Source organism: Cynocephalus volans, chromosome 1 (assembly GCF_027409185.1).
Source record: "Cynocephalus volans isolate mCynVol1 chromosome 1, mCynVol1.pri, whole genome shotgun sequence".
NCBI lineage: Eukaryota > Metazoa > Chordata > Mammalia > Dermoptera > Cynocephalidae > Cynocephalus > Cynocephalus volans.
In genome coordinates, this window is record NC_084460.1 from 72,817,114 (window position 1) to 72,889,202 (window position 72,089).

General features: G+C 35.8%; 1 protein-coding gene across 2 annotated transcripts; it reads right to left on the minus strand.

Annotated features, from left to right (window-relative positions):
• Positions 1-10,021: 10,021 nt before the first annotated feature.
• On the minus strand, positions 10,022-29,266 carry PLSCR5 (phospholipid scramblase family member 5). 2 transcript variants are annotated; one of them, XM_063114858.1, is made up of 7 exons: positions 29,254-29,266; positions 24,358-24,503; positions 20,052-20,094; positions 18,918-19,138; positions 16,741-16,902; positions 12,625-12,786; positions 10,022-10,060 (listed from the first exon to the last, which is right to left on the minus strand). In XM_063114858.1, exons 1-7 carry the CDS (start codon positions 29,264-29,266, stop codon positions 10,022-10,024), a joined length of 786 nt encoding a protein of 261 aa, XP_062970928.1. The 2 variants fall into 2 exon arrangements, with proteins under 2 accessions (XP_062970928.1, XP_062970922.1); XM_063114852.1 differs by having other exon boundaries at positions 24,322-24,503.
• Between the last annotated feature and the right edge of the window lie 42,823 nt (positions 29,267-72,089).

Genomic DNA, 72,089 nt, shown 5'->3' on the forward strand with positions numbered 1-72,089 from the left:
GGGAGAGACCCATGGACCTGCCTGCACCTCAGTGAGCACTTTCCATCCCCAGATGGCCCAGGGCCTGACCCTGCTTCCCATATGTCCCAACTCATGTGGTCTTCACAGTCACTCCATGCACCTGGTGCTGTCAGTGTCCTATCTATACTGTTGACATGTGGACAGAATGTCATAGTCATTATAAAACTAGTTCAGTTCACATGGTTAGTAAGATGAGTAACTGGAATTGGACCCAGATCACCGGACTCTGGTCAGGAATGGCTTGTCTGGGACACCAGGTGCAAGAAAGACACCCACCCTGCAGAGCCGAGCTGCTCACCACATCCATCAGAGTCACCTTCTCTGCCAGCAGCTTGGGAGAGAACGCCATGATGTCACAGGGGTCCACACTGGACTGGTTCATCGTATCACAAGACAGGGATGGGAAGGCTCTGGAGATTGCTCAAGCTCCAGCTCCATCACTGGATGTGGCCACTTCCCTGCCCCTGGTGTGGGCTCTGAAGATGGTCATGGATGACTCTGAGTGCAGAGCAGGTGAGGTTGGCTCTAGAGCCTATGTGGGAAGTGCCTGTTGCTCTGGGCATGAAGCAGGTACAGGAAAAAAAAAAAAAACAGTTTCACCAGCATCAGTCACTTTCCACTGGTCTTCCCAAACACAGAAAATAATCTCCCTGCATTAAAGGAAGTTCTAGCCCCAAACACTACCCCTTAAGTCTTCCAGACTGCAGTTCCCCTTACCATCTCTGTCTGCCACACAGAGCTTTGGACCCTTCAAGCTGGCAAGATGAACATGCAACTGCAGACCCATGTCTGATCGAGGCCAGTTGACCTGCACATGGGCAATCTTAACTTTTAATGATGGAAAGTGAGAGCATGCCCAGGGTCCTAAGACAGGAACCAAGGGCTGCCCCCTCCACCCAGAAGGAGGCAAGCAACAAGGCAGACCTGGGATCCTAAGGCAGGGGATTAGGGCAGCATCCTCCACCCAGAAGCAAGGAGCACACCAAAAACATTTCCACATGGGTGGCCCACCACAGCCACTGCCCCAGCCACAGCTGCTGCAAAAGCTGCTCAATACCAAAGCAGTAGCCACAGTCACCATGCAGGCAGCCTGACAGACACTCGATGGCATCGACACAAGAAGAGTCACCAGTAGAGACCTGAAAAAGAAAAGGATGTCTGTCTCCTCAAAGTGCACTCCAGAGAAATAGAAGATGTAACTGCTCTAACAGTTGATGACCAGATATCAAATTAGATATATCAGAAATACAAAAAATCCAAGAAAATATGACACCACCGAAATAATACAGTAATTCTTATATACCAGACCCTATAAAGTAGGGAATTCCTGAAATTACTGAAAAGAAATTCCAAGCAACAATCTTAAGGAAACTCACTAAAATATGAGAAGACTCAGTTAGACAACATAATGAAATGAGAAAAACAAAAATTCAGGATATGCAGGAAATTTACAAAGAGACTAATACTTTCAAAAAGAATGTAGCAGAACCCATGGAACTGAAAGATTCACTCAATGAAATAAAAGTCACAACTGACAGCTTAAGCAGCAGACTAGACCAAGCAGAAGAAAGAATTTCTGATCTTGCAGAGAGTCTTTTTGAAATAACCCAGGTGGATTAAAAAAAGGAAAAAAGAATTTCAAAAAATGAAGAAAACCTAAGAGAGAGAGCAGAAAACCCTAAGTGCACAAACATTCAAATCATGGGTGTTTCAGGAAGGGAGGAGAAAGAAAAAGGCATGGAAAATCTATTCAATGAAATAATAATGGAAAACTTCCAAGGTATATAGAAAGACACAGACATTCAGATCCAGGCAGCTCAAAGATCCCCAAACAGATTCAAGTGAAAAAGATCCTCTCCAAAACACATTACAGTCAAACTGGCAAACCTCAAAGACAAAGAAAGAATCTTAAGAGATGCAAGGGAATAGTGTCAGGAGCCCCTATCAGGCTAACAGCAGACTTCTCAACAGAAACTCTACAGGCCAGAAGAAAGTGGGATGATACACTCAAAATACTAAAACTCCTTTTCTCTTGTAGGAAAAACCCAAACCTCAGCACCCCTGTAGGAATTATAAGTTGTATGGGACATATGGTTCAGTCTCTCCCCAGCCATAGTTCACATATTCCCCACCCCACACCCCACTTTGGAGTACAAAAAGCTCTCTTTCTGAAACAAAACTCCACTATTTTTTAGTTGGAGCTAGGGTCTATTATCCTAGTCAGAATATGGGAGAATGCATGTACACACTGAGATCAGGAGGGCTTCACATCTGACATGCTGTGGACATGACCTCCTTAAGATGTCTACTGTGAGTATCTGACTCTGACTAAAACTGACACCCAATGATTGTTGTCTCCTTTGGTCACTAAATTACGCCAAGTGTCTAGAAAAGTTACTGTGCAAAGTAAGTTCATTATAGACATGTGTTGAATGAGTAAACCATGACCAACACCCACAACCAGCACCTTCCTACACATCTGAGTGGTCTTGGACCTCTTCCAGTGCCTAGCAACCCATTTTTATTCTATATCAAAGAAAAAGACAAGCAAAAAAAAAAAAAAAATCTCAAACCTCCTTTACAAATGGGAAACGGGAACTGCATTCTATGTGCTTTCCCAAACACAGAAAGGCCTCAGGCCATTGAGGCATGAGGCAGAAAGCTACTTTAGTGAGGGGGAGAGAACTGTAATAAATACGAACTACAGCATGTCCGGCACATCCTATAGACAAATCCAGGCATTAGGTCCTCACTTGTTATGTCTTATACCATTTAGTCCCTCCAAAAACCTGACGATCATCTTTTTCCACTTTTCAGAGGAACGAACAGAGGCTTAGAGAACTGCAGTGACATTACTCAGCTAGTAGGTGGCAGAGTCACCACCATGCCTTGGAGGAGTCACAAACTCACCTACTGAAGAACTGGTCCAGGAACTGTGCTGGTACAGTAACTAATGGTTTTAGTCTGGAAAGCTGATCCCAGGAACTCCGCCAGCTTCTCCCTTGTGCCTGGCTGGAGGGCCCACATCATGCAGATCTCCTCTACGTTTAGGGCAGATGCACTTTCATGCTAGGGCAAGGAGGGACACACAGTCAGCCACAGCAAAATGGACCCAAAATAAAATTGTCTGTGGTATAAGATGAGTCCATTTTTATTTTTTTGTGTGTAGATTTCTAGTCTCCTCAATAGCATGTATCAAAGTATTATTTGCACGTTATGTATCCTTGGCTATTTCTCAAAGATCAGATAGATTTCTGGGCTCCCTATTCTGTTCCATTGTTTTATACAAAGCTACCATGTGCCAGCACCATACTGTTTTGATTACTGTAGCTCTGGAATCATTTTGGAAATAAGAAAAAATGTGGTATCTCCAGCTTTGCTCTTCTTGTTTAGTATTGCTTTAAACATCCAATGCCCTTCAAGATTTTTTATAAATTCTAGCATTTTTTCTATTTCTGCAAAAATACCATTGGAATTTTTATAGTGATTATATTGAATCTGTAGATGACTCTGGGTAGAATGGATATTTTAACAATATTGGGGGTGCTTTCGGGGACGCTGTCCTGTGGAGGCTTAGTCAAGGGGACTGTGGTTACATGCGGCAGTGAGGGCGGCAGCAGCCCTCCCGGGTCCCACTTCCTCAGCGAATGCTGCTGCCTGCGACTCAAGGCAATTGACTTCCATCCGAAACCTCAGCTCCCAATGCCTTGCTACTAAAGGCAAGAGCTACTAAAGTCTAGAGCTTTGGAGGTTCTGAGGACCATTCCTGGGGGAGCAGGTTGGGCAGGCTGTGAGGTGGCCACCTCCCCTCTGATTCCTGCACAGTTGCCTAGGGACAGTGTGCTGGGAATGGCTTTGCTCCGAATGCATTATGTTGCCATTTTCCTGTTCCGATATCACACAAACGATAACCTGATCGATCTGAAATAGGAGGGAAAGGTAGAGTGGAAAATAATTTCTTGCAGAGAGAGACTGAGGCACCGAATGATAGAGGGAATAAACATTTGCCCTGGATAAAAATGTTCTTGGTTGTATTCCAGCCGTGATGTTGTCCTAGAGCAGAAGTTTTTCTCCAGTTGTCTCTACCAAGAGGATGGTTTCTGTTCATCTCTCTCTGTTTTACAGAGCCTGACAAATGCTGATAGGAAAATCTGAGGACCTCATAAGGAGGATGAATATCCTGAATTATGTTCATTACAAATGCAGCATTGTGATACATAGAGAGCATACTTTTCACATAAGACCTCAAAATGCTGCCTGAACCTATTTACCTGATATGCTATTCAAAGAAATAAATTTGCTTATCAAGGACCCAATCTTCCTTAAATTAGAAAAATGAAACAAAATTTTAATTTTAAATGTGAAATAAATGTGAGGTTGCTGTTCTTAAATTTTTTTTTAAAAAGACAGGATAAGAAAATTATTAATTGTGTAGCCCATAGTTCCTGAACTTTAAAATAATTTATTGAATTGAAAGTTTATCAAACAGTTTAAGTACTTGAACATTATATTATCATATGACTACATTTGATCAACCCCAGAATAGAGCCATAAGTTTGTGTCTCCTAGTTGGCTTTTAACTTGAGAACAAATCTGGATTCTACTTAGATTGTTCTCATAACATTTTAATTTTACGTTAAGAATGTCTTTCCTGGATAATCACGATGCACATCTGCAGTTAGTACATTAGTACATTTTGTACTATTAGTAATGTTTTGTTTGCTGTCCTGACTCCTTCTTTTAAGCATATTAGTAGCAACTAATATATTTATTTCTTATTAATTAACCCACTAATATTTCTAATATAAAAGGAACATTCAAATACATTGCATTATAGAATTTGTGAAGCAGTTTGCTCATGAAACATAATGTGGATATGCTTCAAGTTATTTTAACTTGCAACAAAAATGGGTTAGAGTAAGATAAATAAATTCATACTGTTCTTTACATATGAGTCATGGATGATACACGTATTTATATATTTATATAATTTCCCTCATTAAAATGTTGAAATTTATTCATTTAAAAGAAACAATATTAACTTTTCCAATCCATAAATCTGAATGATTTCTCATATATTTTTATCTGTTTTAACGATTCCATTAATGTTTTACAATTTTCAGTGTACAAGTATTTCACTTGTCTGTTAAGTTTATTCCTAAGTATTTTATTCCTTTTGATTCTATTACAAATGGGATTTTCATAATTTCCTTTTTGGAAAGGTTATTGTTAGTGTATGGATATATGAATGATTTTTGTATTTTGGTTTTGTATCCTGCAACTGTACTATTTTGCTCAATAGTTGGCATGGGTCAAATGTGTTCTCCAAAAGTTCATGTTTCGGAAACCTGATCCCTTTAAAGAACGTGGGAAATTCGATTATGATATCTGAAAGGTGGGGCCTTTAAAAGCTGAATGGATATTGAGGACTGTGTCTTCCTAAATGGATTAATCCATTCATGGAGTAATGATTTATAATGGGTGTGGACTGGTGGCTTTATAAGGAGCACATGAGAGAGCTCTTGTGACTCTCTCATCACAAGATACCCTAAGTTGCTATAGGGAGTCACCACCCAAAAACTGTTAGAACTAATAAACTCGGTAAAGTTTCGGGACACAAATTCAACATGCAAAAATTAGTTGCATTTATATATGCCAACATTGAACTAGCTGAAAAAGAAATCAAGAGAGTAATCCCATTTATAATAGCTAATAATAATAATACATAGGAATAAATTTAAACAAGGAGGTGAAAAAAATCTCTACATGAAAACTGTAAAACCTTGATGAAAGAAACTGAAGAACACATTAATAATGGAAAGATATCCTGTATTTATGGATTAGAAAAATTAATATTGTTAAAATGTTGATATTAATCAAAACAATCCACAGATTCAATGCAATCCCTTTCAAGCATCCAATGACATTCTTCACAGAAATAGAAAAAAATATCCTAAAATTTGTATGAAACCACAAAAGTACTAGAATAGTCAAAGCAATCTTGAACAAAAAGAACAAATCTAGAGGCACCACACTACACCACCTGACTTCAAAATATACTACAAAGATATAGTAACCAAAACAGCATGGCACTGACATAAAAACAGATACATAGATCAATGGAACAGACTAGAGAGCCCAAAATAAAACCACACATTTTTAGCTAACAGATTTTCAACAGAGGTGCCAAGAATACTCACTGTAGAAAGAACAGTCTCTGCAATAAATGGTACTGGACAAAACTTGATATCTACACGTAGAAGATCAAAACTACACCCTTATCTCACTCACATCATATACAAAAATCAACTCAAAATGGATTAAAGACTTAAATTTAAGACACAAAACTATGAAATTACTAGGAGAAAACACAGTGGAAATGATACGTGACTTTGGGTTGGGCAAGGAACCAACCGAAATGATCCATCGATAGATGACTGGATAAGAAAAATGTAGTACATATACTCCATGGAATATTACACTGCCATAAAAAAGAAAGAAATTCTGCCATTTGCAGCAACATGGATGAACTTAGAAAAAATTATGTTAAGTGAAATAAGCCAGGCACAGAAAGAGAAATACCACATGTCCTCACTCATAAGTGGGAGGGAGGGAGGGAGGGAGGGAGGGAGGGAGGAAGGGAGGGAGGGAGGGAGGAAGGAAGGAAGGAAGGAAGGAAGGAAGGAAGGAAGGAAGGAAGGAAGGAAGGAAGGAAGGAAACAATTAGCTATCACCTGCACTATTACAGTAACCTACTGACTGGTCCGTGGGCATCCTCTCCAGCGCTGTCAGCAATCTAATCTAATCAGTCACCTCTCTCCTTATAAACTTTTCCAGATGCTTTTCTAATAGGACAGAGTCTGAAATGTTCATCATGGCCTGCAGGCCCTATAATTCTCATCTGTAGCACATCCCACTTTACTGTCTGGACCTTAGTCACTGCTTCTTCAAGTCACTTGAAATTGTCAGGTTTTTGTCATTCCTCATCACAGAAATTTTGCAGATATTAATATCTCCTCCTAAAACATTGTTCCCTCCATTCCTACTCTTTCCTCATGTATTAAATCCCACAGTGCTCTCTTGTTCCTTGACCAGGTCAAATACCCCCACTTGGCACCTTGTCTATCTCCTTTAAATACTTTGCACATTTGAAATCTAACTTTTGTGTCATTATTGGATTAAAAGTTATCTCTTCAACTAAACTGTTAGTGCCATAAGAGAAGGGGCTGCATTATTGGCGTATAGGACGGAGTCAATAAATTTTTATTGACTGAATGAATAAATGAATGAATGAATGAGAGGGGCTTAAATCCAGTCAAGCCTTTCCCAGAACATTTCAGAGTAAACAGAGTTTGAGCACATTTTCCAAGAGTGTTGTAGGGCCAAGAAATGGTAATAAACAGAAACAATGATGTGCAAAGGACCCACCTTGTTTTAAGGCTGCAGGCTTTTCACTGAAAATCAGGTCTTGCTAGTATCTCAGGGACTTATTTTTGGTGGAAAAGGGAAAAGTAGAGCATAGAAGAGATAAGAAAGATTAATTTTACCTTCAATAAGGAAGGAGAAGAAGGATGGGTCTCAAATTGCTGTAATACACCAATCCAGAAGCCAAATACTGCTCGAGGTTTTACTTAAATGCAGCCAACTTTAAAACGACTGCTGTATTCTAAGAATTTTTACCTTTACTGAGTCTCCATTAAATGTAGGTGTTGAATGACAGTTTCTGATAGTTTTAGTTTCATTTAAATATTTGAAAAAACTCCAAAGTAGTTTGTCACATTAAAATGCAGCATTTACAAATGGTGTTTTCATTTTTCCATTTTTGCCCCATGGTGAAAGTCTCAGCTGCTGCTGTAGTGACATCACTTACAAAAAGCTTTATTTTTTAGATCAAAAGTAAACGGCCAGAAGAAGATGTGAAAGCAGGATTATCTTTAGGAAGAAAATTTGGGACATGGAGCAGGGGTGCAGGGTGGAAAGGGGGAAAGACAAGTTCCCAGGAAGACTTCTACATAATCCCTGATTTTCCTTTGTTACCATTTCATTTTGTTACCCCACCAGGAATTCATATGAAGCATGGTGCCTGGCATGTAATAAGTCCTCAGAACATGTTAGCTATTGTTCTCCGTTTTTTTAGTTAATCAGCACCAACTTTAAAAATGCCATTTCCGTTAGCTGGTTATAAATGCCATAAATCACACACACTTTAACTGAAATAGATTAAGGTGAAAGGAAGAAAGTGCTGAGCTCCTCTAATCATCATCAGAACTCGGCAGGATAACATGGGAACCTGAGGAGGTTCTGAAAGACAGGCTCAAGGTTTCACTGTGAGCAAACAGCAAATCCAGGCTGAGTGATGCCTATCGCAGACAGGACTTCAGCTCCCTTCCATGACCGCATTGCCTCCAACATGCAGGTGACACCAGTTACACCGAAGGAATAGATGGTGTGACCGGGAGAAATACTGTATGTGATTTTGAAAAATAGTTATATTTTTGGTGGTCAATACCTAAACTATTCTGTCTCCAGTAGAAGATCTTTTATGGTATTGCATAATTTCTGCATCCCAAACAAGGGGGCTACCAGAAAAGGTGAAGGTGTAAAGTCAAAGAAACCGAAGGAAACTGAACGAGAAAATGGGGGAGAGACCCCTTTTTTTTCTCCAACGTACACAACATAAAGCCCTTACCCCAGAACCCAGAACTAAATTGATATTCGTGGGCTAGTTACCATGTAGAACACTATTCCTAAAAGATGATCAGTTTTCCAGTTTCAAAAACTGACCTAGGAACAGAAGCTTGGAATACATTCACTTTTCTAAGTGGGGGATTGCCTATAGTTTCTCTAAACACCTTTATATGTGCTTGGAAACTTGGGTAGTATTCGTGTAACTCGAAAGTAGAGTCTAAGTGTCTACATGGTGACTTGCTTAAAAGAAATATGTTCTCTCATTTTGAAAAGCGAAGAACTATTGTCATTCATAAAAAAGAAATTTTTCTCTTGCGTGAGCTTTGGAAGTATGTGGATAACTAGGATATAGTGATTGGGAGGACTTCAAAAACGTTAAAGTGGAAGGTGTTAATTAATTGATCTTATCTTGCTCCTTTCCTTCTTCATTTGCCTTATAATTAGCGTTTTATTTATTTGGTTTGTTTGCTTGTTTTTAAATCCTGAAGTTGTCCATTTTTCACAGCCTTAGATCCCTTAATTGACTAAACTTTCACTACAAATAGATAACATTTCTGCTAGATGACAGTGCTTTTACTAACTTAGAAGTCTACTTATGTCCTTATTTAAATCTCTAACATGAGTAGGCATTTACAGCATGCTTTGCTTTGTAAATATTAACTTTCTTATGAAATGTACCTGTGCCTCTTGCCACTGGACTGAATTGATACCATCTATCTTCCTTCTCATCTTTAGACTTATTATTTACCCAACTTTTAACTTTTTCAACGTAAAGTAAAAATATCTCACTGCAATGAGAAAATTAATAAACAAAGTCAAAAGGGGCTACTTCTGAAAAAATATTTTAGAAATTCAGTCCTTTTGATTTGTAACCAGTCTTAGTCACAGAAAAACTTCAAAGTGTTCTCTAAATATTGAATTTTCATCAGTGATGCTGCAAGCCTTCGTTCTCATCTTTCATGCTTACCATTGCAATAACTTCAAAAGGATAAAAAGAAAGAATGGTAATCTCTCAAAGAAACCTTGTTCTCAGGCCAGTAATTGTGGATCTAGCAATCATGCATTCACATAGATAATTGTCTCATTAAATTTTGTTTTAATAAATATCATAATTAACATTTTGTCAGAAAAAAGCAAATATTTGAACCATTCAGAAATTAAATCCAGAGCCCAAGGGATTTCTAGAAGAAAATGAAAAAGAATTAGATTGTGTAAAATATACACATTTTCAAAGGGAAAAAGATCATTTAAAGTTGTCTTTTACTTACTGAAATATGTTCTGCATATTTTACTGTTTTTATCATCTTGCTTGTTATAATCCAGCCAGTGAATGTTCAAAGAACATAAAATCCTACAAATAAATAAACTGAATATGAATGAATTTACAAAAAGGCAACAGTTAAGATCAAGAGTCTGTCATGTAAGGTTTGATTACGTAAAGGAATTATATTTCCCAGTGGTGTTCCAGTAACATATGATTTATAAGTAGAAGAAAAATCAAAAAGTTTTAAGCTTCATGGCATTTATATGTTGAATTTTCAGAGTGTAAATAACTTGGAAACCTTATCTGAATTAGTGTGGTATCATCAATCAAAATTTTGGGTAAAGAAGATTTTGCAGAATTAGATTGTAGAGCATTCCAGGTCAGTGCAGGAAGTTGTAACAGATACCAACCTTAGAACAGGAATTAGATATATTATCACAAACTACGTGGCCAGAAATTAGGTAGTCATCTGAGGAAGTACTGAAAAGTATACAAGAGGGAATTCGGAGAGTGGAGTGGGGATGACAGGAGTTGTAGGTTGTGGAGTGGTGCCCTAGAACCAGAATATACCAAAAATTAAATTGTGTTTGTGAATTTTGTTGTTTGGATCAGGAAGCATCCTCACACCAGCAGCTTTATAAAGCTCTCTCATTGTAATGTAATAAAATATAGACAGGACTTAAAAAATTAAAAACATAATTCTTCTATCAGATTATATATAGAAGTGAGTAATTTATCTTGGTAATACATGTGAGAAACTGTTTTAAAAGCTATATTAGCAAAAATGTGCAAATGTTCTATAATATTATGCTAAAAGGAAAAAAAAAGAAATGGATGGGAGCCATTAGCTATTCTCAGTGAATATATTTCTCTCTTAGATACTGTAGGTTAAAAGTTATCCTTTCAGATAATTGGGGGTTACCTAGATCAGTGAATCTCAAGTTCACACTGCACAGAGGAATCACCAGGGGGTCTTGTTCAAGTTCAGGTTCTTGTGCTGGTGGGGTGGGGCTGAGATGCGGCACTGTGAACAAGTCCTTGGGTGGTGCAGGTGCTGCCCTTTGCTCCACACGTGGAGTAGGACCTAGATCTACCTTTACTCAACCTACGTTCCTGTCAATTTCTCAAAGAATTTGGGCAAAGAACAGGAAAACATACTTTTTCAAGAAGAACATATGTTTAGAGTGTTTCTGAAAATGATTAATAAGACAAACCAGTAAGGTTTAAGATATAGAAAATTGTAGTTCTAGTTTTGACAGTACATTTTTGCCATCAGCCTGTTACATAAAATAGATGAGGAGGACAGATTAAAGATGATCTGTTTTTTAATATAAACATTGCGTGGGGCTTAATCAGAAAGTCCTAATTAAGGTCTCAGGAAAAGGATACATGATATGTGTGTGTGTGTGTGTGTGTGTGTGTGTGTGTGTGTGTGTGTGTATTTGGAGGGGTTGCTGTTAAAGTGCAGAATGACCAAAAATGGAAAGGATGAACAGGATGTGAGGAATTCTAAGCACTGTCGAGGTGATAGAAGAGAATAAGGAATAGAAGAAATTCTAGGAGACAGGCAAAGTGACTGCAATTGCTTAGATCTGTAGATGAAAATGGGAATTGAGGGTAAATGACTACATAGTACGCATTAAAACCCAGCACTCTAAGTATATTAGTTCTGCCTTCTACCAATGATAGGGAACCAGTAAGTTAAAATAATTTCTTTAAGTTCCTAGAGAAATATTCCTAGAAAAATGTGTATATATGCATTTCTGTATTAAACCGTGTCTGTCAGTGATGTCACAAGAGAATTATTTTCAGTTAATACAATTTTCAAGTGTCTTTAGAACAGATTCAATAAATAAGGCTGATTTTATTCCACGGAGCAAGTATTAATATAACCATAAGGTTTAGGATCCTAAAACCCTGAAGAACAACAAAATATGAGGAAGAATATAGGTTTATTTAAAAATTTCATGAGTCTTTGTGGGTTCATTGAGAGTGGTAGTAAATGAGGGAGATATTACAAGGGAGATTGCAGATGGCCAAGCATTTTGGCATAGGTATTACTTAGCTTGTATTCTCTATCATCAAAGGAGAAAATGTTTTCAATACAATTGTAAGTTGGCAAGTAGGAACAATGAATTAGTATTTTTGTAATAATAGCATCTGGACCTAATAACTTACCTGTGTCATCTCATATACCTGTGTTCACATTGGAAGAGCAAGACACTGAGCTTTTCACATTTTGTATATCACCTGGCTCACTGTTAAGCAATGAGACAATCCTGAAATTTACCCAGGATAGATTATGTGATATCTACATTTTACACAATTTTTTCACTTAAAGTGAAAACAGGCCAAAAATCTAAATTGAAGTTGAAAGGGAAGGGAAACTCATTTCTGAGGAGGTGATGAGTAGGGCGTGATTTGAAATCAGTCCCTGAGGAAGAGGGCGTATGAGGTCTGAAAGGGACTGCCTAATAGAAATGTGATTTCTAAATCCTGATTTCTGAGGAACATTGGTCCCAAACTAGACTTCTATGCATAAAACATACTCTTTGGGAGTAAAAACCATGTAAGCTGTGATTGTTCCGATAGTAATTGACTAGTGAGAAGGAGAAAAATAAATCACCTGTACTCTCTAAGACCGTACTTACAAAGAGAAAACAAGCACCAACCATCGCTGCTTTGACTGTCACATCTAGATCCGCAGGAACGTGAATTCCAAAGTTGTCAGCATTTGTGAAGACGTCATTTACAAATCCTGACCAGTACTTTGAAATCTTCCCAATTGTAAGCTTTTCATTAATGGTTTTCACCTTTGGAAAGAAAATAAGAAGTATTAGATTTGAAGGTGAAAGCAGATGGTTTTACATTTCTGAGGATGTTTATGAGAAATACAAATTATTTTACTCACTATCTCCAAGTGACAATTCCACGTTACTCATTTCCTTATATAAGGATAGATTTGTAGATTTAACTTTCCAATTCACTCTTTAGGAATTTTGTTTTTCTGACAGATTGCTAATCCATCGTAATTTTTTTTCTTTTTGTATGCAGATGGAAAATGTAATAGCAATAAATAATTAAGGCCAAGCTACCACAAGATGGCAGCAGGCACACAGTTCAATTATATGGTCTAACCATGAAGGTAAGGTAATTCCTTTATCTGAGGTCCAGATTTTAAACCTGAATTCTAAAGACTTAAGTATAAGACCTGAAACTATAAAATTACTAAGGGGAAAATATAGGTGAAATACTTCAGCAACTAGGTCTGGGCACAGACTTTATGAACATGAGCCCAAAAGCACAAGCAGCAAAAGAAAAAGTAAACAAATGGGACTATATCAAACTAAAAATCTGCACAGCAAAGGAAACAGTTAACAGAGTGAAACAACAAACTACAGAGTGGGAGAAAATTTTTGCTAATTATGCATCTGACAAGGGATTAATATCCATAATACACAAGGAACTCAAGCAATTACACAGTAAAAAAACCAATAACCCAATTTAAAAAATGGGCAAAGGAGCTGAATAGACATTTTTCAAAGGAAGACATACATATGGCCAACAGGTACATGAAAAAATGCTCAACATCACTAATCATCAGGGAAATGCAAATTAAAACTACATTGAGATACCACTTCACCCCAGTTAGACTGGCTATAATAAAAAAGATGATGAATAATGAATGCTGGCGAGGGTGTGGAAAGAAGGGAACTCTCCTACACTGTTGCTGGGACTGTAAATTAGTACAACCACTATGGAAAACAGTATGGAGGTTTCTCAAACAGCTACAGATAGATCTTCCACACGATCCAGCAATCCCACTTCTGGGTATATACCCAGAGTAATGGAAATCATCATGTCGAAGGGAGACCTGCACTCCCATGTTCATCTCAACTCTGTTTACAATAGCCAAGACATGGAACTAACCTAAATGTCCATTGATGGATGATTGGATAAGGAAACTGTGGTATATATACACCATGGAATACTACTCTGCCATAAAAAAGAATGAAATACTCCCATTTGCAATGACATGGATGAGCTTGGAGAAACTTATGTTGAGTGAAAGAAGCAAAGCACAGAGGTATAAATACCACATGTACTCACTCATATGTGGGAGCTAAGAGAGAAAGGAAGGCAGGAAAGAAAGACCACAGTAGTGTGTTGGACTTGCAGAGGGAGAGAACATTCCTTGGGCTACAAAGAGGAGTGGGAGGGAAAGGGGAAGGTGGAGGGAGGTTGGGGATAATTGGGTGGGGTACAAATGCAATTTGTGGTAATGGGTATGCTGCCAGTATGAATCTGGCCCCCACATCATGGGCACGAAGGGTGACAATCAGCTTTGTATCTCATGAATACTCATAACCAGTAAAAATAATAATAATAATAATAATAAAGTTAACTTTACCATCCATTAAAAAAAAAACAAACACAAATTCTCCATTGGGTGAGGGGGAACATATATATATATAATTTATAATATTATCTTTTAATTCTATTTTTCCATGAACTTTTTGAAGTACCCTTATATATGACAGAAAATATGTTTAAGAAAGTTTTAGAAGGAATTAAATTAATTTCTAGGTACAGTTTGTAAACTTGCAAATTTTTATTGCTAAGATTTTATAATTATTAAAACATTTAAATATTATCAGCCATTGTTAAATCACGTTTTTATATTATAATTAGACATTTATTAGGTTGTTCTTTTCTAATTAATCCTAAGTCTTATCTTCACATTAAAAAACCCTCTGGGCTAATGCACTATACAGGAATTTCAGACCAATTTGACATCAAAGCCTATCAATCCTTTTTACCTAGAAGGAGTCTACAATTCAACTTTACTAACTATTCATTTGTTTACCTTATTTCCCATTCTGATGCTGAAAGTGATTCAGTACAAACTTTCATTTTCCATACAATGGTATATAAAAAAATAGAGAAAGTTGTTTAGGAGATCTCTATACCATGAATACTAAAACTCTGTGTTTAAGTTCTCCTGAGTCACATGAGGGGGCTTCAAAAAGTTTATGGAAGGTTTAGTATTATATTTTAATTTCATTTTTCCATGAATTTTTTGAAGTACCCTCATCTTACTCTTAGGAAAGCCATGCCAAATCCTTTCAGAATGGGGTGGAGTTAGGACAACTTACTTTGCAAAATTTGCATTGCTTTCTATATGGATAGTATTTCCCTAAGTCCTGAGAACTGAATGTCCTAGATGGGATATACATGAATGAATGAAGGAATGAATGAGAACTAAATATGCACTTTAAATCTGGCCATCTGCTCTGATTAAGATGTGTGTCTAAAAGAATCTAGATAGCTCATATTGCTACAGATTCAGTTTGCAAGTACCCTATTGTTTTTAAACATTCAATTTATACAAATATGAGAGCAGATTGTTTTACAAAATGAATTTAGCAAGTCTTAAAAACATAGCTTTTAAATTAGTAATATTTTAGTGAAATGTGCTTCTGAAATGAGATCTTAACTGGAATACGTGACTGCCAAGGCTACAGGAAAGAAAATGTATAACTTAGGTAATTCCAAACTATATCTATCTGCTTTATACCATGTATGTTGTAACTTTACATAAATCAAATGCACCAAAAATAGGATGCACCACTCTTTTTTAAATTCGGAAAATACTGGCTATCTAAAAAGGCAGAACTATATGTACATAAAAAATTTGGTGTTCAAAGATTTGGAGACATTTAAAATAACCTGACATTTAGTGTTTTAAATAAGAATATACAATAATTTTGCTCATAAAACACATAAAACTGTATTTAGCTAAATATGCTTTCAGGAAAAGTTTTATTTGATAGCCAATTATAGTCAATTTGTTAAAATTTCTTTTTTTATTTATTTATTTTTAAATTTTATTTTATTTTGTCAATATACAATGTGGTTGATTATTGTGGCCCATTACTGAAACCTCCCTTCACCCTCCCTCTCCCCCTCCCTCCCAACAACCCCATATCTGTGTGCTCATCATATCAACTTCAAGGAATTGTAATTGTTGTGTCTTCTTCCCTCCCCAGTTTATTTGTGTATTTATTTATTTATTTTTAGCTCCCACAAATAAATGGGAACATGTGATATTTCTCTTTCTGTGCCTGACTCAATTCACTTAATATAATTCTCTCTAGGTCCATCCATGTCGTTGCAAATGGCAGCATTTCATTCTTTTTTATAGCTGAGTAGTATTCCATTGTGTAGATATACCACATTTTCCATATCCACTCATCTGATGATGGACATTTGGGCTGGTTCCAACTCTTAGCTATTGTAAAGAGTGCTGCAATGAACATTGGAGAACAGGTATCCCTTCGACTTGAACTTTCCATTCCTCTGGGTATATTCCCAGTAGTGGGATAGTTGGGTCATATGGTAGATCTATCTGCAATTGTTTGAGGAACCTCCATACCATTTTCCATAGAGGCTGCACCATTTTGCAGTCCCACCAACAATGTAGAGAGTTCTTTAAATAATACTTGCACTGGGCTATGACAGATATTACAGCCAACGTGGTACATTTTCTTTTAGTATTATTATTTTTAAAATTCTTGGACTTAGTGTCTTGGGAATTATGAGTTCTTATTGACATGTACAATATAAGATTATTACATTATTTCACAAATGTATTATTTTCTAAATTTATTTCAGGGATATTTCATGATATGGTCTTTTTAAACATTGAATTATGTTGCAAAAAATTGGAGTCTAAGTGAATTCTAGCTCTATTTTGTCAATCATACCTCGAAATCCACATCACCAAAACAGCCACAGGTCACACAAGGACCAACAATTTTCAAAATATCTTCTTTGTTTGCATTTTGAATTGTAAATTTAGGCAGAAAGGGGTCCCACTTCTGTGCAACATAACCAACTATAGTACCAGGAGGGGCTTGGATTTCTAACTGTAAGAAGAAATAATGAAAAAATATGATTTTCTAAATTATTAAATATTAATTTTACTATCATATCAATTTACCTCTAAACAGTATACTGTTATTGGATCATTTTTGTATTCTACAAATCATTCTAAATATCTACTTCTAAGGATGCAAAGAAGTGTTTGGTTTTTGTTTTTTATACTTTACAGAAACAAAGAAATTCACTATATAGATATATGATTGGCATTATGCACTAAAAGTCCATGTGTTACTTCCCTGAAGAGAACCTGCCCCAGGTCAATCTTAGACCCTGGGAAACTAACCTCTGCCTTTTTATTCCAAGGGCAACCGTCGGTCAAGCATTGAAGCTGGTCCCCGTGTGGTAACCCATATCTATTCCCTCTCAGTTGTAGCCACAGCACCTATTTTAAGCCTCCTCTACCAGTTATTAAGTGTTCATGAGTTCTTTTTCTCTTCAGATTATCAATTTCCAGCTTTTCTGTGTTTAATTAAAAACAAATGCTAGCACAGTTATAGTTGTTGAACGTCAATTTGCTGATTCATGTCTTCTGAAGTGTTAAAGACTGGCAATTGCATTTTTGCATTTTCAGGCATGACTTTAGTATTTGACCCCATTACCCTTACATATTTATGTATGCCAAATCAAATTATTTTGTAAGGTAAGTTGATTGTAAATGCAAATAAAAAAATTGTTCACTTTTAAACCAAGCCAGCTGTTTATCATCTGATCTCATTTTGACTTTTCCTAACAAGTTCATAGTCTAAAGTGCTTGACTGTAGTCTTCTTGGATAGACAAAGGTGGTTTCAACTAAACTGCTTAGAGTTATATAGATTTGTTCTGGAATAACTTTTAAAGTAATTGGTTTAATTTTGACTGAATTAAAAAATTATTAATGGGTATCAAGATACATCTTATGTTTAAATTATGTGACACTGGTGGGCTACTATGAAATAGAACATTCTCAGAAATTTTCAAATGGGCATATATTCTATGATTATACTGACTACAACATGTTGGGATATATTAATCCTGAATATCCTCAGTAGGAGGATAGAAGTTCTTGGGCTCCGTGTGTGACTAAGTACTTGAACCGTCTTATCATTTAGGCAGGTGCTTGACTATAAATAGTTGGAGAATTAGCTTCAATACATATTGTTAGAAACTTCCCTAAATAATCACTTTTTATATTAGTTTTTTCCCACCATCCTAAGGACAGTGCTTATATATGGGTCCTCAACAGAGAAGAAGCTTGGGCTTGAATCCGGACACCTGCATCAAGGCCCATCTGTGATACTTCCTGGATGTCCGATCCCAGTTCACTCTCTGAGCCCAGTTCCCTTGAATGCAAAATGTGGAGAGTAAACCCTACTCTTTCTAGCTCATAGAGATATCATGATATCAAGGCCAGTAATATAAGGAAAGGTTCTATGTCAATTTAGCTGCATTACGCCAATGAAAGTTATTGTTGCAGGTCTACTAGTAATGATAAAAATCTATTGTACTTTAAAATAAAATAATTGAATTATTCCCTGTAGAACAATAACATTATCTTTGCCAAACCTTGGGGTTTGTCATAAATGCGTAAATGGAATGTGAGATTCTGTACTAAATGATAATACCTAAACAAGAGAACACCTTTGAGGAGTTTAGTAACACTTAGCTCTTTCTGGACTTTGCTATAGTTACAGAAGGAAAAGGGTATATCTGCCCAGTGCTGGAACTTGTAGACATTACAATTACATGGCTAATACAGACATTCAGGAGGATGTGTCTCATTTACACAATGCATGAGCTTCCTTCACCAATTAACATCATGGAAGCCATTATACCTTCTGATTGGAAAAGGAAAAAAAGAAAAAAAATAGTGAATCACCAAATCCTCAAACTCTTCTGATCCTAAAGGAGCAACCTTCTAGTTCAAACAATTGACAGGTTAATTGGCCCATAGTTTCAAATGAATGCCATTTAAAGAAATAATTTCTAATAAAAAAAAAAAAGACACTCAGAGACAATAACCTCTTGTAGGTAGCAAGGGCACCAGCAGCTGTTACACCTCAACGGCCTGTTTACTGTAATCACCTCTTGACCTGAGTTATCTGTGACTCTCAGAGTGCAAGATCGCAGCGTGGAGCAGAACGTCCGATTGAAGCAGATGCTTTCCTCCACTGCGAAGTAAATTCTTTGTCCCAAGCTGTTTTTAATCTCATATTTGTTGGAGGTCTCAGTGCCAAGTATCACTAATGGAGAAAAAAATTTTCATAAAGTAATGTGTTGCTCAGTATCAAAACCTTTAAATAAGCAAAAGAAGGTGTTATTAAAACAGGGTGACTGAGTAATTGTTGAGTATATACTATCTTCTTCATACAAACCTATTTTCATGCTATAAATTTTGATGACTTAGCCATGGAAATCACAGTAAACTCTGAGAACAAAGCTATGTAACTAATTAACTTTGATTCCAGAATTACCATTTTTTAGCTCAAGAACCAATCTGTAAAAAGGAATCTATTAGTCAAATAATTCTATCACTATTATGGAATTTATTGGGACAATTTACAGTGACAGTAATGATTTTGTCTAAGATCTCTACCTGGTAATATATCTATAGCTGCATCCTGTCCTTTTTTATTACAATTTTGACATATTTTAGGAATAATATAGAATATTAAGAACAGAAAATACTCAAGTAATTTGAATTAAGTTAGGCATCCTTGTAAATTTGTGTATTATTAAATTATTGCCCACTCGGTGAATCACTGATGAAACAATAAAACAGCGGCATTTTGTTTTGATAGATTTTTGTTATTTAGTCTCAATCTTGATTTCCATTTCTGAAATTATTACGGAATTTAAATGATCATCATACATCAAATACCTTTTGTTGGTTCAGAATTACATATAACGTTAGAATTTTAATGGAAACATCACCAAATACGTGGAGAGATCTATGCTTTTTATTTTTATCTAAATCTGACTAATAATTTTACTTTCAGCTTTTATTTGAAAAGAATAGACATAGTACTCTTTTTGATCTAATTCTATTCTACACATTTAACTTTATTGTTTATAATATACTTAGATGTAAAAAACATTTTGAAAACTAAAACATTTTTAACAGTTCTAATAAATACAGAATATAAATGTACTTACTTCCAAGAAGCTCCACCTGCTGGTGTATAATTATCAGGTCTAACTGTTAAAGGATGATATAAAGTTAATAAAAAGTATTACATCATGACACTTTGAAAACCTTTGGAGATATAACTATTAACCTACTTACTGAAATTAGGTGATTTTCATGTTCTTCATTAGGGAAATGGTTAAAGACAGCTCACAATTTACAATGCAAATGAAGGTAAAATGTTTTTTATTCAAGTAAAAATTTATAAGAACCCTGAGAATCTCAAGGCTGAATTGCCAAGAAAAAGAATATAAACAGTGTATAACTCTGTGCTAACTCTTTCTGTGGTAATGAGAAATAAGAGTAGATCTTGAAAACAATAGTTTGAAAACATTCTAAAACTATGTCTGAATAATAATGCCTAAGATGTTTGAAAACTTCCATTTTTTTTTCCCAGAACTGAAACAACACAGTAATGGTTTGAATGCCTGGTCTCTCCTCTCCTCCCCTGCCTAACGCTACTGTCGCTGTCAGGTGAACCTCATTCCTTTCAGTGATGCAATGTCTGTTATGGCTGAAAGAGGTTATTCTATTCCAAATATTTCTTATTCACCTTTTCCTTAGAACAAACAGAAATCCTGCTGATGCCAACAACATATCAATTTAAACAGAATAAGATTTAGGCTACTAAATACATGATATAAAATTTGCCTTATGTACTTTAAAATGAAGTTAATTTACAGAGATAAAGTATCCACAGAGAGTAATTACTATATTAAATATATACAATGCAAATTGCTTTTAAAAAGAAATGTGAATGATATGTTCTTACAGTGAACTTTATTTATATATATTTTAAATGTTACATTCAGTACTTAAAGATCCACTGAGGCAAAATCATGAACACTGAATATACTGTTGACCACTGTATTTTCTAATGCTTTATTTTTTATTTCACCTTAAATTTTTCTTTGCTTTATTTTCCCTTAACACTAATAAACTCACCAGTAACTGTTAAACTGAGCCAGTCATTACTAAAATTTGGTGTCAACTGGACACTATAAACCTAGAAAATGTGAAGCTACATTATTTCCTTCATTGTCCTTGTATATCTTGAGGTGGAGGTAAAACTAATATAATTTTTTTCTTCTTAAACCTTATTATTGATATGAGTACATGTGGACTCTTTTTAAAAAGATTCACTGAAAGTATTTTAAAAAATAATTTCTGACCTGTGATAATCTAAAAACTATGTTAAAAAGTACGGCAAAAGCTTTTTAAAAAATTTGAATGAGTCTTTTGTGGTGCACTGTCATTAGTTCTGTTCTCTTTTGAGGAAAATGGAGGATGGTAGGAAAAGAAAGAATAAGCTTCAAAAAGGATATACACGATTATTTAGCAATGCATCCGTGTAGCTGTAACTTAGGGATGGAAATCTATGGAGATAAGACTAAAGTCTGACTTTAGAAACTTTGAATATTGGTGTCATGGATCAAGTTTTAGTCTTGAAATTTATAAACTATCAGTTGAGATCCACTCCACAATGAAAAGGAAAATTGTACCTCTCAATATCCAGTAACAACAGTGGTTGATTGAGGTAGTCACTGTGCCAGATATTTTGACGCAGTGTCTGATGTAATCATCACAAAGACTCAGAGAGATAGATTCCATTAAATTTACATGTGAGGACACAATGCCAGAGAGTTCATAATGGCCACCAATTCTGACATGCTTTGTACTCTGTTATTCAACAACATCTCTAAACTCAACTTAGGAACTGGGGGAAGAAGTAAGTGACACTGCACTTGAGTGCCTCCCCTCCCTGTTTTCTTGACTCATACTCATCCCATCTTCTGCAATAACATTTGATTTGATCTCTTTGGGGGGCAAACCTCCTGGATTTGAAGGTCTTGGTTTTGGTTTTCTTGTAGTTTCCTTTAAGAAGCCCTGAGTCACTTATTAACCATGATCCAAATGGGCCCTTTGCATCCTTTTTTATTCATTGGTAGACTAGGAATTGTTGGAAACTTTAGACAGATTGAATTATATATTCAGGTGTCAGGGCAAGGAAAGCACTCCTTAAGTATGAAAGCTGTAGAAAGGAAAATACAATGATATGCAGCTTAAGAATCAATTCTTTTTAAAATACCTTTACAGGTATCGTTTCCATTTAATATATGTACTTCAAAATAAATTAGATATTTACATGTGTCTTTGTAGACTTTAACATGCTACTCTTACCTATAGGTGACTAAATTATAATAATTAATTATCCTTCGACACTATGTGGTAAAATGTTATTGATTATTATGAACATGCAAACCTAATCTGGAGAGAATCTATTAATTTTATTCTTAAGATTTAACCTACATGATCTAATGTCTATATATATGTAGCTAAACTTATATATATGTATGTTTATTTTCAAAATGTTTATGGAAACAAGATTCTCAATAGTCATTGGATGAACTTGATTGAAAGAGAATAAAGTAACATTTTTAAAAATCACGTAATTTTTAGCATAATATATTTATTGTATATTTCCCTAGTTATTTATTGAAGAATGTACTATTTTCAAATATTCATGATTTTATTTAATTCTTATGGCTTTTAGGTAAAAGTTAATGCCTAAGCATTCATTTTATATCGTGTCTTCTTCAGAGTCATGGAATAAGACTGAAATGCTCATTCATCCTTTTGTATGTGCACTGCTTTAAAGTAAATAAAATGTGTTCTTCTAGTATAAAGTGAGTAAATTATCTTTCCATTTTGAAGTAAAATATTCAACTATTTTGTTTTCTGAAAAAGATTAGTAAAGGTATATTTTTGGAAAATTTACTTTTTAAACTGAACCCAGTGAGTTCATATCTCTATTTATTGGATGTAAAAAGATAAATAAATAAAAAGTATTCATGTTAAGTATCTGGCTCCGGGTGTGTCATCATTCATGGGTGGAAGAAGAATATGTGATGACCATATGTGATCATCAAACCTCAGCCCTCTGGCACTGGTATATCACTTTTATACTTGGCAAAACCTTGTCTGACAACATTCCCAAACAGCTTGCAGCAGTTAATCAACTCTAGTCAGCTATTACAGCTGATCCTTTCTGCAGATGGAAGATGGTAGGCTAGCTTTTCCAGCTCTTTTTCATATCTCCCTAAGCTCTCCAGTCTCTAAAGTGCATTTGTCTGCTGGTGGGTTTCTGGAGAAGGCATCTGCAGTTACAAACATTTTCCCAGTAACATATGCTGCATGAAGCTTAAACCCCATCAGGCATAACAGAAATCTCTTGTACCTTAAGGGAATTAACACAGAGATTTGATTTCGATAAAGGAGATAGACTTTACAGTTTGAAAGAACGCCAAACAAGCTGAAAATTGCAGCAGGTGTGCTGACATCTCAATATTGGTGTAAGTGTATTTATAATCTTCTGTAGGAGAAAATACAAAAGCAACAGTAATACACACATAAATAGCAATGTGCCATATAATTCAGATGATGACATTTGTGATTGATTTATTATATGGCTTGAATCACCACTTACTCTACAACGACTAAAACAGTGACTATACCTAATTAGTAACATAATCTTTCAAGAAAATTGGCCTGGAGATGCAGCAGCATCAGAAGACAGTAATGTTAACTTGATAATTTGCTTTCCATTGGATTTCCAGCCTCCTTGAGATTCAGCTGAAGATACTGAGCCCTCAGCTCATTGCAGAAGTCTCTCCGGAGTCCTTTGAGCCTTAACAACTTTTCTCTCCTCTATACACCTGCACAAATTACAATTGCGTGTTTATCCGGCTTTTGTTCACAGCCTTGCACTTTTTATCAACATTTTTTGTCTTGCCAATTAGGTGGCAGAATCTTTGGGTGAGAGAGGTTAGGTTTCATGTTTTTTATATGCCTTGAGTATAGCAAGTACTCAATAAATATTCTTTAATTAAATAGCTGCAGGTGATCATACAAGTTAGTTCCTCCAGGATAAATTTGCTGACACCTTGAGCAATGAACAGAAGGTGGATAAATGTGCTAAGTAGCTCTTTCAAAGATATTTAGGCTCATCACTCTGTCAAATAAATAAGGAAGATAAAAATGGTAATAAAAGAAAACAAGTTTCTTCCTAAATAATACAAATAAGTAAAATCAATATTTTATAATTTCATGATTTATAACACCTTCCTCACTTCAGTAAATTATTGGTTGAAGTCTTTCAACCTTGGTCAAAAAAGAAGAAATCAAGTTTGCACTAATTTTAAGAAGAAAATATCTATAGAAACAGAAAGATAAAAACACCTGGCTTAAATATTCTAGACCAGGAGGAAGACTGACTGTTGGCAGGAAACTCCTTGGTGGAGGGAGGCCTGACTGCCATCCTCGGTCCCCTGGATTGGAAGATGAGGGAGGAAGGCTTTGGTCAGGGTCTGGAACTCCAGGAAGAAGACCAGCCATCCCTCTACATTTTTGGTTTTGTGCATCTGCAAGAGAAGGTAAATTCCAACACATATTTACATTTTTGTCATTCAATGTAGTCCTTCTTAAAATACTTGCTTCATCTTAATTTAGAGGATGTGCTCCCTCTCATTTTAGTGCTTTTCCTTCATTTTCACTACTCATTACCACATCTGCTTGACCCTTAAGTCAGAGAAAAAGGAATGTGGAAGACAGAGGGTAGCAGTTGTGGAAAGAAAAAACAGCTAAATAATTTACTCAAAATAAATGACTTTAGAAAATATATACCTAACCCCCCACACACACGTTTATGTATATTTTGGCAAGTAACATCTGTTCGAAGAGATAAAGAATCACAAACCACAAAAGGAAAATAAGTGGTAAAAGGCACTAGGTACTGTACTCACAAAAGGATAACCTTTGACTTAGGTTTTTAATCACAATTATGATTGTCTTTCAAGGCATATTCTCTCTTTCCCAAATATTATGGGGTGCTTTGTAATTTCTGAGGATATTTTGTCTCATTTTATGACTCATACTGTTATGGCTCGGTTTAGTTCAGTGGTTCTTATACTTCAGCCTTTATCAGAACCACCCAGAGGACTTGTAAAAACACACACTCTGAGTCCCACTCCGGAGATTTTGACTTAGAAGTTGGGGTAGGAAAGGGACCTAGGAACTTCTGGCAAATTCCCAAGTGAAGCTAATCCTGTTGGTTTGAGGATATATTTTGACAACTAACGGCTTAATTGCATTTATTATGAGAATATTTATAACTAATTAGTGAGCTTCTTAAGGAAAGTACAATATCAAATTTAGCTTTGTTTTCTGGGTGTTTGGTACAAAAACACCCAATAATTTTTTGACAGTGAGAACCCCTTTGTAGCTTACCCAATATTACCAAAGATAAAATCACAGAATTCTATCAAATTTGACTTTGATTTCTTTAGGGATACCACCTGTTTTCTATACTATTACCAGGTAAATATGTTACTATTTCAAACATCTCTTAGACTGAATTTGGAGGTTTGCTATTTACCCTACATTGGTCTGTGCAATATTTATGCATGCAAAAGTCTTTTTTGTTTGAAATGTGAATGATAGCCTTGCTACCATTATTTTTCCTTTTTCTTTTTACATAACTACCATTTGGTATTTCCCTCATTAGATATCAATATTTTTTTTCAAAGAGTATCAGTATTTTTATTTCTTATCTTTGTTAATCCATAAAGTATCAGAATTTTTGTAAGTGCATTTAGTTTATCAACATTATGCTGTTTTAGGTTGGGTGTAGGTGAGGCCATTACGAAGACAAACATCTAAAGATCTGTGAGTGGGAAAGACAAAAAAACTGATTGTGAATTGATATAAGGGGAACATTTATAAGAGCTACACAAAGATTTGAATCAGCGCTCTCACTACACATATACTAAAATTGGAGTGACAGCTATATCACCAACAATAGATTACAATTGTCTCACTTCAGCAATGACAATCAATTTTATGAAAGTTTGTATGATTGTGGGAGGGCTTTTTTTCTGTATTTTTCAAATTTCTAAAAAAATAAATTAAAAAATGAACTGGTTTTACTCTGAAGATGGTAAATTTCCCACCCTTAAGAAAATTCAAGCATAGCCTGAATAGGCACCTGGAAGAGGATCAAAAGAACTGGTGAGGGAACAGAGGCATTCAAGGAATGGCCCTTTGGACACCAACGTAAATTGATTCTAGTAATAGCAGGCTCATTATGGTCATGTGTACATGTAACGTTAATGAGGGACTAGCACTAAATAGAAAAACTTGTCACTCGGCCCCACTAAAATAGAGCTCCGTACTGATAATATCATAGAAGTCTGCTTCCCACAAGGGACCCATCCTTAACTTTTGTGAGATCTAGGGCACACACAAAGGATATAGACTTTAGAGCTCCCCTTGCTCTTGAGAAGGGACTCTGAATGAGATCCCAAGCCGTAAACCCAGAGGAAGACTATGTAACACTCTGTCAGATTTGGGAGAGGAGCTAATACAATGAAAACAACTGGAAAATATTAGAAGGCAATAAACATTCTTTTTTATAGCATGTGCCAAAGGCATTGTTGTCATTGACCTTCAGAGAAACATAGACGCAAAATCATGATCCAGGGAAAACTAGTTCACAGTGATAAAACTCAGAACAGTGATTCATCTTGGGAATGGAGATACATGGCTATTGGCCGGAAAGGGAACTTTATGGGGTGCTAGAAATGTTTCATATCTTGATCTTGGTGGTGGTTTTATGAGTGTATCCTTATTTTAAAAATCATGGAAACTAAGTTTGGCTCTGTTTATGAACTTTACACATGTTATGCTTCAATTAAAAAAAATTGTGCAGGGATCAATTTCTAACAATAGCTGGAAAAAATCATTACATTCTCTCACATTGTCAATTTTATTATTAAAAGGATAGGCAAATTACCCCAATTTTAGTTTGTAAACCATGTTTTCTGTAACAAAATGAAGTAGGTTATTAAGAGTCTGGTAAGTGGCTATACATTCCTGACTCTTGTATTTCAGTTCTCAGACCTTACAGCAGGTCCAGAGGTATTATTGCATTTGGTACCAGAGGAGATCATGTCCAAAGTCTTTATTCAGGAGTAGAGTATGGGTGAGTCTCTGTTTGAGACAGTTGAGAGAGATCGCCATTCTGAGATCACATGCTTGGTCTTCTGGAATTTCAGTTTACATCAGAGAAACCTTTGGAGATAGCTCCTGTTCAGTTTAGATCACCCTGGAAACTCCTGTTTCTCTCAAACTTAAAGTTTGTGACCAACCTGTTTTTAAATTATGTTTTGTTTTTTTTTTACACCAAAATCAGTGGGCTTTTGATTACCCAAACGTTTCTTCAGTTCTACTGAGATCCAGTATTTGGTGTCCTTTGTTATAGTGGTGCTGATTGACCTGCCTACGAAATGTGTGAAATGTCCAGTTATCCTGTAGTTGCTGGGAAAATGCTAATTATCAGCACAGTTTCATGGGCTGGAGACCATCATGATGTTACAAATAATGTCTTTAAATATATCTGAAGAAAAGTGTCAACAAAAATGTTTTAGGTAAACAATGATGGTGACCTGACTTGCCCTCAAACATGGTTTCTACTTCGAAGGGAAGTTTCGCTGTCACTTCAACTCTTCTAAGGGCTGTAGGATCTCTAATACAAGTTCTATCCACTCCATGTATTAGATATTTTGAGTAGGTTGCAGAAGCAGTGTTAGTTTTCCATCTGAACTTTTGCCTCGAAGGTTAGTCTTATGTGCTTATCATTACTGAGCATCACTGCTTTTTTGGTAGACTAATCATATTCTGATCATAATATTGCTTTCTAGTCACAAGTTTCTTCAAAGACTCATGCTACCAGATGAAAAAGAACCGCCTTTGAATTTCTATCTGGCTTTGAATTTCTATCTACTCTTTTAAAAATGTATAAGTAGCTTGTAAATATTTCACAAACTCTGCAACTCTTTACCTTGCAGGCTACAGTGTTGCTGTAACTCTTATTTTATAAAGTGATGAAGTGTTTTGTACTAAATGATAGTGTCAGCCTTAAATGAAAGAAATAATTGTCAACATTGTCTGTCTTTAAATATAAAAAAATAAAGCACACGTATATTAAAATTCATGATTTTGTTGTCTCATGTATATATTTTACATTTTTTGAGTTTTCCCAAAGATTCTCAGGATCTCAGGGACTAGTCCACATTTAATGTTGGTGAAAATTGAAAAGATTAACTCATTTTTTTCATATTAAATAGTGTCTGAAATAGGGGTTTTGATAAAAGAAGCAAGTAAGCATACACATTTCTTTGAATTAATTATTGACTTAATTTAGGATATTACAAGTTTGTGGACTCTATTATCCTCATTGTAATTAGCTTAAAGATTTCCACCAATTATATTAATTGTAATTCTTCATGCTAAAACTTTTCATAACAGCCTAAAGTTTAATGGTTTGTTCTGATAATTGAATGAAAGCACATTATAATTTCATTTTTTTATACAAGGTTCCCAAGTGTTTTTAATGAGATAGCAACTCATTACCTTAAAAAAACAACTACATCTCTTGTCTTTTGAGAACTTCTGTAAGTTAGATGGCACTAATGGTATTTCTACAGTTTTAGGGATTTGAAGAAAAACTTACCAGTTCCCTCTCCCTAAATGTCCCTAATTGATCTGCTTGCTTAAACGACATATTTTCCTTTTCTCTCTATATATTTAATTTATTATTGATAAGATTTTTGCTTCACAATTTAGAAATATTTATTTCTAGTTTGTCAAATTTAAAATTTAACAAAAGACATTCGATTCTTTATAATAAATGCCAGTATCACATATTTTGAACAACAAATAGGAAAGTGAAAACTATTGAATTGTACTTCAACACTTTCTAAAAATCACTTTAAACTTAGAATGCCACCCTTTCCTTGTGTTTGACATTAAATATTCAAATTCTAAATTTTGCTATGCAGTTTTTCTTATTAATTCACTGTTTATATTCGTGATAACTAAAACATTTATATCTGAACTCTTACATTCTATCAGATAGTTCTTTTTTTGTTTGCTTTTTAAAAAAAAATTAATGCAACATGCTCCTTGGAGTTAAAATTTAAAAATTCTGGTGTTCAAAAGTGATAAATGATGGCTCTTAAAAGTGTCCATCTCACTGACTAACACTTCTACAACTGTATATTTTTAATCACAATATAAGGAAAAATGTATTAGATGACTGTATTTAACTCTTACCTTTAGAGGCCATGAAGATGTCTGAGTCACTTCTTCCAAGGCAGCCAGGTTAAAAGAAAAGGCTTTTCTTGTTGCAGCAAGGAGAGAAAACACAGCATGCATAAAACTTCAGAAGGTGTCTGCCTACCTTATGTCCTCTTACACACAACAGAGGAAGGGAGTGTCTTGCTGTTTCTAGAGGGCTGGGGTTGATCAGTTTGGACAACAGGGGGAGACGAAGCTACCACCAAGGTAAACACTCCTCAGAAACTGTCCTACAGTGGCTGAAGGAACAGTTTAAAAATAATGAAAACCAGAAAGGAAAGCACGCAGCACTCATTTTAAGAGTCATATATGTCCACTTAGTTGTTTTTTTATTTCTTGGAATATACACTTTTGCCTTCACTTTTACATCAGAAATATTCTATATTTCTAATTTCTCTAAGTCTCCTGTGCCAGAGTCTGTGATAAAGTATCCTATCATGTGTAAGGTTTTTGACAGTTCTAAAAATAATTCTTTACATGTTAAAAACATTTGAACATTATTACTCTTATTTTTCTCTCGGTATTTCTCTCTACTCCCTCCACCCAAACCAAAAAATAAACAAGAAGAGGATGTATTTGCTACTATTTATACACATAAAACTATTTTCATGTTTTAATTGAATGTTATTAATCAGAGGCATTGGAAAATACAAACCTTTGATAACCTCACAAAGGCAATCAAAATATATAGGTAGTGCTTAACTGCACTGCAGCTAAGGCAGAAAAACAAAGCTCCTTAATCTTGACTAGACAGCTCATATTTCTAAATGCAGCTGCCCAGGTGACCATGAAGATTTTGTTCACCAAGTCAATTGCACTGGATGGCATGATTTGAAAAGATTGAACTTTATTTTGCATTATCAGCAACACTATCTACATTTAAAAACAGTTAAGTGGCCTCAGAAGGTATAAATAGTGATGAATAATTATAAAGTCAGTCTTACAGCTTGTAGATTGCCAAAAGTTTGGATTTTTCTTATTTGGCAAAGAAGAATTTTGGGTTTTTTTGTTTGTTTGTTTGTTTTTTTGAGGGGGGGGGTGAAGAAAGCTCTTATTAAGTTATCATTTTGCATACAAAATTTATAAATATGATTAGTATTTTTAAATTAAATTATATGTTTCCTAAATTTCTTAACGTTCATCAGGGACATTTGGAAAAACTTTAATCCAAATAAATTAAGTTATTAACACTATCAAACAAAATATTTTAAATTGTTGTCATAATTAACCAGTTAATTTTGACTGTTCTACAGAGCACCAATTTTTGTCATAAAAATTAAAATCTAAGTGAATGGAACATATTTGATCTATACACGGCTAACCATGTATGAATTTGGACATGCCCTTATGACCGACTGATGGGGCCTTTCAGTACTTGCTTGCAATGGAGACTTTTCATGCCATCCAACCTGGTAAGGCTACTGCTGAGTCTCTGCTGATTTCTTCCCTGTGCAATCTCCCTCTGTCCTGCTAAAGACAGCAACAACATCATTTTTCTTTTTAAAGACCCAGCATTTATGAACTTGAGATCTCCTTTTCCTCCCTTTCTTTCTGTTTCCCAGCCTTTCTCAAGGAGAGGTTCACACGCCCTCCTCAGTGGAACATTCAGATGTTTCCAGTGTCCTAACATCCTGTGTTCGTGCAGCCAGGTGATGCTGCTCCACAGCTGGCCTCACCTCCTCTCCTGCTGCTGCTGTTACCCACCTGCACTTTCACAGCACTCAGTGCTGCTCTCCAACACCTGCTGTCTGCATGGAAGAACCCAAGCCACCATTTGTTATGCAAGATGGTCACACCACCCTCTCAGTTCTATGTGATAAAGTCTTTTGACTTTTTCAAGGAGCATCCATTCCGTCAGGCTGCAGTTTTTCTGGTTCCCTCCCTTGATTCCATTAAATAGAGCCAATGCAAGGTGGGCATGTCTAACAGACATACCTAAGGCTTGAAAATTATTTGGCAGGATTGTAGTACAAAAAAGGAAACTTGAAAATGAGTATGAGAAACCTTGGGATCAGTGGGCCTTGTCCCTTCCCAGGAAACTCCCTACAGTTGATCCCACTGTCCTGAGCCTCTGGGCTGCTGCCCTGCTGCGTGGGCTTGCTCCTCTACTTAGGAGGTTCTGCCTTGCTGGTCCTTGCCCCTCCTCAAATATAATTTAATGGGTAAATATTTGACTTACATTTTTATGACTGAAAGTCTCATCAAAATAGTCTCTTTTAGTATAAGGAGAGAGACTGCCAATTTATTTAAATCAACATAGTGATGAAAAGGAAATGCTGTCTGTTACAAAAACAAAACAAAGAAAGTGATATGCTCCAGATGAGAACTTGAGAGAAGGATGGAGAATGGGCTAAGATGTAAGCCTACAGGTGTTAGGCAGAACCCAGGCCCAGGATGAACTGGATGATTAGGTTTATGGTTGTTCTGCTTCTCGTTTTACTGTAAGTATATATCCCTAAAAATTATACACATACATAGATACATAAACATATACATACACATGTATGTACAAATATATATGGAGTGAGAGAGAACTGCTTGTTTTCCTTGATTCACTTAAATATCATTTTAGGTATAATTCTAAAACACATTTTACTCAGTTAAAATTATATTTTTTTAAAAAATTTATGATAATGAATAAAATTACATTTGTGTTCAACCAGTGCATGTAATTCCATTTTATGAATATAATGAACAGAATTTTTGGCCACTTCCCTTTCAATGGACATTTACATTGTTTCCATTATGTAAGGCAATGGTTCTTATGCACACATGCGGCAGTCCTTTGAAGGTACATATCCAGAAACGAAATTGCTGGTTTAGGGAGTGTGAAGATCTTTACTTTTACTAGATATCACTGAACTGATCTCCAAGGTACTTCTATCAATTTACATTCCCAACAGTAGTGGATAAGAGCTCCCATTTCTACATATCCTTTTCAATACTGGCTTGGTTAGTATAGTGGGGAATTAACCAGGGGACTCCTGAACATTAATATGAGAAGGCAGCATACAGGGCCTTGACTGCATTATAATCTGAGTAACATAAAAACTCTCGTATATATTTAGTTTTAATTTTTTCCTGTGTCATGTACGAATAATTAATAGCAAATTTTATGAATAGATAGTTACACAAGTGAGTGCTAGAGGTGGGGAATGGTGTGTAAATGTAGTCTACTCTAGTTATAAAATAGCCCCTTTCATTCAGTAATGCCCATGGCATGATCTGCTAAAATATGAGTCCACATAAGAATTCAGCCATGCAGCACCTAAAGCATGAATTCAAATGCATACATCTTATCCCTCGATTTATTATTTCCCACATTAAAATTCATTGTGGAACAAGACAGCCTCATGCAAATAAATAAATGAAGGAAATAAAACAAATAGGAGAAGAAATATCATTATGATAAGTGCTTTTGCCAGAGCTACATGACTTATAACTATCCTGTTAAATATGAAAAATTCAATCCATTAATGTAAACTGGGATGTTTCTTCTCTGGGCATGTGCAACTTCTACTCCATTACCCATTTATTCACACTTTGCAAACCTCCTATGAAGTGCATTTCTTTACTGTCTTATTCAAACCTGCCCTTTTGACACAGTGCTTCATTCACTTATTCATTCAGTAAACATTTATTCACTGTTCAATATGTGCATGGCATTGTGGAGCACACTGAGATGTAACAATGTGGCCTCCACTCTGGGAAATGTGTACTCCAGTAGAGTATCACAGTACAGGGATGCAGTATTCTTTCTATTTTTTAAAAATTGTAAAGGGCATCCAGATTAGAAAAGACAAAGTCAACCTGTCCCTGTTTGCAGATGATATTATCCTATATACTAAACAGCCTAAAGCCTCTACCAAAAAACTCTTAGAATTGATAAATGATTTCAGCAAAGTAGCAGGATACAAAATCAACACACAAAAATCAGTAGCATTTCTATACTCCAACAGTGAACATGCAGAAAAAGAAATCAAGAAAGCTAGCCCATTTACAATAGCTACCAAAAAAAGAAACAAACAAACAAAAAAACTTAGGAATAAAGTTAAGCAAGAATGTGAAAAATCTCTACGAAGAGAACTATAGACCACTGTTGAGAGATATTAAAGAGGACACAAGAAGATGGAGAGATATCCCATGCTCCTGGATTGGAACAATTAACATTGTGAAAATGTCCATATTACCCACAGTGATCTACCCAAGTGATGGGGATTCAATGCAATCCCCATCAAAATTCCAGTGACATTTCTCTCAGAAATGGAAAAAACTGTTAAGACATTCATATGGAATAACAAAAGACCATGAATAGGCAAAGCAATCCTGAGCCAAAAAAAAAAAAGTCTGGAGGAATAACACTACCTGAATTTAGACTATACTACAAAGCTATAATAACCAAAATAGCATGGTACTGGCACGAACACACACACATGGATCAATGGAATAGAATAGAGAATCAGGAAATCAACCCATACACCTGCAGCCATCTGATCTTTGAGAAAGGGACCAGGTCTACACACTGGGGAAGAGACTGCCTCTTCAGCAAATGGTGCTGGGAAAACTGGATATTCATATGTAGTAGAATGAAACTAGAACTGTACTTCTCACCATATACCAAAATCCGCTCAAAATGGATCAAAGAATTAAATACACATCCTGAAACAATAAAACTCCTTAAAGAAAACATAGAGGAAACACTCCAGGAAGTAGGATTGGGTACAGACTTCATGAATATGACCCCAAAAGCACAGGCAACCAAAGGAAAAATAAACAAATGGGACTACATCCAACTAAAAAGCTTCTGCACAGCAAAAGAAATAACCAACAGAGTGAAAAGACAACCAACAGAGTGGGAGAAAATATCTGCAAAATATAGATCTGACAAAGGATTAATATCCAGAATATACAAGGAACTCAAACAACTTTACAGCATGAAAACAAGTAACCCAATTAAAAAATGGGCAAAGGAGCTGAATAGACATTTCTCAAAGGAAGATATATGAATGGCCAACAGACATATGAAAAAATACTCAACACCACTCAGCATTCTAGAAATGCAAATCAAAACCACTTTGAGATACCATCTCACTCCAGTTAGGATGGCTAATATCCAAAAGTCTGAGAATGATAAATGCTGACGAGGTTGTGGAGAAAAAGGAACCCTCAAACACTGTTGGTGGGACTGCAAAATGGTACAGCCTTTATGGAAAATGGTATGGAGGTTCCTCAAACAATTACAGATAGATCTACGATATGACCCAGCGATTCCACTGCTGGGAATATACCCAGAGGAATGAAAATCAGCATGCTGAAGAGATACCTGTACTCTCATGTTTATTGCAGCTCTATTTACAATAGCCAAGAGTTGGAACCAGCCCAAATGTTCATCGTCAGAAGAATGGATAAGAAAACTGTGGTATATCCACATAATGGAGTACTACTTTGCTATAAAAAAGAATGAAATACTACCATTCGTAGCAACATGGATGGACTTAGAGAAAATTACATTAAGTGAAACAAGTCAGACAGAGAAAGAGAAATACCACATGTTCTCACTTAATTGTGGGATCTATAAATAAATAAATAAATAAGTAATATACAAACAAATAAATGGTAGTGGGGGTGGGGGAAGACACAACAATCACAATTCCTTGAACTTGTTAAGACAAGTGAACAGATATGATGTAGTTGTGGGGGAGGGGAGAGAGAGTGGGTAAAGGGAGAAAGAGGAATGGGTAAAGGGACATGAAAATCAACTACAATGTATATTAAGAAGATAAAATAAAAAAATAAAATAAAAATAAATAAAAACTGCAAGTCAGTTATAACCTCCCTGTAGAGCAGAACTAATTAGAATCAGTAATGAGTCAGTAATGTATCAAATGATCAATTCATTGTTTCACACATAAGTGTTAAATTTTCCTTTCCTCTGTTACTTTAAAACAGGAAAGTAATAAGTATTCAGATATTCTTTCTTAAGTAATGAGGATAGTAAATTGGATCACCTTTACTGGCTCCTAATAGGAGATAGATTTTTTTATACCCTCTCTTTCTGCCTACTTAAAAAATTATCGATCCAAAGGACTAGAAAGGAAGGAAAAGAATCCAGGATACATAGTGGAATCTGTCTGAAACTGAGAAAGATGGTTCTGAAGCCAATATATCCAGAGGGGTCCCCATCCACCAAGATGACATGAAAACGTCTCTTAATTTGGAGCCCTGTGCACAGAGGTCCCATGGGACAAATCATATTCCATAATCAGTAGATTGTAAAGCCCAAGCAGAAGCAAACGTTTAGTTTGTGTATAGAATTGCTTTTTAAATTTTCAGTTACACATTTTCTTTGGGTAAAAATAAGTTTAATAGAGTTCTTCGACATAACCTGTCTTCATAGTATCTTAGTCTTCTGACATTTGCCTGATCTGTTATGCACAATGCAAACTTTTAATAGTTCATCATGGTATTTTCCTGTAAACAGTTTAAAAGAAGAGAGAATATGCTGAGAGGTTCTGGCCCATGTTAATACTCCAGGCTATATTACAAGAAAAAGATGAAAATTACAAGCGGAATACTGTACTCTGCAGACATATGACATGTCAATAACTATATATTTATATATGCTTCTGAGTGTATGTTTATGTATTGTCTGAGAGAGAGATGAAGGGAAGGAAGAAGGGGGAGAAAGAGAAAGAGAGAATTCGGAGCAGGAATTCAGAAGACATTAACAATCTTCAGAGATCCCAATATTCCTCACCTAGAACTGCTTTAGTATTTCGGAAGTCTATTTGTTTCTACCATTATTTAAATTCTATTTACCTTATGCCTTGGTTCTTGTGCCTCGCTCAGTGTGGTCCCTTTGTCCTCCCAACATCTGTTTGCATCTTCAGATATCACCAAAATGCTGCAACAAGCCCTTTGGTAACTGCAGCTGACAGCCCAGCAGTGCTGTGCACACGACTGACTTCACTGACAGCAGCTACACCATGCACGGCCGATGCAGATACAATTCAGTGACAGCTAGAGGACTCCGATTGTTTTCTGCAGCACATTTTCTTCGCATTTCCAGTATTGAAAATAAGTTTTCCCAAGCTTGGTTCCCCGTAGAGCAAAGTTCCCTAGAAACTGAGATAATTATTATAATAAATATACATTAAATATATAGGCAACACACATTAGAGTTAATTTCTGCCTAATAGCGCATGTTTAGTGTTTCCTTCTGGTGCTATTTATAGGCTAAATCATTGAGAAAATGTGACCGCATTTGAAGGCATGCTAAGCAGTGGCTAAGACTGGGGTGTGTCCTATACGCCATGCAGAATACTGCTTCTCTGAATGGAGGTGAAAGTTTGCTGGAAAAGGAAGGTCTGCTTTTGCTATTTGTATATATTTTTTCTTGCTGTTTTTGCCTAATGGAGAGAAAATGCTAAGGCAAATCCTAACCTATTGTCAGCTTTCATGAAACGTTAACTGAAAGAATGATGAAATAGATGTCACCAGAAGCATGGTTTTGGGTTTGGGTATTCCTCTCTCAATTGTGTTTCTCACAAACAAATACATGAACCATGGAAAATGAATGAGGACTATTATCTCGCTCCTGACTTCAGATTATAGTCAGCCATGATTTGAACAAGGTATATAAAAGTATGCTACTGTGTTTTGGGCATGACCAGAAATATAGATTGCTACGATTTTTGGAAAACATATTATTAAGGTGTTCTTTGCAGAATTAAAGAAATGATCAAATAGGCATGGCAAAAATTTAGGCTCTGAGATTTTCAGCTAACCTCAGACTCATATGCCTACTCTACCTTATTGACACACAATTTGGATGAATTTTCTGATATGTTACCTCAACACAGAGCTCTTAAGAAGTATCCATAAAATGTCAGTACAATAACATGTATTGAATCTCTTGGATGCACCAAGCACTGTGCTATGTTCTGGGGCTAAGAAGATAAATAAGAAATGCAGAGGACAGCCCACCTGAAAAACAGTTATATAAACACATACATATGATGTAAAGCATAATTTGTAAAATGTCCTATAATTAAAGTATAACTCTCTGCTGTTGGGGCCATACAGACTTCTTAAAGGAAAGGATGTCTTACCTTGTTTCTGAATGCTGAGTATGTTTGCAAGGTGGAATAAAAAAAGAAGAGTTTTCCAGGCTGAATGAATGTCATTGCTAAGAAATATGACACTACAATTGGCTTGTAGAAATAAAAGCATTCTTATAAAAGATTCTTGGAAATCAATTTAAAATAGATTAATTACTCAAGCGCATCACTGTTGCTTGCTTTGTATAATGATTTTAGTTTCTGTGAACACTGGGTTTAAATTATGTTCTGCTTAATGTATATTTATGCTTTGTATAGTTTTATTTTTTCTTTTGAAACTTCCTTAGGCATGTTTTTCTCAACTTATAAAATTGATTCAAGGGGAATGCTGTCAGTAGAAATATATTGTGAGCCACATAGGTAGTATCTTATAGAATCTCTAGCTCAGGCTTCCCTTTTGCATTCTCTACTTGAATAATAATAACATTTCACTCTTAATAGGTTCAAAACTGAACTCCAAGGCAACAGCATCTCTCAAGTTAGGCCAGATCTTGTAGTCATTCTTGACACCTCTCTTTCTCTTATATCTTATATTTCACACAGGAAATCCTTTGGTTCTTCCTTCAAAAATATATCAATAATTCAACCAATAATGCCTGAATTATTGCAGTAGTCTCATAAATGGACTTCTTATTTCTACCCCTGCTCTCCATAGCTAATTCTTAAGGTGACAGTAAAAATCTTAAAGAACTACAGGAAACAATCCTAAAGGTTTTGCAAGTTTCACAAAATCCAAAGACATATATCAAGCACATTAGGATAAATCAATGCATAAATACAGAGACAGTTCTCATATTGTTGAATCAAAAAGTTTGTGACTAACTTAATTTCTAAATCATGGATCCAACAAATTAAAAAAGCAAAATGAATATAGATGGTTTTTTAAAATGATACAATCTGATAACATCTATATTTCACTATGTTTATTTCTTTTATGCTATGTTCACTTCAAACTTCAGATTCTGATTTATTTAGGCTTATTCCTACCATCTTATTTCATGTGTTAGGTATGATTTTTCTGTGTCTTTTTAAAACGTCATTTTTTAAAATTCTTCCTATTTATTTTTTTTCTCTTTTGGCTTGCAAGTTGATAGGTTCTATTTTCTATTTTTTTTAGAGCCTAACCTTACAAATTGAGCATGTACGAGTATATTTAATAAAATTTAATGTTATTTTTTATAACCATGTGTCTTACCAACACTTGGTCTAAGTCCTATGTGTAAAAATTTCAGTGCTTACCATTAGCCCTCTAACCACAACTGCACCACCTCATGGATGGCTAGATTTGTCATAATGTTGTGTTTTCAAGATGGGCTCATGGGTTCGTGTTTTCTTAATTCAGGCATATCTGAAAATTTCTGTTGCCTTTATGCTTGCTTGAAAGATTGACTGGGTATAACACTTCTGGTTCCCACTTTGTTTCCCTTTAGATGATCGTAGACTCTGATCACATCGTCTTTGAGTATTTATGTGGATGTCTGAAGACACTAGGCATACTCCACCTCATAAACATCTTCCTTTTCTTTCCTACATGACTAAAGTCCCTCTTCGTCCTTGAATCTCAGGAAGTTGACCATCGTATGTTAAACGGTCGATTGTCTTGAAGCACTTCTTTTTGAAGTGTGTAACTTTTGATACATGTATTCATTTCTTCTTTACGCAAGAAAAATTTCCTTAATTTCTTTTCTATTCCATCAGTTGTGTTCTCTCCTTCCAGTACAAATGTTACTGTAGGCTTCATTTTTATTACCTGCTCTGCATCTACAATCTTTGTCTCTAGTTGCTTTAATTACCTTGTATACTTTCTCTGCATTAATATTTTCTCAAGGATCTCTGAATTACCTAGTCTGTTATCTGTTCTACTTATGTTACTTAATATTATCTATGTCATCTATTTTACCTGTTACTTTTATAATATTTTTTCATTCTGTAATACTGTTTTTGCCCTCTCGATTTTGTTCTCAGCTCTGCATTTTTATGTTATCCTGGTATTTTAATGTTGTAAACTTAGTACAGTATATTGACAGCTTGGATTTGTATTTTAGGTTCTTCTTTGGCAAAAACCACGAAAGCAAAAAAAATAGATTTTTTGTTTGTTTATTTTCTAAGTAATTTTTTTCTCCCAAAGTTGATTTTTTTTATTTCAATTTTGTATTCCATTGTTCCTTCCCATTTCTTTCTCAGCCAACTTCTTTTCTTCCTTTCTTTCATCTCTTAATTTTTCTCTTTATTCCTTCTTTTTTTCTTTCAATAGTATTGTTGCATGGTTAATAGGCTGCTTTCTTTCATCCATGTCTATCAAGGTCTAATTTTTCTGATGCAATGTGGTTATAAATTCTTCAAGATTTTCTTTTTAAACCTAATTTAAAATTCACAGAATTTGAGTTTAACATCTTCGTATTTCACAGTCTATTACTTTTATACAGCCTGAGACCATGGAAGTCAGGAGGAGAACTCAGCCTGGGCTCTGTGATATCTTACTTAGAAGATTTGGTCTCTATGCTCCTTTTTTCATTTTTGTGAAATATTTTGTATCAAATATCCATATCCTAAGTTGGCTGTGCAGCCTGTTTCTGTTCTGCGGTGAATACCCTCATATCCTTTGCTTCTGAGGAGTTAGCCTAGGTAATTGTCTTCCCGCTTTTCTAGCAACCATTTCCACACTCTCCCGAAGCAATGAAACAGAAACCCAAGTGAAAACTTTTGCTTTTGACCACAGAATGTCTAGAACGACTAGTCTACTGACCGCGGGGGTGAGAGTTTGAGGGTTTGGAGCACTGCGTGGTAAAGGGACTGAGAGATGGCTGTGACCGTGCCTAGACCCATGGCCTTCGTGAACCTGTGTCCTCTCCTTCCCATCTCAGAGGATTTGCATCATTTTTTTAGTTCTTTCTCTTTCACTATGTTGCCTTCCAGTTGGAGACAGTTACCTCCAAGAAAGATTGTTCAGTCTTCATTTCCTTTAAGCATCCTGCCTTCTGGGAAAATCTAAATAGTCTTAAACATTTTCCTGCCTCTTCTGAGGCTCTGACATGGTGGGCAGGGACTGCATGTCTAGAGCTTTGCTCTCATCTTTTCTAGCCTGTCCACACATTTCTTAAAATGTGTTTCAAAATTGGAGAAAATGTTTTTATTTTTATTATTTATTTTAACTTCTCAATATATGTTGTAGTTGATTTTTGTGACCCTTTACACTTTCTTCTTTCCCCTTCCCTCTGTCCCCACCCCCACGACATCATATCTGTTCACTTACCTTAACAAGTTCAAGGAATTGTTTTGATTGTTGTGTCTTCTTACCCCCCTTATTTGTTTGTGTGTTTGTTTGTTTAATTTTTAGTTCCCACAAACAAGTGAGAAAATGTGGTATTTCTCTTTCTGTGCCTGACTCGTTTCACTTAAAATAATTTTCTCTAAGTCCATTCATGTTGCTAATGGTAGCATTTCATTCTTTTCTACAGCAGAGTAGTATTCCATTGTGTAGATGTACCACATTTTCCTTATCCATTCATCTGATGATGGACATTTGGGCTGGTTCCAGCTCTTGGCTATTGTAAATAGAGCTGCAATAAACATGGGAGTACAGGTATCCCTTTGGCATGATCATTTCCATTCCTTTGGGTGTATTCCCAGCGGTGGAATCGCTGGGTCATATGTCTAGAGCTTTGCTCTTATCTTTTCTAGCCTGTCTATACCTTTCTTCAAATGTGTGTTTCAAACTGGGAGAAAATATTTTAAATCACAGGATTCAAGGCATAAAAAGAAATTCCTGTATCATGTATTATAGTGTTTCTTATGCAGTAGTTAAGAAGTTACTCAGTTTCTGTGTTATTTTTGATAGTAAGTACTGACAGTGAGAAGAAAAGCACATTGCAAATAAAATGGTATGCTAGTGCACGCAGCTAGCACAGGGGTACCCTCTAGAGATTTCGTAATTCCCTTCTCACTGTATCTTCTATTACACCATGTTTGGGGTTTTTTTGCCTATGTAATTCCATAAAATAATACAGAGACATTGGAAATGTTTATTTTATTGTTTTGATTTATTCACAATTTATGTCAGCCAACAGATTTTTAAGTTATTGTTTTTAGAGTACATTATACACAATCTAATATACTTTGACTAGTTAATCAGAAGCAGAATTTTGGTTTGCAGATTCATGCTGATATAAATTGAGATTTTCTCCCCAATTTTTTATGAAGGAGCAAAGGGAAGTTTCATTAAATTTCGAAGGCCCGTCTTGTGTCCAACCTTCAGTGTGCTATTATTACACTTAATGTGTCATTTCCCATGAGAGAAGTCTTTTCCTTTTCTAAAATCCCCTGTCACTTCACAAATCATCAATTTTGAGAATCTTCCAATCAAAGGAAATTGTGATTCTTTGAGCCTCTCAGCTGTACTCCTTGTAACCATGGAAACCAAGCCAAACCATTACCAAGGTTTCCTTCCTGAAGCCATGATTTTATTCTCATTATCAGTTTTTCCCAGGATTAATAAATTCATAAAAGTTTAGCATAAATAATGCTGTATTTGTATATAATTTATATACTTGTGTATAATTATTTTTAATTCTATCCCTTTTAAAATTATAAACAACTGGATTTATGCTACGAGAAGGAGGAACAGGCACATTCACGGGGAAATATTTTGAGCAATTGATTGTGCAAAATAAGAATTAATTTGACCTTGATTCTGGGAATATTTTCCCTTTCTTGACACAATTTGCATAGCTTAAGCTTACTTGACTTTTTTTTTTTTTCTTCACACAACTTTGCTCTACAGCATAACATATCATAATATTGTAAATGCTATTATCAGTCTTTAGTTTTTGCAATCAACCTGTGGATAAGATACAGAGGACCTGGTTATAGATAAATAATAGAAGGTAAATTACAGAAACCTTGAAAACATATAAGCAATTGTGTATATTTTAAGTGTAGTGAAAGGAACTGTGATTTCATTAAATAGCTAATCTGATATTGTTGAGAATCAATAGGTACTGATTAGTTGGTAAATCAGGAACCTAAAGCATATTTTAGAATAATCCTATATTTCTAGATAATTATAATATGTAGATAGTTGAATAATTTTATAATATTTTAAGACTATCTTTTGATATCCATCCAAAGGGGAAAAAATGTAAATTGTTAAAAAAACAATAGAATCAGAGGTTGGAGGTTGAGATATAATTCACATTTTAAAATTTTTATATGGTTTGACGTTTATGTATTGAGTACTAAGCACTTTAAACAAACTTCAAATCAAAATGTTGTTTCGAAGTTTGGAGGGGGGTTTTTCACAGTAAAAGGGAATGTCTAAGGTTTTTTCTGTGTCTCATAGTTGAAGATGAACATATGCATATGTGCTAGATTTTCTAGGAGGGTCCTATTCCCCATAAATGCTTCTTTTTAGATTATCCCCTTGTTTCCTTTGTTTCTATTATGAAGAAAATACAGAGGCATGTATCGTGGACCTGAGGCCCTACATGAGCATGAGGAAGGGCTGGCACATGCAATGCCTCTGTGTGAATGAGGAAAGGACCGCAAGGAGTCAGGGTACCAATAGGAACCAGATGACACCTTCAAAATAGAAGATGATCAGGAATATTTATTTACAAAGGGATTATTTATAAATTTGTGAGTGTGAATTTATAACACAGTGGTTATAATGTGGTGAGAATGAATATTTCTCAGTCTGCTAGCTAGCCCCAAAGAGATGTCGTGTGTGAATTACAACAGGAACCCAGAAAGAGAAAGAATCATGGAGGTTGGCCAGTTTGAAAGGGATGAGACAGGGAAATAGCTACTGTGAACTCACTCTCTTCCTTTCGTTCTACCTCCCAGCTCTTCACTGGCTAAACTCTAACAAGAAACCAAAGGACATGAAGGTTCTGTTTTGTGGAAGTCAGCTTCCCCAGGGCAGAGGGCAAGGAAGGGATGAGTGGAGATGGGTGAAGAGTGGATCTCTAGGGGAAAAAGAAAGATACCTGTCATAGGACCCCTAAGTTGAGACCATTTTGTTAGAACTGAGATTTTACTTTTATCTGTTAGAAAAATTGCTGCAAGCTAAAGTGAATAACCTCTTCTTAGATGGCAAAATTGTATACTATGCAACCTGCAAAGCTGTGCCTTATATGTGAGTAAAAATTCAGAATAAGGAACATGGCCTAGCCTGACTCTGTACACGGTGTCTTTTATTTAAAATGCCACACTAACAAGTAAAATGAAATTACTATGAATTTAAATTTCATTGCATCGCTAGGGTCACATTGATGGAATTCAGAAAGGTGGGGAACTAACCCCCTCAAGGTGCTGCAGGTCCTAAAACTCCACCATCAGAGAATTCTCCTGAATTCCATTTTCTACAGCCCTTATTATAAAATATATACTTCTGATTGGAAAAATACAACAGAATGATTATTACTACAGGAATATTGACTTTAAATAAAAATTTTATACTTTAAAAGCAGCTTGGGGGCATCTCCACAGTCCTTGTTTCACTTGAGAAAGAGAGTGATTGAAGAAGAAAAAAGAAAATAGAAAATTCACTTGCAGTTCATGCTGCAATAGGGGCTTAAATATGTATATGTTTGATTTAATTTAGTTAATTGCAGCAAATTGATAAGGTGAGTAATTTTTTCTCTGTTTTACAAATGCTGTGTATATGTTCTACAGAATTTGGTTCCAACCATGTTTGTTGATTCCTGTTCAATTGAAGGTGACTGTGTGGCTACTGCTAATCCTGTTCATAATGCCAATTGTAAAGCTAGGTGACCACGCTAGTTGTCAGGCTCTTTTACCTGCCGGTAATCCTGTACCAACTGGACCAATTGCCAAGCTAGGGCTGGGTCTAGAGCTCACAGACCCCTCAAGCCTGTTCACAGACTGGGTCACAAACCCTTCACAATCCAGGCTGGGTCACTAGACCCCTTCATGCAGGTCTGTGAGCTAGGTAACCAGCCAAAAGGTCCTTGGAAGCCACAGGGTGGAAAGCACGGCTCTGCCAGGCAAACGCCCAAGGCAGATGCCCACTGGCCTGCTTCACTAAAACTACTCTCTCTCTGAAGAACACGAGAATAGCAACAAAACTAAAAAGACGCATTGGTGTGCATGCGCACTAACTCCCCACACCCACCCACCCACCCCCACACAAAATTTGCTTGCAAAGAATGCTGAACCACACCCAACTGGACCTGAGGCGAGGGCCCTGCCCAAACCATTCTATTTTCCCAACAGTGACTATGAACCATAAAATAACCCAAGTTAGACAAGGAAAATGTGAGAAAGTAACAGACTAGATTAATAAATTTCAAAATGTGTTTTGGGGAATCTTCATGTTCCAAGAAGAGGTCTTTGGGACTTCTGTAGGTACGAGGGGCAGGGCAAGATTTGGTGCCCAAGTGAGGCTCAGCAGAGGGGACTGTGGACTCCCTCTGCCCCCTTTTCAGACAGAGAAGTTTGGATTTTATATGCATTCAAATGTTTCTTAAAACAATCGGTCTCCAAAGTCTAAAAATTGTATGATGTTTCTTCTTCATATTCACTAAAAATTACCTGCAATGTATCAGTGGCATAAAGCTTCCAGGTGATATCACAGCTAAACAGAAATGAGGCAATAATCAGCTCGCTATTCACGTAAAACCCAGCATTGCCTATTTTGCTCCGCAAAGTTCATTAACTCATTTAAAACCAGACGGTTCATTAAACAAACATGTGATCCAACACAAGCACTTCTTTCAGAAAGCGAAAGAGAGAAACAGTAGAATGTAACCTCCCGGACTAAAGATTATTTTCATCTTCTTTCTTGAAACCTGACATTTGTCTGTTCTTTTGGTGTTGTCTTTTTGATTGCCCTCTTACATTTATCAAGGGAACAGCTTTGAGGAATTTACTGAATTAGTAAGCAACCATACCCATCCATTTACTGTAAGAATATTGCATTTTGATGCAGATGCTGAGTCTAGAAGCGATCTGTTGTTTTGCCCAGCCAGGTGGAAGTATGAAACCTGCTTATCCTGATACACAGAAAGCCTCAAGTGACTCCGCCAACAAGGCATCTTGATGAAAGTGTGAGGGGAAAATAATTCAAAACAATTTTATCTTTTGTTTATAACTCAGATGGGATCACCAAAGTAGGAAACCCTAGGAAATCTCACAGAAGCCCACCACAGCTCTCCCTCTTGTTAGTGAGCTAGAGAAAAGGGAAGGATTAAATGGTTTAACAGTTTAAAGTAGACACAGAAAAAGAAAAAAACCATATTTGAGAGTTTTCAGTTTTAAAGATTGTAATATATAGCCAAAAAAAGAGACTTCATCTAATTCACTTTTGGCTGTTTTAATTTACTTATATTAGCGTATATTAATGTACAAGACAACTCAAAGAAGGAAACCAATTTAAATTTAGTCAAGTAGAAACAAGCAAATAAAATAATGGTGAGGAAGAAATGTGAAAATTGCTGCAGAATTTGGTGTATTTGTTACCCGTAAGGAAGTTGAAGTGAGGGTTTAAATATGATCTGTGTTTATTTTTTCCCCTCACTTTTTATCTTCTCATAATGAGGAAGAATTTGAGAATGTGAGAAATGTTGCATTCACTTTTCTAAGTTGCTCCTCAAAAGGTCGATTAAAGTAAAAAAAAAGTGACACTGCTGCAAGGTGTGAAGGGCTCCATGGCTTAGCGCTTCAGCACTTTACCGTCAGGCACCTTTTACAAGTAATTTAGATAAATCTGGACAAAAGGTGATTCTAAGGTCAGAGGTAGGGTCTGGGCTGATAGTCGGCCTCAACCCACCCCGTCCTCTTACCAGGTCCTTGATTCCACCACAGGAAAGAATTCCAGGGCAGAGTCACAGTAGACAGTGAGAATAGGTTTAATATAACAGATAAGAAATGCAGGTTCCACAGAGAGAGTGCGGCATAGCTCCAGAGACTGAGCAGGGCCCACACCAAGTCTAACACAAAAGAAAGTTCAGTACAGACATCAAGTCTAACACGAAAGCAAGAAAAACACACTTAAAGTTCAGGACAGAGTACAGGCTGACTCCAGAGAGTGAGCAGCTGCTTGCTGAAAGTAAGTTTGATACAAAGTAAAATACACACACCTCAGTGAGCATTGCCTCCAGGAGAGTGAGCAACAACCCCGCCTTCTGCGGGGATTAGGCTTTACAGTTTCTCTATCTAATAAATATTCAATTAAGGAAGTGCATCCCAGTTATGTAACATTTATTTTTGCACGTGCTCAGTTGGTCTTTTTCTGGAGCATGTTCATTGATCAAACCCTATCACATGCACCAGGCGTGTTCAAGAATATTATGTGCTCTGTACTGAGTATGCCCAGCTAGGAGATTTGCAGAAGTCAGCCCCCTGGGGTCTCATTTTCCCGTGGTGCTAAGAATAGGTCTAACTGGCAACAGTAACTTTCCTCCAGGAGAGAGCTCAGAGGAGGGGACCTGAGAACTCAGGGAGTGGCTGGAAACCCAGAAGCCTGTCCTGAAACCTGAGCCCAGGGAAACTGAGCACCTCCTGTATCAATTCCACAAACCATCTCTAGTAATTTTTTGTAATGTTTGATGGATATCCCCTTCCTAACAAAATGTTCTTAAATCAGTTTAAGTGGTTTGTGCAGGAACTTAAATGTCACATGGTGTAAATGTGAAACAATATGTTTCTCATTTGTGTCTCTGTCAGTTGCAATGTCGGACCCGTTGTCTCTTTCATTTGAGAGAAGCTTCCTAAAACATATGTCAATATTTGCCTTCTCAACTTCCTGTCCCCACCCACCACCCCGCAGTCACTGCCCTACTTAGACAAGTACAGTCTGGCTTCCACTCTCTAATTCCAAGGCCTCTCACTTCCCTTAAACTATTTCCGAGGTGACGTATGGCCCTCTTGTTGCTGCCAAACCTAAATATGATTTGAAATTCTTACCCACTTGACCTCTCTTGGCACTTGACTGTTGACAGTTGCCTGTTTCAAAACACTTTCCTTCCTTGGCTTATTTGGCATTATTTCCTACTGGTTTTGCTTTTATGACTCTGAGGGCTTTCTTGTATTAACCTAGCTCTTAATTTTGGTGTTGCCTATGCTTCATCCTTGGTCCTCTTTTTTGTTTTCTCATTGTATTCTTTCTCCCTGAACAATCTTACCTACATTCTAATCTCTACCATTTCTCAAATCCATACCATGAGCTCATCTCTCTCTTCTGGTCTTCAGATTTGTATAACCCTTTTTAAAACATATAAGTAATTATCCATGCAGATTACTCAAAAAGGTGTGATGGTCTATAAATTGCCCCCCCCCCACTACCACCACCACTACCACCATCAATAATTGCACGATAAATTGGATTTTCAACAACACTAAATCTCTGTTATGTGCCTTTCTATGGGCCATTCATGGTGCTGGACGTAGGACTTAGAGTCAAATGAAATACACACATGGCTTTCTAGGAGCTCTAGATCCAAAGACCCTCAGCTCTCTCTTAGATTTACCCCTTAGTGGCTACGGTGCCATCTTGTGTCTTCCCATCATAGCTTGTAACATGCTGTGCTATAAAGTGCCTATTTCTTATGTATATTTCTCACACATAGTGTCAAAAGGACAGGAATTCCCTTTATCCTGTTTATGTTTTGTTATAATTCAACATAGATTTAGTGACTTGAATTGATTTTTCCAAGTGCCACGTACCTATTATTTTAATCTGTTTGGTCTACTATGACAAAATGCCATAACTGGATAGCTTATAAACAACAGACATGCATTTCTCATAGATCTGGAGACTGGGAAATCTAAGATCAACGTGCTGGAAGATTTGGTCTGGTGAGGGCCTACTTTCTGGTTCATAGATGGTGCCCTCTCCCTGTGTCCTCACATGGCAGAACAAGTTAGGGGTCTCTCTGAGGTTTCTTTAATAAGGATACTATTCCCATCCATGAGAGCTTTATCCTCATGACCTAATCACCTCCCAAAGTTTCCACCTCCTAATATCATCACCTTGGGGGTTAGACTTTCAACACTGAATTTTGGTGCAGGAGTACAAACATTCAGACCCACCTGACTATTATATAAATTATAATAGCCATAGCACCCACCTGACTATTATATAAATTTGATGTAGAAAGATTCTTGTTTTTTCTTCTGAGTTTCATTTTTATACTTATGCAATTAGTCTTCTAGCAGGTCAAAAACACTCTATTTAGAGTATGTGTTTTATATTTATGAATAAAATGAAAGGGTTCATATAAAATGCAGGTGACTTTTGATAAACGTATGACCTATGTGACCAAAGACCTACAAAAAGTGCCTGAGATGTTAAAAACTACCAACTTATGAAAGCAGCTGAAATGGTTTTGTGTGTGTGCACCGTTCCAGCTAGAATATGAAAGAAGTAACATAGATTTTTTTGAATCTTTTCATTTAAAAATTCTTACCATGCATTTTTATTGGGCCTTGTATTTCAATGGGAAAAAACTTGTTTATTGATATTTGCCTATGTATCACAGTGAAGATATTGATCATATTTCTAAGATGTTTTTCTTGTACTAGGATGAGGGCATTCTGTGAAGTTTCTGACATTATATACAAATATTAGAGTAGGTATACAACTCAATTTTATGTGGGAGACTCTGTAGCTTCTATTAAAGTCTCAGAGGGGTCTGTTTCCCCCAAAATGTTAAGAACCATAGTGATAATTCTCCTTGCTCTGTGTTACACTTTACAATTTTTACTGAGAAAAAAGAATTTTCAGAGAAAATGCCAAATGAATACTTTTAACCAAAAAAAATTCTTTTTTTTTTTTTTGAAATTTACACTACATAGAAATGCAAGCTCTCTGTATGCTGACCTACAAGGTAATTTCTATTTGTATCTCTAATAGATTCATTTCCAAATTTGGAGGGTAGCCCATGTTCCCTTGCCATGCAGCCCACAACAACCTTGAGATTACTAATTAGGGTGCAAATTGTGGTGGTATTTCTGGTGACTTGGACATGTGTTCAATAGAAATAGAAATGAGCCCCTCAACTCATTTCACACAGGCCAGGAAACATCTGCCAGATGGTTATAGCTTTCAGTAACAGACTGGATCACATTTGAACAAATGACTTAGATATACAGTGTTAGAAAGCTTATTCTGAAATTTTTAATATATCCATGGAGATTAGTCTTAATGAAAAACTACAGTAACCTACCTTGTGCATCGTGATTAGCCTAAAATGGATAATTCCCTCTCACTTGTGCCAAAGTCAAGTTAAAAATGCCTTTATCTAGTTTCATATAGTACTGACAAAATCTTTGGGAGATTTATTGATATAAGGGTATCTATTAGGACATCAAAATTAATTTCAACTCCCTGAGGTATCTTATTTTAATTAACAAATCCATGATTCTGCTCTATTAATTAGCATGCTGAAGAAATAAGTTTGAGATGAATTTAATTCTAACAAAGCATTTATCTTCTAAAATAATAAAAGAAGCATTAGCAATCTCAATCTAATTTGCTTTGTATTTCTAATAACAGTCTTGAAATCCCATCCAGAAGAGTAATATAACTAATATTCATTATTTTTAATTTAAAGCTTTATTTTGGTTGTGCATATTTTTAAAAGCCTCATTCTTAGTGGCACCATAGTTTTAACATTGCATCTTTTAAAGATTATTAATGTAAATACCAGTTTATTTAATATCTTATATTATTAAACATTCCATTAGGTATAAGCCATATATTTATTTTACTCCAAGTGTTTTTCTGCTGTGCCACTGGTGTGACTAGAAAACAGGTGGGTAGAATCTGTAAATGACTCCCTGCTCTGCCCAAACATATAATTTCAGCATAGTCATATATTTTATTCTAGATTGCTGTTATTGGTATATAATTGAATTTTTAAGTTTATCTTAAATACAGCTAAAACATTTTAGGTAACAACAGATTAGGTTAATAATGCATCTGATATCATACTGAAAGTACCAATATACTGAAAAATGTTGAACAATTTCAAGTAATTTTGTCTTATGTCGAGCCACGAATGATGGCTTTAGGCAGTACAATATTAGAAGAACTGGATTATGAAAACCTAAATGGCATTGTTCTGAAACTCCTCATAGAACATTTCCAGTTATGAACGTTTCCACTTACATAACTGTTTTGTTGCCAGTATGTTTGTATTTAAAGTTATTACAGAACTGTTCTCAACTAGAACTTTGATACTCAGTCAATATTAAATACAATAAATAATCAACATTTTGTATATGGTTTCTGTTTTTGATTCTGACATTCTGATAAGCTATACTGTATGTTACCACAGATAAAGGATCAGAGAGTAAATATTACAGGCCTTGTGGGCCAAGAAGCAAAATTGAAAACATGCAGGTTGTTATGTAGCAAGTGAAAAAGCAGGTTTTTACAAATCTTATTGATGAAATTCAAAAACATAATAATAATTAAAGATAATTTTTGGTAGTATAGGTCTATTAATGATAAAAATAAAATTCTCTTTTAGGAATAATTTTTTTTTAAATTAAGGGTTCAAAGTTAGTATTTCCTGCCATCAAAATCAATTGAAGTAGGGCCGGCCCCATGGAGCACTCGGGAGAGTGCAGCGCTTGGGAGCACAGCGGCACTCCCGCCGCGGGTTCGGATCCTATATAGGAATGGCCGGTGCGCTCACTGGCTGAGCGCGGTGAGGACGACACCACACCAAGGGTTGCGATCCCCTTACTGGTCACAAGAAGACAAAAAAATATATATATATATCAATTGAAGTATTCATCTGACAGTGCTGATCTCTAACGAGATTTTACATAGGTCATCTTTGAAAATGCCTTTTCACATAGATGGGTATTGCCAAATGCTGGCATCAGCTCATGAGCATGTGGAAGTTACTATGGAATCCTGTTAGATTCTTCTCCAGATATTTGCCTTCTAGCGTGTCATTACATTTCAGATTATTTACTTCCAACTGAAGGTTAGGTGGGAGCTCCTCTCTTACACAGTCAAATGGACTTTGATGTGTGGAAATTTCCTTTGAACTTGGATTATTGTACCTATGGTTTGAGCTTGAAAGGTATATTTCTTGCAAGACTGCGTATGAATGGAGGCATATCTTTTTATCTTCTCTTTCGATGGCCTGGGAAGTGTGTAAGCATCTTGACATTACTCGTGACTCAAACAACATTAGTTGTCATCAAAATGATTTCCTACTGTACAAGTTTTGTGGATAAGTGCTTTTTTGCCTTATAATTTTAGGTCAAATTAATTAAGGAACATTATCAAGTCTACAGTAAAAGGTAATTTCCAAAGCCAATTAAGTGTCCAAAACAGTGGTTTAGGGAGATTCTTGATCACAAAATTTCAATCTTGGCCCTGATCTAAAAAAAAATGACAATAAAATGTTGTCACTGCTAAGCTACAGAACTGATGTGCGGTGGAGCAAATCCAGATATTAAGCTTCTATTTCTGACACAAATTCACAGAATTGGTAATTGTATCTGCAAGAGCCAGTGAAGGTCACCATTGATGCTACTGGCAACGGCTTATCTAATATACATTCTTTATTCTTGTTGCACTTACTGACATGGAGAAAGTTGGGTCCTCTAAGAGGTGAACACCAAGATGGAATTAGACGTTCAAGAAATGTGTCAGAGGAAACAACTGTAAGTGACAAATGAGAAGGAGCTGGAGGAGGTGGGGAGAGCCTTCAGATTATGAGTCAGTTCAAAGAAGGAGAGTCTTTCAATGCAGCCTGAAGAGACCAAGCCAGGGGGCAGTTCTTGAGCCAAAGTTACCCATCAGAAGAGTCCATGCTGTGTTAAAGTGCAGGCTCAGCACAATCATGTTGGTGGATTCAAATGCAACAGCAAAGGACATTGGTCAATTGTCCTCTCTCCAGCAAGAGATCTGAGCAGTGTGTTTTGACGGCTGCCACAATCCACCGCTTATTATAAATGGATTTACTTCTCCACATCGTTTTGGAGAGAAACTCTTCCATGGTTTCCATGGGCTTCTCTTCCTGAGGAGAAACTGAAAAAAATTTATGGGAGAAACCACATCCCCAGTCACTGAAGTTGATTTTTGGCTGCAGCCAGTACTCATTTTTCTCCTCCTACACAATCCACTCTAAATCCTCCTGTGCTCAGCTGTCACCTCAGCAAATCTTAAGTGCTTACTTACTGGTGTGACCCAAACCTTCGTTCCTGAGGGTCTGAATGCTTGCTTGATGATTATACCCAGCTCAGGGTCCATTACCTCTGTTAGTATGGTGTAGAGCTAGGGTCTGGAGCTCACAGACCCCTTGAGCCTATTCACAAACCCTTCACATGCAGGTCTATGAGCTAGGGAACCAGCAAAAAGGTTCTTGGAGCCTTGGTTGAAGAAGGAACAATCTTTATTGAGCACACACAACACTATGAGCCAAGCAGTCCACAGAGAAACTCAGAAACTCAGCTGCTACTGGCAAAGGGGAGAAGATATAACAACCACAATTACTTGAAGTTGATACGACAAGCAAACAGAAAGGACATTGTTGGGGGGGAGGGGGGGAGGGAGAAGGGAGGGAGGTTTTGGTGATGGGGAGCAATAATCAGCCACAATGTATATCGAGAAAATAAAATTAAAAAAAAATAAAAAAATAAAAAAAATAAAAAAATAAAAAAGAAATTAAAAAAAAAAAAAAAAAAAAAACAAAGAAATGAGCAGCTGCCAGCACAGTAAACAAGCTCTATTTTTAGATGCAAGCAGCTCTGCTGGCCAGCCTGCTTCACAAACTCAAGAACACACAATAGCAACAAAACTAAAAAGATACATTGGTGCACATGTGCACTAACTTGACCAACTGGACCTGAGCCAAGGGAGCCTGACTAAATTATCCTATTTTCCGCACATATGTGTGATTCTTGTCTACTGGTCCCTGGACACAGAAAGCCCTGGAGGACACAGTGCCTTGGTGGCAGCTGTAGCTTATAATTTGATGGCCTTGCTATTTTACTTGGTAAAAGTATATCTTTTTGGGGTTTCAGGACCTCTATTCTTGGAAAGTCCAGAGTTGTAGAGATGGGAAGCACAAAATCTCTCTGTGGGTCAGTAGGAGTGATGGTAAGTAGGGTCACTCTTGCTTCTACCCTGTGGTTCTTGAATCTATATATTTTTACTATTGGGGATACAATGCTATACAGAGAGCTCTGATTTTTTAATGAATATAATACATACCAAAGGACAGCATTCCATCTTTTCAGAGAATTGCCTGTTGGATGATGCTGAAGCTATGTTTTTAAAAGTTGCTCCAGCATTTGATGAAGCTGCTGCTTCTGGGTGTTTGGTTTGTGATTTAACTGGTGGATTCCACGGCCATGGGACCACTCCCATATCTCTTTCACTGCAAAGTAGTATACCTGTTTAGATGCTGTTGCATGTGAAATCTTTGCCTTTGGATTAGGAATTCCATAAACTCTCATGAAGTGGTACTGACTGAAACTGTGCAGGTGAGAATGGCAAACCCATACCCAGAATAGGCATATGTCCCTCTAAGAGGGAGGTACTGATGGCCTTTCTAGTATGGAAGGGGTCACTGTAGTCATCCTACCTCCATCTGGTTGATTGGTTCCCTCAGGTAATAGTGCTGTATTTATGTCAAGAACTGTGAAGGATCTGACATTTTATCCTATTTGCAAGCTATTATGTTCACCTGCCGTATTTTCACAGATTTTGGAAGGAGACATGAAACTCTTGGCTCAAAAACCACTGGCTATTTATTACTTACAGAATAGCAATAGTCAGTGTATTATTATTTTTATTAATATTATTTTAATTGACAAATTATAATTGTATTATATTTCTGGAGCAAAATGCAATATTTGACATATGTTTACAATGTGGAATGATTAGCTCAAGCTAATTAACATATCCATCATCTCACCTGATTTTTTGTGTTGATACATTTGAAATTAAATCTCATAGTTATTTTGAAATACACTCTTCCATTATTATTGACTATAGTCATCCTGCTGTTCAATAGATCTCCTGTCTAGCTGAAATTTTGCAACCTTTGACCAACAGCTCTCCATTTCCTCACGATCCCCCATCCCCAGCCTCTGGTGATCATCATTCTATTCTCTACTTCTAAGAGTGTCATCATTTTTGTCCTGGGGTTCCCAATCCCAATTCCCAGAGAGGTTTGTAAAGAGGAGTACACATACAGTGTTTTGTACTACAGGACAAGCTTAGGGAACTCTGATATTTTTTAACAGGAAGGAAACTTGTATCTTTTCTCTACAGGGAGGCATTATCATTATCATACTGGACAGTGAACAAACTTGCCCTATGCTCCAAAGGAAGACACAATCAATCTTTCAAGGCAATTTGCTATAAAACACCCTCAAAACGATAGTCCTGAACAAAAGCAGCCTCTGCTAAAAAAAAACATGCATACGTGTGAGAGACATGTGAAGAACTGTTTTTTTAACAGTCAGGTACACAGTTGGTCTCTGTTGGTAAACAAGTTACACATTGAGAAGCAAGAGTAACTATATAGAACTTGGTAAGTGGGAGTCCATCCTCATATCTCTACCATTGTGACTATTCCTGTAATGTGGTACACAGGTATAGTTGGCCTGGAGTTACTGATGGTGAATTTGCTAATGTCAGTTGGTCAAGTAATTTTGCCTACTTTTTTGTCCAGTGTCTTTTCCATGGTGCATGTTTTCTGGTGGGCATTAAAACTGATACAAAAATATACACTTTCTGTTCTCTCCCTATATCCAGACATGTGGCACCACCCCATATCTTTTTGTCTCTGATTTTTCAATACTTTCCCTGCCCTGATATACTTTTTAGTTGGAACCCTTGCAATCTAAGTGAAGATGCTGCAGCAACTCACAGGAGTGAAGCTAAAAGAGAAAGAGTAATTGTTAAGCCTAACCATATCTTCTGACTAGTATGCACAACAAAAAGAACTGTTGCTTTACATTGTTTTTTTTCCAGCTCCAGATGCACATTTGGATATTAGCATTATTAATATTCATCATCTTTAAAGAAGGAGGAATGGATGAAAGTACTGGCAGCAGAAGAGCTGGCTGGGAGCACTGACATTAGACCAAGAGCTGCACATGGCAATGCACACGGGCATGGCAGGGAACAGACATGTGTGAGTTGGGTGGAGAATAAGAAAGCAACAGTGCCCACACGATGAGCAACAGCAATGGGCTCTCAGCTTCAGTGTCACACAGACACTACTGTAGGAGCCATAAGGGGCACATTCTCTATCTCAGGGGAGGTTACTCCAATCGTTTGTAGCCATGGGGGTACATGGCCTGAAGTTGCCAATCTTCTGATTTTTAAGAGAAAGTAGAAATACTATTAAAATAATAATCTTAATATTTAAATATTGGAAATCAATTTTATTGATGTTATGCAGCAAAAGAAATTATACCTGGGCTGCCATAGGCAGCTAGTTTGTCACGTCCTCTTCAGGGTTAGCCAAACCTGGGTTCAAATCATGGTTGGTAAGCAGCTGTGTAATTCCTGGGCAAGTTCCTTAACCTGTTAAAAAAAACCCCCTCTGTTTCCACACCTTTAAAATGGTATAGTACAGTAGTCCTCCTTTATCCACACAGGAGATGTGTTCCAAGACCCCCAGGGGATGCCTGAAACCACGGATAGTACTGAACCCTATATACACTCTATGTGACAGTCGTCTAAGTGGGATGGCTACTGTGTGACTAAGAGGGCTGCAGCACAGACAGGAGGGAGCTAGATGGTGAGATGTCATCACGCTACTCAGAACGGTGCACACTCTAAAACTTACAGATTGTTTATATCTGAAATTTTCCATTTAATATTTTGGACTGTGGTTGACTGTGGGTAACTGAAACCAGGGAAAGCAAAATGAGGGATAAGAGGGGATTACTGTAATGATAGATCCTTCAAAGAGTTGTTTTAAGGATAAAATATAACTATAAAAAGACTTTAGTACAGTGACTTAAAGCAGTACCTATCTGGTAAGGGCTCAAAGTAGATACTTGTTGGTAGTAGTAATAGTAATATAATTTTTTTCTTCAGGTACCAGGGATTCCAGTAAGATTTATTATTTGTAGCTAAATTGGTAGAACATAACTGTTTCAGTTTTTGGATAAAGAGAATTTACACATATTTCACAAGTCAAAAAAAGGGCAAAACAAACAAGAAAAGAACAAATGGCAACAAATTAAAAAACCCTCTTGAATAATAATAATGATTTAAAAAGAACCAGAGTCTTTGCCTGGAAACATCCCATGTTTTCTTTTCAAATAACTTAGAGCTTTCATGAAATTCAGAATTTGGTTAATTAATAGTATATTTGGCATTTTGCCGGAGTCCAGCTCCAGCTGGTTCTTGGAGCCCGAGAAGGATGTGGGGAGTTGGCAAAAAAAGAAAGAAGATGGACCAATGATGTCTAGTGCATCAGTGGACGACGGACAAAAGTCGTTCTCCTTTATTTATACCATGTCTATCCTCTAATTACATAAAGCAAGCATTTTTCATCAAGTTAATATTAAACTATGAGCACAAAATAGATCAATACAATATTTAAATCATCCTTTTTTGATTATACTGAATCATAACTTTTTAAGGAACTACATGTCATTATTTACAGATCATAATCTTTTAGGAAAGTACATATCATTCTTCAAAGTGAAACAAACTTAACCAGCGAGCAAGAATTTTAAACCGAGGTCTGTGGCCAGTGGCCAGAGTTCTCACGGTTGGCAGCATATGCGGTTTTTAAGTAAAACATTTAACCCTTACAACATATGATTTACATATCCATCACCTATTTTGATTTTAATTTTTTATCTTAATCGACTAAAGGCAACAATTATTAAAAAGCACATCCTTTTATAATATGAATTTAGCTATTTGTGTAAAACGATTCTTTGTTTAAAAAGTTTTAAACTTAAAAGCCCAAACCTAACTGATTTTTCCATAAGCAAAACTTTAAATTTTTTACTCATACTTAATCTTTACCATACCATATATTTGTCCTCTATATATGGCCCTGTATAAGAAGGAGGGGGTTTATCAGCTCCTACATGTTGCATGCTATTTCTTCCTCCAGGGGCCCACCAGATTTTGTTTTTCTTTAATATTTAACCAATATAATGGTTGTCTCTGACAGTGAGAACCAAACCCCTGGGTGGTAGAATAATGACCTGGGCCTTGGGTAAATTTACAGGAAATCATATTGTTATTTTACTCTGCTCCACCGCCCTATCCGTCCATCTGTATAGGAAGGCCTTTCGGCTTCTTTGAACCTTCTTTTCGGAACAATGGTTAGAAGAAATCATGGACCCAGGTGAACTTTTCAACGTTTTTACCTGGGTTTCATTAATCAAATCAAACTTGTTTTTATTAACTGAGAGGTTTCCCCAAAGGCCAGTTTTGTTAACCAAGAAAAATGTAATTTCATTTGTATCATTATTAAAAGGTACAAGTGCCACCTCACACCAGACTCACAAGAGCATAAACATTCCCATAAAACATCCAATTATTTCCAGGGGGCTTGACAAGTACATGCAATCCAGAGAATACCGGAATAGGGATTTTCGGGAAAACTTCCACAGGGCTCCTTACCACACATACGGAGATTCTCCGCAGCTCTGCTGAACGGAGAACCGTTCTCCTTACATACCCACGCCGGAGTCCACGGACACATGGCTTCTGACAGCACTTACTAAGACAGCAGACTTGTATTTATTGATAATTTTATTTTGGGTGTTGCAGTGCAAATCCATACAATTGCACAATAAAGATGACTATACTTGTATAAATCAAAAAAGAAGACGTTCTGAAAATATAAAAGCATTATCACTATTTAACTACATAAGGAATAATTGCCTTATTAGCTCTAATGTGTAGTAGCATTAGGTTAGGTAATGACATGGTGTTGAAAAAGCTTTGCAGATTTTGAAAAACTAAATGCTTTTCATGACTGTCATTGACCACAGAACTATTTCATATTTCTACTGTTGTATACACATAGAAATTACTCTGCATTTTTCTTAAATTGCTTATAACTTATATGCCACTTTGATAGTCTCTAAGTATGTTAAATAAATACATGCACTTGGATCAGGCAACATATCAAAATCTATTTCGATCTTTTGTTTTTTGAAATCTATTTTGAAGTATCTTGCAACCTCTAGTTGGCTATGTCAATCTGCTTTCCCAGGAGATCATTTTAATTTGTAGACTTGGCTGTGCTGAACTTGCTAAGTGATGACCCCAAAATAGTCAGCACAGCTTCTCTGATCTCTCTTAAAGATGGGAAGAATTATCTTCTTTTGTAGCTTTAACTAAGGGTAAAAGTCCGGGATATACAAGCCTAATGGTTGAGTGGCCATGAACATATTTCTACAACAATGACAGTAGATTAGCCAGCATTGGGCTACTCAGTCACCTTTAAAATAAGTGTCTAAAAGAGCACTTCATGCTGAATGGTGATGAAGCCTTATGTTTTGTTTGTGGAGTGTCAATGAAAGGAGAATATAGATTTAAGCAGAATGACATGGAAAATTTCCTCATGGCTTAAGAAGCACACATCCTAAGTCAGGAGTACAGGAAAAGATGGAAAATGCCTAGCCCTCAATTAATTATTTAGGGAAATAAATAGATAATAGCTGTAATTGAAAAAGAGTTGAGAAATAGATGTGAAAGCATATAAAGACACAAAATAAATTCCAAAAAAAGTTTAAAAATTGAAGTTGATTCTCGCTAGGGTTAGAAAGTAGAAGTTCTTTGACAGTACAGTGAAAAACAAAAATAATTTAGGTTTTCTCCTCTCTTTTAAATAATTTGTATAGTTTTTCCCCTCTCATTGCGAAGTGCTAAGCACTAGCATTATGTTACTCTTAAGTTTACCTAATGAAATAAACCCCTAAAATAATTCGGAAAGATAAAATTAGACTATGAATCTGTTCTATGCATAATTTTGACCATGTCATAAGTAAATACTTGTTTTAAATAATTCATTTAACAATTTTTGAACAAATATTATGTGAATAAATGGTATATACAATGGAAAGATAAAAAGGAAATTTAAAAAAATATACCAGTTCTCATGACATGCCCATGTCTGACCCAGGTGGACTTCAAACCCATATATGATGTCTCTTAAAACCCACGTTTACCTCAAGTAGGCACTTCATTATCTTACTTGTACACTCTTAGTAACTAGCCTTGTTTGACAAAGTCTAGGGAAATTCAAAAGAAAGTTTAACTATAAAGTATAATTGATTTTACATCTAAATTATCTGGAAATCCCTTGTGTACAAATAAGTAATTAATATATATGTAGAGTAGAACTAAATATATTTGCTATTTTGAAGGTGAAATCTTTTCTTCATGTCTATCTGTCAAAGTGATGTATATTTTAATTATCTCTAAATTATGAAAGAATATGCTCAGGAGTTGAAGGTAACATTTTGTTGCTAAGAAAACTCTTCAGAGGGCTTCAAGGGGAAGTCCTTTTCTAAACAAAAACATATGAAAAGATGCTGACCCAGAACTGGGATGCCACATATTGGGTATGTGTTGGGAAAATGTAAAAAAATGGTCAGGGCCCCTCATATGTTCAGAATCTTGCCGAGCATCTGCTGTAAAATCGCAAGTGCGCACAGGTGTTCCTTGTTATTGTCTAATGTGATTGCGCATGTGCATCCAGGTTTGTTTTTTTGGGGGGGGGGATTATGGACTTGAGCAAAAACAGCTAACAGCGCAGATGCACAAAGCTTCCAGAGGACACTCTGGGAAGCCATATTAGGGCGACTGCTCCTAGCTCTGAATAAAGCCTATTATTTCTTCACCCACGGCTCCAAGGACCTTTTCCTGTTACCTAGCTCGTAGACCTGCGTGTAAGGGATTTGTGACCCAGTCTGGACAATGGGCTCGAGGGGTCTGTGAGCCCAGCCCTAGCTCTACAGTATGAATGTCAGGTAATTATGTGGGAGAGTGGAGACTGTGGTTAACTTCCCCACTTCTGTGCATTTCTCACACACATGTAGCTGCCATGCAATTTATCAAATTGTCCCTAAATCCAAGAGTAGAGACTTGGGGAGTCCAAAGCAAAAAATCCTGCTCCTCTTGTCAGTGTTCAGGAATTTAGGCATAATACAGCCAGTGCCGTCACATTCCCCTGGTGACAGTTCCTGGCAGAAAATCTAAATGGCCCAATTAGTCCAACAGAATGGAATTTTGTTGTGCTGTTAGGGCAGGGGTGTTTTCTCTCTCTTGAGCTGGTTATGAACAAGAAAATATGTGGCTTTGATTGGTACTGGTAACCATCTTAAAACCAGGACGTTGGAAGCTGCCTTAGAGTGAAGCTGTTCATGGCAGAATGGAAAGACCAAAACAGCTGGTCCTTAGTGAAGTAGTGCAACAGAAGGATTATTCAACCCAGAAGGATTATGTAGGCCCCCAAATTTCCTTTTTGTTGTGGCCAATTTGGATTGGCTTCTGTGTGAAATGTGGCCAAAATTATCTTAACAGACCTGTAATCAGGGCAAAAGGTTGGTTCCCTGATATGAGATAGTTGCCAAGAACTGTTAGTGAATATTAACTACACTAAAATAAATACTTTGTATTATTTATTTACTTACCTTTCATTTCTCATATGATACACTGAAAAGAACTATTAAAAAATTAAGCACTTAGCCCAGTGCCTAGCACAATATAAATATATATTTTATGAATAGTATCTATGTAATTAAAGAACTATAAATATTAGTAACTGAAAGATTAAGGGGAGAAATTTTCATAACAGAGCCACCTAGTGGGGAGAAGAATGTGCTCTGGAGACAAAAATGTGTTATTATGGGTTTTGATATTTCAAAGAAGTTTTATGAAATAATATTTAAGATGCAAGTGATAATTATTTTTATGATATAAAATACAAAATAAAAGTTATTATTTTGCTAATAATTTGTCATTATTTCATCTATCATAGTTAAATGATAAATGAAAAATTTTAATACATAATTACTTGGAATCCATATATATGAGTAAAGTAATAGAAATACCAATGTCTATGTGTGTGCGAGTCTTACTGCCAAAGAACAAGATTTCCCTGTACAGGATTTTTATAATCCCTTTCTCCTCTGCTCCTACAACAGGTCAGCCTCACAAAATTTATTTTTATTTATTTTTATTGAATCATAATTGATTATACATATTTTTGGGATTCAATGTTGACATATGTTGATCATATCAATATTACTAGTATGCATATTGTTACAAATTGTACTTATTCTTTATGCCCCTTGTCCAATCTCTCCCCATCCCCCTCTCGCTCCCCCCTCCTACCTCTGATAACCCTAGATTTCTTCTCTCCTGAAAGAGTAATGGTTACTCTATTGATTTGTTGCCTAGATGATCTGTCCAATGCTGAGAGGTGTGTTCAGGTCCCCCAGTATTATCATGGAGCAGCTGCTGCTTCTGTCACTCTGGAATGGGCTTTGTGGAGAGAGACATCCTCTTCTTTTCTTTGGTCTCTGCTGGTGACTCTCCTTGTGTCAGCGCACTCCAGTGGCTGCTGGACCATCTGCGTGGTGGTTGAGCAGCACAAAATTTAATCTTTAAGGTTTTTCACATCTTAATTGTCCTGAGTGTAGATTGTGTACTAATATTTCCATAACATCTATGAAACAACACTGGCTAAGCATCCTAAAATTCTTGGCTAGATCTAAAATAAAAGTAAATTACTAATAACATAAATTTTCCTTATAAAATAAATTCTAGGAATATTCTGCAACAATCTTAAAAAAATTGTATCTTTATATTATGAATATGAGGGTACTTCAATAAGTTTATGGAAAGATTTGTATTATCCTTTAGTTCTATTTTTCCACAAATTTTTTGAAGTACCCTCGTATATATAGTGGCCTATTATGTTTGAATCACTGTACAATATCAGCTCTATCCACTTTTTTAAGAGTACAGGTTTGGGGACCTTAAGTACAAATAAGATCATAATACAAAAATGTTTATAAATAATTCAGTATGTTTTCTTTAATCTTTGCTCTGAAACTTCAAATATATATGTTCACAATAATCTAAGTTACTTATGTTGCTAATCATAAATATTTCATGTCTAATTGATTTCCTTGGAATGCCTATATCACTGCCATCCTCTCGAGCCATATTAAGTTGTCATGCAAATTGTAATTTAGTCCTAATTACACACACTTCCCTAAAGCTTCATTCCTTCCCAACTCATTTCTGAGTGATGAGACATATATGTTTTTTTAAGTCCAAATGTTGCTATTGGTCAATTTTTGGAACGTGGACTTTGGGTTGCTCTTCTAATATTGTTGAGTTTTAAAAAAGACATTGCCATCTTTCTTTCCTGACTTTTTCTAATGATGGGGGGTACTCACCTGTGAAAGGACTGCTCTCTGATCAAGGACTGACACAACTATGTTAATTTCTAAGGAGAGAGCATTTTTGATCTGGAGTATATGCTAATGAATACAGAGGTTATCACACTTATTGCCTTATAAGTAAGTAAATGAACAACTGGTACCTTTATTAGGAGACTTCAGAAAATGGGTTAACTTCCAGCACATATATAGTCAAAGATGTGACTTGAAGGTATACACCAAGTAGAAAAACATGTCACTTGTTCATATCTTGATCATAGTAATTAATTAAATATTACCTTTTGGTTCTTTTAATTGCTGTGGACCTAATTATTCAGTTGTCAACAATATCATAGACAATTGATTCTCTCAGAAAACCACTTTGGGTCCAGCTGTCGGGGGAACTGGAATGCCTTATTTCCCCCCACTCTAGGCATTTCCACTAAAGCATAATCAGATTCCCTCCAACCCTAGGGCTGTTTGCAGTTTGAATGTCAGGAACAGCTGTGGAATCCAGAAGGTGTTCAGAAGGATTCTCCTAACAGGAAGATGTTTTGGGGAGTCTTGGGGTGAGACATAGATTTGGAATAGATAAGGGAGATAGCATAGCTGTACAACAGTGTTCAATACTACACAGCCGTTCTGGGGGTGGGGAGTGTGTCAACAAATCCTTCACGTATTAAATTTTTGAATTTAATATAATATTTGAAAAGGTTGAAATAAAGTATGCATTGCATGCAAACTAGATTATGTATGGAAATTGACATACTCAGCTAGAAAATAGATTGATAAAGGGAGTATATTCAGTCATACTAAAAAGGAGATATCTGGCTGGTAGTTTTTGGTAATATTTACTTTACTATACAAATATAGAAAACAGTCCTTTATTTCATGTTTTAAGCATTTTCTTTAACTCAAGGGATTTCCTCTGTCAATTGCTGGCTTATTTGCATTTATATGGTAAAATGTTGCCATCGTGTGGCCAGTCCATCCATCACACCTTCCTTTTTCCTCTGGGAGAGACTGTATTTTTGGCTGTTTTTATATGGTATTTTTATACGGTGTTTGGGTCAGATATGCTGTCTATTGGGGGTTATTATTTTAAGAAAATAACAAATATTTAAGCATATTAATTTAAAATGGCATTAAAATAAGTTTGCTGTTATTGTCACACAATTGGATTTTAATCTGTATGTTCTGGAGCTCTTAGAATTTCCTGTTTTTATGGGCAAAATGTTCAAGTTACAAATCTAAAACTATTTGGAAGTGCTCTCTAAGAGTCCAGGTTTTTTGTTTTTTGTTTTTGTTTGTTTTTTTAAAAAATATTTTTAGCTGCTCTGAAAATTACCACGTTATCAAAATGTCCAGTTATTTGTATACAATTTGGTAACTATTTCTAATGCATACCCCATTTTAAACAATAGGGGGCATTACGATGTCATGTTTTTGGTTTTTCTGTGAAAAGTGTTTTATTTACTAGTTAAAAACCCTAGTGTTTCTTCTTGATAAGAATACTTCTTTAAATTCAAAAGCATATTTGTTTTATTTTGACAGTACTGGTGATAAATATCAGCCTCATTATATATTTTGGGGGGATCTAATTTATGAAGAGAAAAATAGTATGCCAGTTTATCACTATTTTAATATGTATTTTTAATATGTATATATTTCTAAATAGATATAAGAATCCAAATAAATTTATATTTAATCCACAGATAATAGTTTAAAAATATGACTTGCTTCTTCTTTAAACTGTGAAATGTTACCATTTTCAAGTGTTTTAAAATTTCTTTTTCATTATGTATTATCATGAATGCAAACTTTTTAGAGTTAAACTTTAAGGTTAAAAATCATGAAACTATGTGCTTAGCTTTATGAAAATTTGGAATCTTTAGACAAGTAGGGTACAACTTGTTAAAACAAAAATATTTTCAAAGTTATTTAATTTTCTGAAATTAGTTAAGCTGTTTCAATGTATGATATTTGGATATTTTATCTCTTCAAGGTTATGTGGGATTTAAGTTTCAGATAGAACATATAGGGTGAAACAGGATTTAGTAGATTAAATATTTAAGTTCAAAATTGAAGGTTTTTGGATTAAAAAAATACTTGTCAGTGGAAAGCATCTCTTTCATGTATCTTCAAGCAGATATAAGGAAACTGAGGGTAAGATAACTCCTCTAAGAACAGGATTTCTGTCTCCATCCAAAATAGTGTAACAGTTGTCAATGCTCTCAAGTTTTGTTGAATTTTTATAAATATATATATATATGCAAACACACATATATATGTATGTATGTCTATACACATTACTTTACATCACTACACTTTATCTCTTTATAAAAAAACCAATGAATAATAGTCTAAAGTCAACTTTTAATTTGCTTTCCCAGTCTCAGTCCCCTTTTTCAGATAAAGTTAATCATCATTATGAATTTGTTGTATATGCTGAGTTTTTAATGATTCAGGTAAAGGGGACAATGATGTATCTTTTTAACATACTTCTAGGCATTAGGAGCCATATTTAGCAGATAATTTTTATAACTACTTTTTTAAACATAAGGTTGAAATTAGCCATGATGAGAGTATCTACACCATGAAAATCATCAAACTCTACAAATCTGGGCTTTTTTCTCTTCTGCTGGGGAGTTTGTTACTAGTATACCAGTGCATGTTTCTTATCTGGACTCATATTGGTATTTTGATTTGAAAATGTTTTTTGGGGAAAGTTTCTCCTACTCATTGTAGTATGTTTAGCATCCCAAGTCCCTGCCCATGAAGTAACAATAGCAAACTCTAGTCACTAAATCCAGTAAAAATAGCCCCACAGGTTTCCAAATGTTCTCAAAAAGGATATCACCCTTTGTAAGTGACACCCACTCCTAGCGGGATGACTAAGCGGTATGTGGCAGTGCAGTAATGAGAGCTCTCAGCCTGGGTCAGAACTTAGATACAGAGATACTGTGACAAGTTAGGTTTAGAACTGTAAATTGGACCCACTGATAAATGTATTTAAATTACACTCTACACTCTTTAAATTCTTGGTCACATTGTTGGTCTGCATAATTGAAATGACCAGAATGTTGAGAAACAAAACAAGGAAACCAAATCGGAGGCTACAATTCATATCTGCTGTTTGCCAGCCAATAGCATTAGTTTTCTTCTGATCACATTGTATTTCAAGTGCCTGCTAGACTCGGGAGTTGTGAAGCCCGGTGCGGTAGCCATTGGCCGCATGTGTCATTGAGCAGTTGAAGGAGGCAAGTGTAATTGGGGAACTGAATTTTTAATTGAATTATGATGTGCTGAAAATGAAAAATATGCAGTGGATTTTGAAAACACTACAAATTTAAAGAAAATGCAAAATATCTTATTAATAATCACATATTAAGATATTAAAATCATAATATTTTGGATTTGTTGAGTTACATAAAACATACTAGTATATTATAATTAATAAATTAGTTTCACCTATTTCTTATTTTTTAATGTGACCACTAAAGCATTTAAAATTACACATGCAGCTCACACTGTATTTCCGTTAGACGGTGCTGCTCTAGAAAGAATCATCTCTTTTTTCACTGGAGCTTGTGCAGTTCTGATGTTCTTGATTGCATTCCAGCTCTAGAGGTGGGCAGGGATTCAGGCCTGGCCAATCAAAAGACTGTTCTCATCCTTTTAGGGAAGGTATCATTACCCAGCTTCAACCAGGGAGAGTGAGGCACAGGATTTTAACTCAAACTCTTGGGGAAAGAACAGCTGTCTCATTTTGTTGTACTTGGAAACTGTAGGCTAGAAGCCTAGAACTGGTAGCATCTGTATTACAACCTTGATGAAACGGCCAGGCTGAACATGAAGCCGGCACAGGAATGCCAAGACAAGAAGTGGAGAGAGGTGGACTCCTGCAGACTTTTGAATTACCTTGGGCAGGAAAGACATTTTTGGCTCAAGCCTGTTTGGGTTAAGATTTTACTTTAAAGGCAGAAATTCCCTATAGGCACAAAGGTAACAGCACTAATAAAGGCAGGAGATATTTGGAGGACAGGGACTTAGGGGGTGTCAGTCCTAATGCCTTCCCCTAATATGTAATATCAAGAATACAAAATCTAAGATTCATTCTGTAAACATGGCTCTGTTTTGACTTAAAGAATACAAAGAGTAGAAATAGAGAAAAAATGAAGAATGTTAAAAAAAAAAAAAAGCTGTCTTTAAGCCAGCTTGAAGCAGGTTGGTAGACTTTAAGTGGATATTGTATTGTACAGTTTAAAGCATAAGAATGGAAATCAGACAGACATGGATTAAAATTCCATCTCAGCAACTAGTTAGTTGTGTGATTTGTGCAAGTTACTTAGAATCTTTGAACCAAAGAGTCCTCATCTGAAAAACTGGGATCCAAAATTTTGTCTTATTTGGCTGTAATGAGGATTAAGTTTTATACTGGACAAAAAGTATTTGTCAGTGCTTCTGACACTGTGGTCAATATACAGTGGAGTTTTAATATCACTGTGACATTAGCAACCATTTTTTGTTATTTAGGCAGGCACTAAATATTACTTCTGAGAAGATTTAAAAAGTCCTAAGTATTAAATCTCTGGCATTCTTGTCTGAAATACAGTACAAAAGTATCTTATAACCAAGAAGCATCATTTTAAAATCTAGAGGTAAGGTTTATTATTTGATTTCCAAATTAACAAACTAAACAGCTTGGATTTTTCAATGTTTTTGGACTTATTTTTCTCTTATTTATGTACAAGTTAATGTAGTAAACTAAATAAAATGTAAACATAAAGGAGTAAGCCTCAAAATGAAATAATTCATTTTAAAATTTTTGTGTGCTTGTTATAGTTCTGTGCATTCTTTCATACTTAAGATAAACATAAATAATGTTGACTTATTGATGTCATCTGATCATTAATTGTGTTAAGTGATAAATAGAAGTTTAATTTAGCATGTGATATTGAACTTGTTTTGAAATCCTCAATAACCTGGTTATTAGCATTTCAAAGTGAATCTTCTAAGTTTTCTATGTGACCTTCGAATTTGTCTTTACTTAACCTTGGTGAATAAATCCTACTGTATAATTAGTAAAATTTCAAATTATGATATATATTTTAAGCTCTAAACTAGAAATATATTGATAGCAATTAATATATATGTCAGGGCTACTGAAAAGAGCTTTATATAATCATCCACTTAGCCGTCTATGCTTGTTTTATAAAAGGGACCCATAAATTCACAGCTTAGTCACTATGAGTATGTACAAATACTGTTGACCAGCTTTGAATCAAACGAAAACATTTACTTATTAGTCAGTTGTCTTCTGATATGTAAACTTTTACAAAGTATCATGTTTTTATTTTTGGTAGATTGTAATTTATTTTGGATAATCTAAGTTTCAATTAAATCTTCATTCCTCAGTGATCATGAAATATTTCAATTTTTAAGGGTTTATTAACGTCTAGATTCTTAAAACTTATTTTTTAAATTATAAAGGTAACATAGAAAAATAATTAATGACCGTGCTATAGTCTTACTTCTGTCCTCTGATCTGCTTGTGATATTGAAAAGTTTTTCCAAAATGTTTCCTCTTCCCCCACCTTCCACTTCAATTGGGTCCAACAGAGTGAATCACTGGGAAAAAGATAGAGTTGAAAAATGTTTTATTTAGTAAAAGTTAACTGGAATAAGACAAGATTTCTTATTACGATAGAAATTTATCAGGAGGCCCCAAAAATAATGTTGAAAAAAATGAGTCCTGTGTAACATACTGGTTATATTCAAGTCAGATACAAGCTACTAAACAAGCAGAGATAGTTCAGAGCTCTTGACACCAACAAAAACATTACCTAGTAGAAGAAAGAAAGACAGGTCCTTCTAATTGTATAATAGTGGAAGGATACTTGCATAATTACAGGGCTACAGTGACAGCTGCATACAATGTCCGCTATCATGCACTGCAGGCGGTAATTTACCCACGTGCTTCCCATTCATTTGAATGGAAAACAGTAGGGGGTGGCCCTTCCAAATCCTATATAATTGCAGACATTTCAAGCAACTATCGCTGAAGATTTCTTGTGTTAATATTGTGTAAAAATATGGCTTATTTTTTTATACTGGACTTTCCTACCCAAAAGAGCTTTTAAGTACTATGTTTAAAGTACTTGTCTCCTTACTTTTCCTCTGAAATTATTACTTTATTATTTTCATATTCCAAGGCACGTGTGAGGGGTAACAACAACAAAATCTTTCTAATTTTCTAATGAAAATACTGGATAAAATCTTGTCTTTTCATTAACATTTCTAAGTGTAGTAAGAACAGTAGCATAAAAAAAGCTAGATATCAAATATATTTTGAATTCAGTTGTATTTTGTAAAATTGACTTCAGTAGACATTTTATTTGCAAATATTTTTTTTTTTTTTTAAAGCTGACCGATAAGGGGATCTTAACCCTTGACTTGGTGTTGTCAGCACTATGCTCACCCATTGAGCTAACTGGCCATCCCTATATGGGATCCAAACCCGTAGCCTTGGTGTTATCAGCACCACACTCTCCCAAGTGAGCCATGGGCTGGCCCTTCTATTTGCAAATATTTTTGAAATGCTTTTAATATCCATTTACTTACATGGAAGTTCCTGGCTCTCTAATCTCAAACTGAGAAAAGACCTGAGGACTATCAAACAGAATGCTTCTCATACAACTCAAACTGCTGGCTCAAGACTTTAAGGTCAAAGCCAGGCATTTATCTTCAGGAAAGGAGCTTTGCTTTTGTTCAAAAGCTTTTTTCTCTGAGTACGCAATTCTTAAAAACAAACAAATAAAGTAGCAGCTTTATTACCTAATATAAAGGCAAATAGAAATATCAAAGGAGAAAAGATAAGATAGGAAAAAAAAAAGATTTCTTTTGTCATGTACCAACTCAACTGGCATTTTAACTGCTTTCTGTAGGCTATCCAAGTCCTCAGGGTTGGAATCAATCATTTCATCCTCTGGTTTCCCAGAACACTTTTAAAAAATAAATTGACATCATAATCAGGGTTGATATTAAAAATATTTAATAAGTGATACATATGCTGGCCAAGTGCAGGAGCAAAAAGGCCTGTAACTCCTCATGTGTGCTGGTCAGTAGCTCTTTAGTTGCTGAATTCTCGAGAACTCCAGGGCATCCCAGCACACTAGCTGCTGGAGTGACTGGAAAGTGCTCAGGTAATGAGGGCAGTAGTTGTTTGCCAAGCAATATGGAAGTATATGATATTCTAACAACCTAAGGATGAATGGGTATAGGGCCTATTTCATATTCATCTTAATATTCCCAATGACAGAGGACCAGGCAAGTTGTTGGTAACACAATAAGTGCTATAGTCTTTAGATTTAACATACTTCTTGCCAGAAAATTTAGCAACAGTTTAGATTCATATCAATGTATATTTTACATTGATAAAAAAGTTCTTTCCCTATAATTTTCCTAAAGTAGGAGAAAATGAATGATTCTAACATAGACAGGTGGAGAGGAGAGGACGTTATAGCTCTAGGACTCGGCTTGGCCAAGCAAATTTTGGTTTACAAATTCTTTTTATGAGGCATTTGTTCTCGCAGTTAAACAGAGATTCCAAAGAGATGGAAGTGAGCTGATAAAAGTAAAGTTCATTATTTTAACAGTTGTGGTGTCCTGTTATTAATTAAATAAAACAAGAACATTTTGGAATGTTTTGGGTTTCATTCGTTGTTCTTTGAATAATGCTTGTATTTTCTTGTAGTCAAAATTAAGTTTTGTTATCATTTACCTCTTGTCTCCTTACCTATTGTTGTCCTATTTAGTGCAAGGGATGAATGAATGCAAGTTTGTGGAAGAATCTAAGGTTTGAGTGAGGAAAAAATTCTAATTATGACAAAGCTTACAGAATGTCAAAAGTTGTCTGCTTATTTTTATGTATAATTTGTAATCAGTACAGATAATAATCTCCAAATAATGAAAGGCCACATGTAACACACACAATATGGATTATTTTGCATAATTTTTCAAGAAACTGAATTATACTATGAGGCATGTTTTAGATACTTGCTGTTGATGGTGGGATGGATATAGTGAACATTTGCGTTTTAATTGTAATCATGGTAGGTAAGGTTCTTTTCACTGTATATTGCATTGAAATGATAAAGTTGGTGAGCAGAACTTAAACCATCCAATTCATTATAAAATGTAGGGTTCATTAATACAGATTTCTACTCTACTTAAAGAAAGGGCAAACATAGCTTACTTCTACTACCAGCTCAATTTTTTTTCTCCACTGTAAATGGTCATCTCTAAGTTTCAAACTACAGTGGACATGCAATTTGGCATTTTATTTTCATTTCTACTCTAATTCATACTGTTTAGGAAATTAAGATATTCTTTCCTTCCTTATTTCCTTTCTTCCTTCCTTCCTCTCTCCTGTCCTCCCTTCCTTTGGTTCTTTTGTTCTTTCATTTTTATTTTGCATAGCTTTATTGAGTCCTAACTGACATACAATAAATTACCATATATAATGTGTACGTTTTGATGCTTTGACACGTATGTCATGAACATATTCATAACCCCCCAAAAGTTTCCTTGTGTCCCTTTGTAATCCTTCCCTCACACTCATCCTACCTCCCATGTCTGAGCATCCACTGAATACTATAGAGGTTTTCTTATTTTGATAATTTGGTATTGTAGATTCTAAATTTTATAAAGGAACTTGAATGCCTAGTTTAATTTACACACATTTAGCATGCAGGTGGTTTGACTTTATACAGTAAGCAGAATAACATAAATGTAATTCAATCAAATGCCTATGAGCTTAAAAGGTCAAAATGAAATAAATGTGCTCCTTTCATAATGATAGTGGCCATTCTATAACTATTTAAAAACTAATTGTTTATATTTAATGTCTTTAAGTAACTACTCAGAAAAAAAGATTTTGGCACATTGTGTTTTCTCAAGTTAAATAACCTATTAGTAAAACCAGAATTTCCAGCCTTACATTAAGATGTTTATTTGTAGACCAGGATGTCGTGGATAAAGTTAAAGTAAATATTGACTTTCTCTAATGGGGTCTAGTATTTTTTGTTACTAAAAATTAAATAATTCTCATAGGTGTTTTAGGGTACCCTTTATTTTTTAACATTTTTCTCTCTTTTTCGTTACTTTGTAATTTGGGCCAAAAGGTAAAAAAGAGTGCTCCCTGGTGTGTATTTTGGTCATTGTACCACTCATTGCCTGGTTTCCAGTGAACAGGCAAGGGTGGAGCAGTTAGTTTCTGTCCTGGCATGGGAGTATAGAGATCAGGATTTGCAT

Bases quoted from the DNA above. Each gene is read 5' to 3' on its own strand.
- PLSCR5 (XM_063114852.1), bottom strand. The intron at 16,903-18,917 runs GTTATTGTCTCT...TTCTTCTTACAG, and splicing joins GCCCTTGCTACCTACAAGAG to TTAGAAATCCAAGCCCCTCC. The intron at 10,061-12,624 runs GTAAGTACGGTC...ATTTATTTGTAG, and splicing joins TTGGTGCTTGTTTTCTCTTT to GATTTTATGTTCTTTGAACA.